General features: G+C 40.5%; 1 long non-coding RNA gene across 1 annotated transcript; it reads left to right on the plus strand.

Annotated features, from left to right (window-relative positions):
* Positions 1–3,360: 3,360 nt before the first annotated feature.
* Positions 3,361–24,240, plus strand: LOC140187328 (uncharacterized). The gene is made up of 3 exons (XR_011883067.1): positions 3,361–3,425; positions 8,931–8,994; positions 23,681–24,240. It is a non-coding gene; the product is annotated as an uncharacterized lncRNA (long non-coding RNA).
* Positions 24,241–72,089: the final 47,849 nt, after the last annotated feature.

Raw genomic sequence — 72,089 nt, forward strand, 5'->3', positions numbered from 1 at the left:
ACAAAATACTCAGGTGTGGTCTCACCAGGGCCCTGTACAGCTGCAGAAGGACCTCTTTGCTCCTATACTCAGTTCCCCTTGTTATGAAGGCCGACATGCCATTAGCTTTCTTCACTGCTTGCTGTACCTCCACAATTTATACTCAGACCTGAAGATGGGAGGCTGAAGTCATTTGCTAAATGTAAACATGCTAAACCCAAAAATGGCTTGAACAGATAATATGAAGGCTCAGTGGAAACAATGAATGTTGCCGGTTCTTTCACGTCACTTCAGCTGTTTGTTTCTGGATTAATTAACATTCATTGCAAAGTTTGCAATATTTACTTTGTATCCTTCTTCTCCTACCAATGGCAGTGAGAGTACTTTGAAAAAGCTCGCTATGAATATACTTTTAAACCTTCCTGGCAGGAAATTCTTATCTTTTTAAAGTTTGCTCTTATTTTACAACCAATGGCTCTTGAACTGCCCTGGCTCAGTAATTATTTTATACTGTTTGTGGAGATTTTAGTAGGAGGTACGTTGAAAATCTGGCTGAATGGTGCCACAACATCAATCTCTTTCAGTGTCAGCAAGTCCGAAGAGCAGAATATTGACTACCCAAGGAGGAAACCAAAGGTCCATGAGCCAGTCCTCATCAGGGGATCAGAGGTGGGAGAAGTCGTCAACTTTAAATCCCTCAGCACTGTCATTTGAGAGGATCTATCCAGCACGTAACGACCATTACAACGAAGGCGTGGCAGTGCCTTTTCTTGCCTCGATGTTTGCACAGATTCAGCACATCATTTAAAACTTTGACCAACTTCTATAAGCTGAGGACAGTATACTAACTGGTTGCATCGCGGCCTGGTACAGGAACACTGGTGCCCTTTGATGGAAAATCCGTCAAAACTAATGGAGCAGCCCAGTCTGCCACAGATAAAGTCCTCCCCACTATTGAGTATGTTTACAAGGAGCACTGTTGCAAGAAAGTAGTAGCAATCATTAAGGACCCCCATGATCCAGGCCATGCTCTTTTCTTACTGTTTCCATTAGGAAGAAGGTTCAGGAGCACATTACCTCTCAATCATCGGACTCTTGAACTAGGTGAGTGTTTTATTTTATTGGTTCTATTGTGTTTCCTTGTATTTATTGTGAACCCCTGCAAGAAAATGTATCCCAGGCTAGTATATGGTGACATATATTTATTTTTAAGGGCACGTGGCCAAATGGTTAAGGCATTGGACTAGCAACCTGAAGGTCGTGAGTTCGAGCCCCAGCCGAGGGAACGTGTTGTGTCCTTGAGCAAGGCACTTAATCACACATTGCTCTGCGACGACACTGGTGCCAAGCTGTGTGGGTCCTAATGCCCTTCTCTTGGACAACATTGGTGTCGTGGAGAGGGGAGACTTGCAGCATGGGCAACTGCTGGTCTTCCATACAACCTTGCCCAGGCCTGCGCCCTGGAGAGTGAAGACTTTCCAGGCGCAGATCCATGGTCTCGCAAGACTAACAGATGCCTTTAATTTAATTATTTATTTTGATAATAAATTTATTTGAACTTTGGGTATCCTAGTCTACTTAACCAGTGAAAAATATGTATAGCAGTCACTTATAATATTCTATGATAGATTGAGAGCAGATTTTCAAGTTCGTTCTCTGCAGGTTCTCAAATCTTCTGCTCCCTGAACTTAAGTATAAAGTATATCAAATTCGATCTCACTGCAGGATATTGCTAATCTGCAATGATTGTTCTCTGCAACTGATTGTTCTCACGGAGTAGTCATCATCTGGAATTCACTCCAGAAATAAAATGAAGAGATTGTTGAATAAAGAGATTAATAAAATGAAGACATAGATTTCTTCAGTTAGCACTTGTACGTTTTGGCATGGTTGTATGTATGAATATGGTAGAAACATTTATCTGATTGTCTTTCATTCAGCAGGGAGAGAGGGAAAGCAAGATGGACTAGAGTGAATAGGGAATTGGGATTATGATCAAAGAAATTACAGTGTGATTAATTGATCCCTGATTGGCGCCTCAGAAAGTGGCTCCTCTGATTCCATCCTTCCTTCCCTTTCTTTTTCCTCCTCCTCCTCCTCCTTCAACTCAACTTTCTTCTCCTTTCTCTTGCTCTTCTGGCTCTGCTGTTGCCAGGTTATGGAGGATATAAATGGCAAAGATGGATTCAGGTGACGATTGATCTTCCATCATAGAAGGGTTCTTCTCTTGTGCCTATGCTAAACATTCAGGAGGCAGGGATCAGATGATAGCTCCCGAATCTGGGTGATCAGGCGGAGACTTTTCAGTGACTCGTTAGCTCACAAAGTTAAAGGTCTTTGTAAGTTTCTGCAAGATGAAGGGTTCATGATCTATGAGCAGTTTTTCGTCATTGGCCAGCAAGATCATTTGTCAGGCTAGCTGGGAGAACTTATCAAACACAGGTATGGGAGGTTCTCCCTGTTGCTAAACACAGAGTTCTCATTTTGATTTAAATTCATGCTTTTAGTTTCAAATTAATACAGCGCAAAACAGGCCCGTCAGCCCAACTAGTGCAGGCCAACCACAGCATCCTCCCTACTAGTCCCAAATTGCCCACATTGGCCTATAATCCTTCAAGCCCCTCCCTTCCATGTAAATAGCCAAATGCCTCTCAAATGTTGCAATGGTACTGCCTCGACTGCTTCCTCTAACAGCTTATTCCAGGTCCTCACTCCCCTCTGTGGAAAGAAATTGCCTTTCATTTCTTCTCTTCTCTTGTAGATGTGCCCTTCAATTTTGGTCTCCCTAATCCTGGGGAAAATGCTATCATCGTCTACGTAATCCATTCCCCTCATGATTTTATAAATTCCAAAGAATAAAGTTCCAGTGTGGTCAACCTCCCCCTATAATTCCAGGCAGCTTCCTCATAAATCTCTTCTCCACCCTCTCCAGCTTGACAATGATGTTCTTATAACAGGATGACCAAACTGTACACAATATTCTAAGTGTGGCATCACAAAAGTGAGTGTTGATGTCTAGTTTGGCAGTGTTAGGACAGCATTACACAGACACTAATTTACCGTCCTCTCGTTCCAACCTTAAAAAAGATTCACTATAAACATATCAGACAATTAATTGTAAATTATCTGGACTATATTAAAATAAACATTCTAACTCCATCTGCTGGCTGGATTTATTGTTTTAAATTGGTAATGCTACTTTCTATCATAACTGATTTGTTCTTTCAATGTATTGTACATTGTGTCATACATCTGAGAAAATTGTGTGTCAACCTACTAAAATTAGTAATATTTTGCAATTCATTTTTTTCCCCAGACTGTAATGGTGGATTTGATTCTAATATATATAGGCTTAATTGACTGTAACTTGTCAACCTGACTACATCTCTATGTCAGAGAGTAGAGGATTCTGCTTCCAGTTCTGTGCTTTGTGTAATCTGGATGAGGTATGTAATTGTGCTCTATTTTCCTGTTTAAAAATTCATAGCACCAAGTAAAAGGGAGTTCTGGGCACTTGTCTAATATTCCTTCCTTGATCAATATTTCAAAAGAGATTGTTGTCAATCACTCAATTGCTCCAAATGGAATCCAGAAAATATACTTTGACTGCTGAATATTCTGTCTGAACAATGGCTGCATCGTGAAATAATTCAACATTACCAGGAGTCACCTTGGGGATTATTTTGATTAGTTATCATAGATTATTGTGCAAAAGTCTTCATCCCCCTTGGAAGTTTTCATGTTTTATTGCTTTACAACATTGAATCACAGTGGATTTAATTTGGCTATTTTGACACTGATCAACAGAAAAATAGTCTTTCGTGTCAAAGTGAAAACAGATCTCTACAAAGTGATCTAACTTAATCACAAATATAAAACACAAAATATTGATTGCGTAAGTATTCATCCTCTTCAAGTCAGTATTTAATAAATGCACCTTTGGCAGCAATTACAGCCTTGAGTCTGTGTGGATAGGTCTCTATCAGCTTTGCACATCTGGACTCTTCAATTTTTCCCCATTCTTCTTTACAAAACTGCTCAAGCTCTGTCAGATTGCATGGGGATCATGAGTGAACAGCCCTGTTCAAGTCCATCCACTAATTCTCAATTGGATTGAGGTCTGGACTCTGACTTGGCCACTCCAGGACATTAACTTTGTTGTTTTTGAGCCTTTCCTGTGTAGCTTTGGCTTTATGCTTGGGGTCATTATCTTGCTGGAAAACAAATCTTCTTCCAAGTTGCAGTTCTCTTGCGGACTGCATCTGGTTTTCCTCCAGGATTTCCCTGTATTTTCTGCGTTCATTTTAACCTCTACCTTCAGGGCCTTCCAGGGCTGGTTGCAGTGAAACATCGCCACAGCATAATGCAGCCACTGTAGCTTCACAGCAGGGAAGATGTGCAGTGTTTGGCTTGCGCCAAACATAGTGGTTAGTCTGATGGCCAAAAAGCTTGATTTTGGTTTCATCAGACCATATAATCTTCTTCCAGCTGACTTCAGAGTCTTCCATGTGCCTTCTGGCAAAATCTTGCTGAGATTTCATGAGTTTTTTTTTTCAAAAGTGGCTTTCTTTTTGCTGTTCTCCTATAAAGCTGTGACTAGTGAAGCACCCGGTCAACAGTTGTTGTATGTGCAGTCTCTCCCATCTCAGCCACTGAAGCTTGTAATTCCTCCAGATCTGTCATAGGTCTCTTGGTGACCTCCCTCACTAGTCTCCTTCTTGCACGGTCACTCAGTTTTTGAGGATGGCCTGTTCTAGGCAGATTTACAGCTGTGCTATATTCTTTCCATTTCTTGATGATTGACTTGACTGTACTCCAAGGGATATTCAGTGACTTGGAAATTTTCTTGTATCCATCTCCTGACCTGTGCTTTTCAACAATTTATTTGCAGAATTGCTTGAAGTGTTCTTTTGTCTTCATGGTATAGTTTTTGTCAGGATACTGACTCACCAGTAATTGGACCTTCCAGATACAGGCATATTTTTAGTACAATCAATTGAAATACCATGACTGCCCACAAGTGATCTCCATTTAACTAATTATGTGACTTCTACAATTAATTGGCTGCACTGGTGATGATTTGGTATGTCATATTAAAGGAGGGTGAATACTTATGCAATCAATTGTTTTGTGTTTTATATTTGTAATTAATGTAGACCACTTTATAGAGTGTTTTCACTTTGACACAGAAGTGTCTTTTTCTGTTGATCAGTGTCACAAAAGCTATTTTAAATCCAGTGTGATTCAATGTTTTAAAACAATAAAACATGAAAATTTCCAAGGTGTGTGAGTACTTTTTATAGGCACTTATAACTAGGGTGCTCAAGACTTTTTCAGTGTACTCTAGTAATTTTATGTATTGCACTGTACTGCAGCCACACAAAAAAAAACAAAGTTTATACTGATAAACCCAATACATGTCTCCATTGTGGACTGAGAGTGGGAAAGGAGCAGGGAGAAGGGAATCATGGTTGGGAAAAGGAGAAGGCAGAGGGTAGGGAATGGAAAGCACCCACCGGAACATTCTGTGATGATCAATAAACAATTGTTTGGAAAAAAATGACCATCCCTGATGTCTCAGGATTGGGTGTGTCTGCACCCGCATCACCACCACCACCAACCCCTCCCCCCAACCCCCCCGCCCCCCCCGGCATCTGACACTTCTTGGGCCACCTGCCCCACAGCCCTTTCACGGTGCTACACCCTCGCCATTCCCAACATCCTTTGCTCCTGCCAGATTTATAAACTTGCTCCCCCCCCTCCACATTGACAAATATCATATCATTCAAAAGTCTTAGGCACCCTGGCTATATATATCTCTGTGTAAGACTTTTGTACAGTACTGTATCTTGAGCAAAAATGAATGGCATTTGCAAAAACAATCCATATTTATGCAGCATTTTCTACATACCCCGTAGTAAGTTATAGCTTGTTAAATATTCTGAAGTATCCTCCCCGTTTTAATGTTAGAAATGGGACCATCATTCACACCTAGTAAATTCCAAAAATACCATTGTGATTTTGATTAAATAATGTTGCTTTTTTGTGATAGAGAATTAAATATTGGCCAAGCAATAAATCTGTGTACTTTGAAAGTGTGCCGTGACATCCTCTGAATCTACCTTTATGCAGGCATCTCATACCCTCCAATGTAACTGCTTCTCAGTTGCCTCCACATTTGACCGTGATTGGAGATAGTTAATATCTGCAATGCTCACAGCATCTCTATTCAAAGAGAGTTTCCTTATAGTCAAAAGAAGATGTTTAACAAATCATCTTCTTGAACATTCATAGGTGAATAGTGGAATAGCTGGAAGACTCAGTAAAAGCCCCAGAAATCTTGGAACATATTAAGGACATAAGAAATAGGAACAGGAGTAGGCCGTCTGGCCCGTCGAACCTGCTGTGTCATTCAATAAGATCATGGCTGATCTGACCATGGACTCATCTTCATCTACCTGCCTTTTCCTCATAGCACTTAACTCCCCTGAAATGCAAAAATCTATCCAACCTTGTCATAAAAATATTTACTGAGGTAGCCTCCTCTGCTTCATTGGGAATAGAAATCTGGCACCAATAACACAGGTAGGAAAAGGAAAGAGGTCCTGAAGAGAGATTTTAGGGAGCTAGGCAAAAGCTGAAAAACAAAACCACCAGGGTCATCGTCTTGGGATTGCTGCCCATGCCACACACCCATGAGGGTAAGAGTCAGAACATTTGGCAGATAAATGTGTGACTGAGGAACTGGTGAAGGTGGCGGGGTTCAGATTTCTGGATCATTGGGATCTCTTCTGGGGATGGTGCAACATGTACAGAAGGAACATGTCCCACTCTGAACCCAAGAGGGACCAATATCCTTGCAGGCAGGTTCGCTAGAGCTGTTCAGGAGGGTTTGAACTAATTTGGCAGCTGGATGGAAACTGAAGTGAGGGTGCTGAGGATGGGGCAGTTAGTTTACAAACAGAAGCAGTGTGTAGTGAGACTGTTAGCAAGGACAAGCTCATGATAGGGCAAAATTGCAGTCAACGGGATAAGTAGCAATGCAATAGGGAGGACAAAATTGTAACGGTTGATGAATATAGGACTGAAATTGTTATACTTGAATGCACGTAGTACATGGAAGAAGGTAGATGAAAATGTAGCACAGTCAGAGATAGGCAGGTATGATGTGGGCATCACTGAGCATTGACTGAAAGAAGATTATAGCTTGGAGTGTAACATCCAACAATAGACATTGTATCAAAAAGACAGGCAGGTAGGCAGAGAGGATGGAGTGGATCTGTTGGTAAAAAATTAAATCAAGTCCTTCCAAAGAGATGACATAGGATCAAAAGGCGTAGAATCCTTGTGGGTAGAGCTAAGAAACTGTAAGAGTAAAAAGACTTATATACAGTAGCAAAGATGTGGGCCACAAGTTACAAGAGTAGATAGAAAAGGCATGTCAAAAGGGCAATGTTGTGATAGTCATGGGGGATTTCAATATGTAGGTAATGTTAGGGAGTATTCTGGAGTTAGGGTATATAGCAAATATTAATTTCAACAGCAACCAATCTTCAAATTTGAACATGGATTGTAGATTGAACAATAGCCTTCCTGGAGCTGCAGCCTAGGTTTGATCACCTGAGATGTCTGCATAGGGGTGAATGCAGGTAGAGAGTCAGTGGGAATTAACATTCATTTTGGATGTCTGGCGTATGGGTGTGAAGAAGGAGGTGGTTGAAAATTATATGTAATTCAAAGGAAGCTTTGTAGATACATTGCAACTATAGATTTGTCCTACTTTTGCCTTTATCTTCAGAATATAAAAATATCACGCAACATTGGGTCAGGGAGGCTTCTTCTTCCAAGGGTATTTTGAATAGCTGCTCATTTTGCTGAATTATCACTTCTATATCCACTAGCTTCAGCATCTCTCCGGTGACATTGCCCACAGCTACAACATTTTCGGGCTCATCCAGGATACGTTTGTATCCCATTGTGTGGCCAGTGATCTTAGCAGTCTAAGTGAGTAGATTTTAAATTAGTACTCACACTTAGATCTGCTCAGGTCAGTGATCATGTCATCATGCAGACCATGAACACGGCACAGAGGTGAACTAGTAGATATAAAAGTAATGTGTTATGTGTGCGTGCATTTATGTTTTTTTGTAAAAACCTAGACATTCTTGTGTTAATTTGGTGAATCAGGGCCAACAGTTTTGAAGGGTGGTTACTGACCATTCTTGCTTACTAATGGTCTATATATCATACTCGAAATTTTAGCAATTAGTTCCCAACTTTAACAAACTTAGAGACAGTTTTAGTTTTTTGTTATTGTTCAGAACTGAGACTCACACAAGAGTTGTTGTGGTTGGGTGAAACGGTCTTGGCAGCATGCAAGTTTTATAATCGTTACAAACAGACACACATATTTTTTTAGGTATTTAGGAATAATGCCCATAACAACATTTTGTACCACCTCAGAGGTTGGTAATAAGCCAATGCATTCCCCGCTGCCCATTGAGGGCTAGAAACACAGTTGAGCTGTGGCTGTAGCTTTCTAACATCGGAAGAGCTCTCCCCTATATTCTGAATGGGATGGAGATTCTTTCCACCACTTTACACAGTGTGAATTCATGCAGAATAATGTATGGGGCTAAGTGTGTGCAAACTGAATAGTTAAGTCAGTTCTCTGGGGAAGAAAAGGTCCTTGTTATTGTCCACAAATGATCTTTTTCAAGCTTTCTTGAAATGTACCTCCATAGTAAAGTAGTGATGTTCCTGCATAAAAGTGAAAGTTATTTTAATTTCTAAACAGCTGGAGCAAAGACTTATTTTAAATTCAGAGAATATGGAATGCTATAGAATCAGAACTGCAAACTGCCATGGTATGTTTGCAATTTTAGATTAAACAATCTGTCATTTTCCTTAATGAATAAGTATTTACATATATTAATTTCTTTTCTTCAAAGTGCGTGAAAACATTCTTTCAGCTTCTCATTAATACATGGAGAAGACTGTTGAATATTCATAGCGGTAAGCAACAGAGCCAACAATAGACTGCCTGAATGTTTGTATCTGAGAGTTTCAGCTCCAAGCAATTCAAAACCACTGAAACTGGAAGTGCCACTCAGGATATTTTTCTTTACTTTTTTCCCCCTCTCTTTTATGATAAGTCTCTTCTATTTTTAACTATTGCTCTTTTTTGTTGGATGTGTTGGAAGGAAGTGTTCAAAATTGCCTCTTCCTTTAACTCCCTCTTTACTTTTTGCTGCTAAATTTCTTTTCGTTATTCTTTGTTTGTAATGTTTCTATTAGTTTGCATTTCCCCTTGTCTCTAACATAGAATCATGGTACAATAGTATGACATGACATGTTTGGATTAGATTTACCTTATTTATCACAAGTACATTGAAATATCGAAACGTGCTTTGCGTCAATAGCCACCATCACCTGAGGATGTGCTGGTGGTAGCCCGCATATGTCACCGAGCTCCTTCAGACAGGGGCGAAATTCAACACCCTTCATTGGTGCAATAATAGCATTATATTAACCGTTATGTGACTGTGCTGCATCATAGTTGGAACAGCGGATGACCATTTGGTCCATCAGATCCATGACAGCCAAAAGGAGAGCAATTGAGGTTACTCCCTATCCTGGGCCTTTTGGGCTGTGGTTATTCAAGAGCTAATCCAGATAACTTTTAAATATAATGTTGGCTTTTCCCAGCATCATCAATTCAGAGAGCAAATTCCATATTACGTTACTCTGAGTGAAAAAAAAAGACAACTGCCTATAATTACAAAGCATCAATTAATTAAATCTACATCCCTTAGTTATTAACCTTTACAGCACAGGTTCTTTGCTGTAAAGAACAATGTAAAGTGTCCTAAGAAAGGGTCGCGGCCCGAACCGTCAATTGTACCTCTTCCTATAGATGCTGCCTGGCCTGCTGTGTTTCACCAGCATTTTGTATGTTTTGCTTGTTCTTTGCTGTCTTATCTTTCCAGGCCTCTCAGAAGTATACACAACGCAAATAAATCATATTCTGTTTCAATTGTTCAGAAATAATACAACCCCAGTCTCATAAGTCTCCTCGCATCATGATAACTCCTTAGCCCTGACAACATTCTCAAAACGCTCCATAACTTCTCTTGCACTATCGCAGCTTTTCAGTTAAGTGGTACACCAAGATTCAAGATTGCCTCATGTACATTTCCAGTATACACATGTAAAATAGAACAAAGTAATTGTTCTCTCTCTGGTTCAGAAAGAGCACAAAAATATACAGTAAGATAAAGAACACAATAATAATATAAAAACACAATAAATATAAGTATATAAGATAGATTGTACACATAGACTGATGTTATGATGTTAGGAACAGGAAAGTGGCAGGAAATGAGGAAGTAGTGGTGGTGAGGTTGATTTGTGAGTGGAGGTGCTGATCAGCCTTACTGCTTGGGGAAAGTAACTGCTTTGAGTCTGGTGGGGAGGCGAGGTGCATCCTGGCAATCTGAGGTCTGTTGGTTAAGGAGTCCAATACCCAGCTGCACAGTGCCAAACAAAAATCCAGAAAGAACATTCTGACATTCGCGTCCTTGTTTTCTTGGTGTGTCAGAGCCAGGTGCATGGCAGATGCTATGGCATCAGTTGTAGAGTGGTTCTGTGGGTAAGCATGTTGGTGAGTGTCCAAAGTGGCAAGAATGGAGCTTTTGATTTTGTTCCACTGTACTCTACGTATAGATAAAGTTATTTGTTATGGAAATCAAGCATGAATGCCCAACCTACCCTCACCCACCCATAAGACCATAAACATAGGTGCAGAATTAGGCCATTTGGCCCTTTGAGTCTGCTCTGTCATTTGGTCATGGCTGATTTATTATCCCTCTCAATCCTATTCTCCTGCCTTCTCCCCATAACCTTTTACGCCCTTACTAATCAAGAACCTACCAACCTCTGCTTTAAACATGCCCAACAACTTGGCCTCTGCAGATGTCTGTGGCAATGAATTTCACAGATTCCCCACCCTCTGGCTATATAAATTCCTCCTCATCACTGTTCTAAAGGAACTTGCTTGTAGTCTGAGTCTGCGCCCTCTGGCCGTAGACGCTCCCACTGTTGGAAAAGTCTGCTCCACATCCACTCGTTCTAGGCCTTTCCATAATATCCGCTCATTAGTGCAAACTCCAGTGAGTACAAACCCAGAGCCAGCAAATGTTCCTCATAGGTTAACCCTTGCATTCCCAGGATCATTCTTGTGAATCTCTTTTAACGCCAGGGCATAATTTCATAGATATGGGACCCAAAACTGCTCACAATACTCCAAGTGCAATCTGACCATTGCTTTATAAACCTCAGTACTACATCTTCATTTTTGTGTTCTGGTCCTCTTGAAATGAATGCTACCACTGCATTTGCCTTCCTTACTACCAATTCAACCTATAAGTTAACCTCTAGGGAATATTGCATGAGGACTCCCAAGTCTATTTACACCTCCAATTTCTGAATTCGCTACCTATTTAGAAAATAGTCTACACCTTTTTCCTGCTACTAAAGTGCATGCGCACCCACTTCACTGCACTGTATTCCATCTGCCATGCCTTTGACAATTCTCCTAATCTGTCAAAGTTCTTCTGCTTCCTCAAAACAGCTTGTCCCTCCACTTATCATCTACAAACTTGGCCCAAAACCATCAATTCTACCATCCAGATAATTGACATATAATGTGAAAAGCAGCGCCTCAAACACCAATGCCAGTGGAACACCACTAGTCACCAGCAACAAATCAGAACAGGCCCCTTTTATTCCCATCCTCTGCCTCCTGCCAGTCAGCCAATGTTTTCGCCATGCTAATATCTTTCCTGTAATACCATGGGGTCTTACCTTTTTCAGCAGGCTTCTGTGGTTCACCTTGTCAAAGGCCTTTTGCAATTTGAAGTAAACAATATCCACTGGCTCTCCTTTGTCTATCCTGCCTCTTATTCCTCAAATAATTCCAACAGATCCGTCAGGCATGATTTCCTCTTTAGGAAACAATGATAACTTTGGCCTATTTTATCCTATGCCTCCATGTGCCCCAAAACCTCATCCTTGGTAATGAACTCCAACATCTTCCCAACCACTGAAGTCAGGCTAACTGGCCTTTAATTCCCTGTCTTTTGCCTCCGTCCATTCTTAAAAGGTGGAGTGATATTTGTAATTTTCCATTCCTCTGGAACCATTCCAGAATCTAGTGATTCTTTAAAGATCACTACCAATGCCTCAAAATCTCTTCAGCTATCTCTTTTAGAACCTTGGGTTGTAGTCTATCCGGTCCAGGTGACTTTTCTGCTTTCAGACATTTTAGCTTCCCAAACACCTTATCCTTTAGCTTTTCTGCCTTCAGACATTTTAGCTTCCCAAACACCTTATCCTACTCTCCTTATGCCCCCCGACACTCTCAAATTTCTGACAACTGCTGGTGTCTTCCACAGTGAATGCTGACACAAAATACTTATTGAGTTTGTCTGACATTTCTTTGCACAACTCCCCTTCCCCCCATTACTACATCACTAGCATCATTTTACCAGCGGGTGAATGTCCACTCTTGCCTCTCTTTTATGTTATATACATTCTGAAAAATCTTTCTGCATATTCTTTAATATTATTGGCTAACTTACCTTAATCCATCTTTTCTCTCCTTCTTGTTTTTTTTTACTTACCTTCTGTTGTTTTTCAAAAGCATCCCAATCCTCTAGTTTCCAACTAACTTTTACTATCGTTGTGTGGTCTCTTTTGCTTTTATGCTGTACTTGACTTCTCTTGTCAAGCATAGTTGCCTCATGATAGCCTTTAGAATGCTTCTTCTTTTTTGTGATGAACCATACCTCCGCCAGTCATCCCTGCTAGTTTCCCCTTCCAATCAACTTTTGCCAGGTCCTCTCTCATGCCTCTGTAGTTCCCTTTACACAAATGTAACACCAATACTCTGATTTTCTCCCTCTCAAACTAGAGGTTGAATTCCATCATATTATGGCCAAGTCTCTTAAGGGCTCCTTTATCTTAAACTTCCTAATTAAATCTGGTTATTACACCCAATCCAGAATTGCTTTTTCCCTCATGGGCTCACCTGCAAGCTGATCTAAAAAGCCGTTTTGTAGGCACTCCACAAATTCCTTCTTTTGGGACCCAGCACAAACCTAATTTTCCTAATCTACCTACATATTGAAATCTACCATGACCATCGTAACTTTGCCCTTTTTGCATTCCTTTTCTGTTTCTGAACAACACATACATGCCTTTTCAATCTCCTGTTGTAATTTGTACCTCATATCCTGACTACTTTTTGGAGGCCTGCTTTTAAGTTCTGTCTGGGTCTCTTTACTCTTGCAAACCTTCCTAATGATTTGATTTGATTTTTTACCAACAAAGCCACCCAAGTCCCTCTGGCCACCTGTCTGTCCATTTTATATGATGTGTATCCTTGGATGTTAAGCTTTCAGCTGTGACCTTCTTTCAGCTACAACTCAGTGAAGCCCAGAACATCATACCTGCCAATTTATAACTGTGCTCCACGATCTTCTGCTTTATCTTGTCATATTTGATTGCATGCTGTATACATCTTCAGTCCTGTATTCAGTATCCTTTTCAATTTTGTTTCCATGTTACTGGAAGTTAAGTTCTTATCCCTTTCTAAACTTCTTTTTTTCTCAGGAGACTTCCGTAATCTCTCCTGCACTCTTCTTCCCTTTTACTTTTTCCTTACCTCCCCCACTTTCCTATTCTGTGCCTTGGGTAATTAAAAGAAAGTTTAATGTATATCTTCCTTATTACTGTATCACTCCCACTGCTAAATCCAACATACTCTTTACATGACCACATTAACAAATTATTATTGCGTCTCTTCTTTAGAATATTTTTATAGAAAGAAACTGTTTTATAGAAAAAAACGTATTTTGTGTTGTCATTTCTTGTGTTTCGGGTCTCAGATTTTATGATTTTATTCTCTATCTGGCTTTTTTTTGTATATCTCCCACCCGCTGCACAGCTTACAAAATATATTTTATTACCACTCTGCGTTCAGGTTTACCTGTCAGAGACAGGTTATAGTCCAAAGGAGGCTGTTCTGAAGTACAGTGCTTCTGGTTTTCTTTTTAGTTTAAGCTCCGCAGAGTGCTGCTGTTAGCTTTATCTTCAGCAAACGTGGTAACGTGCAAAGGTCAAGGGAAATACAATATTTGCTGTGGCTACACAATACCTCCAAGGTTACAGTTCCACAAGAACATCAACTGCAATTTGGACCCAGGGCATGCCCTTTTCTCACTGTTACCATCAGGCAGGAGATACAGAAGCCTGAAGGCACACACTCAATGATTCAGGAACTGCTTCTTCCCCTCTGCCATCCGATTCTTAAATGGACATTGAACCCAAGAACGCTCCCTCACTTTTTAAAATATGTATTATCTCTGTTTTTGCATGATTTTTAATCTATTCAGTATACGTATACCGTAATTTATTTATTTATTTATTATTTATTATTTTTCTTCTTCCATATTATGTATTGCATTGAATTGCTACAGCAAATTTCATGACACATGCCAGTGATAATAAACCTGATTCTGATTCTGAACAATGCAGGAGGAAGCTCAGGGCAGTTGGGTACTGTGACTCACCGTGCCATCGGATCCACAAAGAAACAGCACCTATAAGCATTACTGGACAGTGAAGGTCGTTGCAGGGATTTACAGCCCTCAAACTAGCATATCTCAGTATGAATACATATGTCTTTAGCTGCTAAAAAAAATTCATGTAGGTTTTCACAAATAAAAACAGTGGAGACGTTTTATGTTTAAGAAAAGCCATAACAACCTATTCAATGTACTCCATACACTGAACACAAAGCACAGTAAAATCTTTATGTAATTATGTCATCACACCAGATCAGCCTCTTAAAGTGAAACCCAAACTCAATATCAATGGTTATGAATTATGTACGTTTCCACCAATTATGTTACCCTACATTCAAAACTTATTAAAAATAATTAAAACAAGGAAACATTCAAGAATACCAGAAAATGTAAAATACAATTGAAGATATTACTTAATTGTAATACATAATTAACTTTATTAGTCTATAGCAATATAAATTGCCCGAAAAATTTTCCCTCTCCAGAGATTCTCAGTCATAGAAATGAATGAAGTTATTGAATGTGAGTTTGATTTGACATGATATGGGTTCAGAAAACAAATTCTGGTAAACTGTGGGAAGTCTGATGCTCTACTAGTGGACAGCATGAAGAGTTCAGCACTGGAGTGCAAGCTATTACTTACTGAGACAGTATTAATTGTTAACCAAATATGCATAAACTGGCTGCTGTAACTGGATAGGTAAGTGTCTGAACTTCAGGTGTAATCCTTTGAGATACTCTGAGGTCATGATAAGGTGCTACCTAAATGTATTTTAGTTTAGTTCTGAACATTACATACCTCATTAAGTCTTGCATAATTCAGTTTTACCATTTTAAATGTCATGTTCAATTGAAAAAGAAATGCCCTGAGCAGGACAAAATAAATATGAGTGAAGGCAACTCAGAATTTCTTCGGTGTATTGAAATCACTTTATATCAGATTGATTCAATTTGAACTTTCAGCTCAGTTTAATGTTCATTAATTTTGTTCTGATTAGCAGGGAATAGCAGGGAATTTGCTGCTTAAATCGAGTACAAAATCAATAAGTTCATACCAGATGTAACTGATTGCCTGAATAAAAAAAGAAAATTAATAACCTGAAGCAAATAAATGGCGAAGAACAATTCAAATAAACTAGGTCAGCTGCAAACAAGCAATAGACTGCAGTGCTGATATTTATAACATGAGGTGTTATTTTTCATTTAAAATTGCAGTTTACAGCAGCTAATGTAGTGGGGAAAATAAATAATTCCTCCTCATTCCAGCTTGGCAACAATAATGACTCACATAATTATTTGGAAAATTTGCACCATAAAAATAGGAAAGCATTATCATCAGTAACTGAATAATTATTACTTTGGTGCAATGTGAAGGTGGAAAAGAAGGGGTATTTTTTAAAGAACAGTACAATGTGAAAAATATTCAATTTATACGACTGAGGTACTTAACAGAACTGAGTTTATTTTGCAGACATCAAAAAAAGTAATTTAAAAATAAATTTAGTTAGACCTCACTGAATACTGATTGAAGATTATCTGACCTGCCCTTGTAACATGAGAAATAATTGGAGTGTCAGCTGTCAAATATGTATAGTTGAGCATTTTTGACATAATAGTGATGTGCTACTGCACTTAACAACAGAATTGTGGGCATACAGAGCATGTTTGTAAGCAGCACATTTTGGGATTGGAACAAACCATGAACTAAATCTGGAATCAATCTATATAGCTTTGTCCATCGTGATTAAACAGCAGCTAAGCATTTCACGTGCACTGCCTTGCCAAACTTTAGGATGGAATGGAAAAACTGAAAAATAAACGGATTAGAGTTTCATTATGACTTCAGCATTTGAGGTCATATGAAAGCAGTGTTGGAGAAAAGTAACAATTTCTCTAAAAACTTACAGACTCAATTTTATATTCAGAGGTTCCAACCAAACAGTGAAAGTAAGCTTTGGATTAAAAAGATTGATGCAAAGGTTTCTCACATATTCAGGAAAATATTTGGTGCAGATCCAGAATTTTAAATGCACCATAAACCCCTCTTTTTCTCTAGGAAATGAGTTTGCATTGTGGTAGTCCCCCATTTTGGAAGGTGAACAAATGTTTTGAGCAACTGACGCCGTGCTGAGAGCATCTACTCAATACAAACAATGCAGTTCATGTAGTTTGCTGCTGCCATGCTGATCCCCAGTGCTTGTTCCTTCCACTCAAGCATGTGGGCCTTTGGCTGTCATGAATAGAGCACAGAACCTCTGTCTCCACTATTTCTGTCCCCAGAAAACAGCAACAATCTCACAAGCCTTTCTCTGATTTGCATTTTAAAGCCATTTGAGTGTTTTACTTCTTGTTTATTTCCATCCACAAAATAAATAAAACCTTTCACAGAGTAAAGGAATTCCAGAGTGGCCATGCAAATTAAATCCTGAATTTCTTTAATGTGTTCTTGGCTAATGAATAAGATCAAAGCATTAAAAAGTTTGAACATACAATGAACTCACTCAGTAAGAGTCGGTAAAGTACTATAACTTCATGGAAATTTGCTGATTTTATTTTCTTGCTTCTATCTTTTTGTCTCAAAGCTTTATCTTCTGTCATGAAAACTTATTTGATTCCAGTGTGAATCCTAAACCAGTGAACGGATGCAATTAGGCAGAGGGGAGAGTTTCAGATAATTTACATTGAATTAAGTTAATTTAAATGTATTTAATTACATTAAATGTTTTCTGCTGTTTTTGAATGCATAATTTTATGAGTTAATTTATTTTCAAGCAACCAATTCCCAATAATTCATAAAATTTTTGAAGACATTTGCAACCATTCATAATCTATTAAGTTTGACAGCTGATTAAACCTTCTTATTGCTGCAGAAGATGTTTTAAGACTGACAGGAAGAAACTTATTCCCAGACGGTATTTCCTGTTTTACTGACCAGAAAACCTCCGCAAATTCCTCCTCCATTTTACCTGACAAGAAACAGGAGTCATAAATAGAACTTGAAACTTGGGTTTTAAGGTTGATTTTTCAGAACCCTCCCAACTGCTGTTTGGATTACCACCTTTACAATATGATTTGAATACCTATTTTGGAACAGTGAGAATCATTCACCATCTGCAAAGTGACCAAACCGTTTTTGTTTATTTATTTAGTGATACAGCATAGAGTAGACCCTTCTGGCTCTTCGAACCGTGCTACCCCAGCAAACCCTGACAAGCCCAATTAACCATACCCTAAACATGGGCCAATATACAATGACCAATTAAGCTATCCAGTACTCGAGGACACTGGCGGAGCAGAGAAAACCCACGCATTCCACAGGGAAAATAGGCAGGGACTCCTTACAGGAGGGCACTGGAATTGAACTCTGAACTCTGAACTGTAGTAGCGTTGTGCTAACCACTATGCTGCCATGGCGGTTACTGCGTTCTCTCACAGTACGTTCTTCTGCTGTTAATAGTTTCCTAAGGCAGCAGCGCAGTCATTTAGGAAACATGAAACATACTCCCTGATTTCTGCATTTAATGATTCAAAATTTAACAAAGGAATATCTTTGGTTAAAATTCTCATCCAGTTTTCCTTTCTACCTAGTAGTGATTGTTCAGCCAAGACTTTGGTATGAGAAGAATGGCACTGGATATGTTCCCCATTAAAACATTAGACCACACACACACACACACACACACACACACACACACACACTCTCTTGTGTACATGATAATTTAGCCTTAAGTATACACATTACAAACTACTAAAGAGACAGAGCTAAAGAGATGCTGATAGTGGAGAAGAAATAAGCAGCCATTGTTTGAAAATGGATGTAATTATCAGTAGCAACATTCCTGCCTAAACCTGTTACAGCAATTTTAACTTTGTAAACTTAAATGCCTAAAACATCACTAAAGATGAAATTTGATCTCAGGAGTTCTGTACTGAAGGCAATAGAAGATATTTCTGTTCCACTAATATTAGTTTACTTCATTGTAAACAGTGATACAAGTGTGAGGAAGCAAAATCTACTGTTAGTTTCATCCATAATCCTATTGTTGCCAGGGTATAGCAACCCTTAAAGTGAATGATCAGCCTTCCGGCTGACACGTAGAATAACACTAGTCAATGTGCTACATTGCCTCTTTTCATTCGTATCTGAGCACTGTCCAATTGTTTGATCTTATGACTGAAAGTTGGTGTGTATTTAATATTACAGCAACATTTCAGTAATATTGCAATTATATTGTTTGATTAAGCATTCTTTGTTGTTTACATAATTCATTATGTGTTATATGTAAAAGTATGATAATGGTACATATCATTACGAAACCACATCATGAGTGCATGCCTCACTAAAATAAAACTAAGAGTAGACATGTTATTTTAAAACCGCAAACACGAGGAAATCGGCAGATGTTGGAATTTCAAACAACACACATAAAAGTTGCTGGTGAATGCAGCAGGCCAGGCAGCATCTCTAGGAAGAGGTACAGTCAACGTTTCAGTCTGAGACCCTTCATCTGAAACGTCGACTGTACCTCTTCCTAGAGATGCCGCCTGGCCTGCTGCGTTCACCAGCAACTTTTATGTGTGTTAGTAGACATGTTATTCCCAGCTCCTTGTTTGTCTTTGAAATAGTTTTATGTTTTAGGGTTACAAAACATAACATGGCGACAAGTAAACTTTAAAATGAGCCTTCCTGTTGGAGTGCAGTGCGACATTAGAGTTTTTTTTTAAAAGTGCAGCTTGTTTTCTTTGCATGAGGAGAGAAATGGTCAAGTTAAAAAAATGTGCAGCATGATTTTTCTTCACAGAAGGCAGAAAATGGATGAAATTCACAAAATCATTAACAGTGAGTACCGGGTGATAATCACACAACAGATAACCAGCTGATGTGTACTGAGCAAATTGAGCAGTATTTTAAAGCAAGTGAAATAGCAAATGAGAAATGAGTGCCAGTTTGCTGGAATGCAATAGGTGGTAGAGAATACAGTTTGCTCAGAAGTTTAACTGCTCCAACCAAACCAGCTGAAATGAATGTTGTTGATATCATGAAAATAATACAGGAACATTTAGAACTGAAACCATTGTTGGTTACAGATCACTTTAGGTTTCGTAAGCTGTATCAAAATGAAAGGGAATCCATTTCAGCTTACTTTGTTAAATTGAAGAAATTGAGCATTGCTAGTTCAGTGATGGACTTAATGATGTGATGAGAGATAGATTAGTTTGTGGAATCTTACAAGAAAGCATTCAAAAATAGCTCCTAACTGAAGCTCAATTCACACTTAAAAGAGCAGTTGAAATCACTGTATCAATGGATATAGCAGACAGAGATAAAATTGAGTTGTAGTCAGGAATGAAAGTGAGCATGCTTGTCTGGAGTTACAATGGCACACAATAGCAACTCCTTTGAGTTCATCTATGAAAACAGCTTAATTTCTCTCTTCGATGTCTCTCTTTTGCCTTTGCAGGGTGGATAGGGTTCTGCTGAAAACTCTGACCTGGAGTTACACTCAGACTTCAGTTCTTTGTCATGGTGGGAACCACTTCCAGGGGATCATGATCAGCTGCTTTTCGAAATCCCAGGAATGTGACCTGGAAGACGAGAGCGCCTTCAGGGTTCTAATGTTTCATGGCCCTGTTGACGAGTTGATTCTAAGCTGGTGGCACTGACTGAAGTGTCGCGGGAGAGAACGGAACATCAAGAACAGTGGATTGGCTGTTAGAGGCTCTGCTCTCAGTGAATCACGCTCTCTCTTTCTCTTTTGTTGGTGGGGGAGAGCTTGTTGCCAATTCTCTGGTCGGAGAACTCAGAAAAGAAAGCGGCGTGACGGACTTTTAACACCATAAATCAGAGAGTTGTTTTGTTATGTCTCCCCTCTCGCTGTGAAAGGGTGACACCTCTCTGTTGCTTTATTGGAGAGCCTGTGGTATGCTGAATTGTCGTGTGAACGATTAATTTTTGTTGTACTGCAGATCATGGTCTTGATTTGGGGCTTTGGTAATTCATTCTTGGTGGGTGGAGGATGCTGATTTTTTTTTGCGGAAGTGGGTGGGCTGGGGGAGGGTCATTGCTGTCCTGCTGCCTGTGCATTGGAGAGCGGAGATGGGGGGACCTGGGGTTCTAACATTTTAACTATCACTCATTCGCTGGGGCACTCTTCTGTTTCCTTGGCCTTCTGCGAAGAACAAAAATTTCAGGATTCATGTGGATTTTGCTGGAACATTCATGGGTACAAATTACTTGGTAGTAGTGGAAGCAGGTACACAATGGCCAGAAGAGTTCCCAAGAGCCTCCACCGCAACCTCACACACTGTTGGTGTGTTAAGAAGCTTCTTCTCAAAGACTGGCGTTCCAAAACACTTAGTCAGTGACAATGGACCACTGCTAAATTGCAGAACGGTTTCAGATTTTTTCTGAAAATTAATGGAATAAGATATACCACCCAGTTACATATGGCTTGTCAGAATGTTTTGGCCAGTGTCTATAGAACACACTGTGAGCAATGTCAACAGAATGCACTACGCTAACACTGTATCAGAAGCTCACCAAGTTCCTCTTTACATATCACAATGCAGCACATTCCACACCTGACAACTCAACAGCTATGCTGCTTCTGGAACATCCCTCGTGCTCACGCTTGGATCTCCTCGTATCCAGTCTCCGAAGAAGTATGCAGACAAACAGCTGAGAGAAACTGAAGGGTCCTCAACCAAGGAGGTTCAATGTTTCACTTTTGGACGAGCAGTGCTGGTGAGGGACTACAGATGTGATCAAAAATGGATACTTGGAAAGATAAAGGACAGAAATGGACCACTCTCCTACACTGTGGAGATCATGTCCGATGTCACCTGGAGACAACACATCAATGAGTCGAGGAGAGCAGAGTCCATGTTTAGGGAAGAACGGTGTCCAGAGCTGTCAGAACCACTTCCTGCGTTCTCACAGTCAGCTCCTACAACCACCACTGGTTTGGACTCAGAACCTGAGGTTGTTTATTTGCCAAGCAGAGTGACCCAACCCCTGTCAGTAAAGACATTATCCCACAAGATTAAGACACCTTCCACAGTGATAAAGTCTTTCGGCCTGAACGGGATATGTTTAAATTTACTATGTTGTAGATATCTATATAGTAATTATATTATATAGAATACTGTAAATATATAATTGTATATATATGTATATAAGTTGAGATGTATTGTATATTGAGTTGGAATTTATAGCTAAGCATGAAGGATCATTGTGTATTTAATAGTTCAGTATTATTTGTGTTATATGGTAAATATACTGTTTGGTGAAGCATTCTTTGTTGTTTACATAATTCATTACAGGTTACATGTAAAAGTACACAAATGGCATACAACATTACACCACCACATCGTAAGTGCATGTCCCACTAAAGTAAAACTAAGAGTAGGCACATTATTCCTGGCTATGTCTTTTTTGTTCGACTAGTTTTACGTTTTGGAGTTACAAAATATAACAAATGTGTTGGTGCTTTTCTGGACTGGCAGCTTATCCCGACATGGGCATCATCTCAGCCATGTTGAACAAATAACAGCAATCCTGTTTCTTGAGAACTCTAAAAAGTGTTCCTCCTTTTCACAGCCCCAGTGCACCCCAGGCAAAGCCCTCCACTGAGTGTCTTGACAAGAAAGGAGCATCCATCAAAAAGACCTCACCGCCCAGACCATGCCCTCTTTTTGCTACTATCATTCTGCAGAATGTACAGAAAGTTTGGATCCCATAGCATCAGGGTCAGGAATAGATCTTACCCTACAACTGTTAGGCTTCTAAACTGGTGTTAATAATTTCATTCACCACGACTCTGAACTGATTCTATGACCTACAGTCCTGTAGATCTACAAACTACAGGACTCTCTACAACTCATGTTTTTTTAGCATTATTTTTATTTACACATTTTGCCTTCTTTTGACATTGCTGTTTGTCAGTCTTTTACTGTTTATGGACTGTGTATCTTTTTCATAAAGTTCTATTGCAACCAATGGGAAAAAAGAATCAAGATTCATTTACAAACCTTTAATTGACACAATTAAACAGTGGGTGTTAAAGTGATGCCAGAACATCAATGCCAATAAATTTTTGTAATGGTTTGGAAGACTCGTATTTGCGCCAAACCATCATCTGACTCTAACCTCTGTTTCTTCTTTTATGATCCTTCTTACTTTCAGCTCCGTGGGCATAAGCAAGCAAAACCATCATTCACTACAAAGCAGAAGAGACTATACTGCGTGATGTCTGGTCAGTTAGTTAGCAGTATGTGAAGGCGACAAATCTTTTTTTTATAGGTTTTTCAGTACCCTCAACCTCGCTATAAAACCAATAAAGGAAAGAACAGCAATAAGATTAAAAGTCATGAGGGAAGACAAGCTTTCCATTCTTTGTGAGAATAACCTATCTTTGATATCCTTTGTATTCTTTCATCTTACGACCATAGAATTATGTCGCCATGTATTAGCCATGCCTGTCCTGGGAAAAAGTCTCTGGCCGTCAAAGTTCAAAATTCTAGTCAATTTATTATCATATCTATATCTATCTATCTATATATATATATATATATATATATATGTGTGTGTGTGTGTGTATGTGTGTATATATATATATATGTGTGTGTATGTTTGTCACTGTATACTATCTCAGATTCATTTTCTTCTGGGCATTTGCAGTAGAAACAAAGAAATATAATAGAATCAATGAAAAATGATGCACAATGACTAACAAACTTCCAATATGCAATAGAAGACAAATTGTGCAAATTTAAAAAAATAATTAGTAAGTTAATAAATAATATTGCGAACATGAGTTATCAAGTCCTTGAAAGTGAGTTCATAAATTGAGGAATCATGTCAGTGTTGAGATAAGTGAAGTTATCCATACTGGTTCAGGAGCCTGATAGTTAAATGGTAATAACTGTTCCTGAACACAAAAAAAGATGAACAATGCTACCCTGAGAGACAGCTTCAAGATAGCCAACAAAACTGTTTCTTTCACTGCTGTTACGTCTTCTTTTTATTTTAAATGTGCTTCTTGTCCTGTTAGAGCCTGTGACCTACAGTTTGAAGATGGATTAAGTGGTCGGGTGCTTTGCTGTCTCCAAGATGACTCCAGGAGGTGGGCGGCCTCGAGGCCGAGGAGCTTAGAAACCATGATCGACTCCATTTCTTGCTGATCTCGCCAATTAAAGCATCAAGGAATATTGAAATATCGAGGCAGATGCAGATGGCAAGTGAGTGTTCAACGCTGTCTACCAGCCTCTCTCTCACTGCTACCAGAGGAAGGTGGCTGTGTGTGACAGTCTCTCACTTGCTGGTCCAAAGGGAAGGCCCCCGTGTTCATGTGACCTCTCACTCCCTCAATGCTGTCAGAGGATGGTACTGAAGTTCTGGGTCTGCAATTTATCGATTGGACTGTAGCTCACTTGGACTCTTCCAGTTTTATGTTTTTATATTCTGTGTTTTCACAGATTCTTTCTCGTTGCTGTTTGTGTGAAATGGTATTTTGCGCTTGGGCGAGTTGATGTTTTTGTTTGAATGGCTTCCATGGTTTCCTTTTCTCGTTGTCGAATCTTAGAGCTGAATGCTGTATACATACTTTGATAATAAATGTACCTTGAACCTTGAATCATGGTGTGGGACATAAGTTCCTGTACCTCCTTCCTGATGACAGCAGCGAGAAGAAAGCATGGCCTGGATGGCAGAGGTCTTTGGTGATGGATCAAATTCAAAATCAAATCAAATTGAAGTTTAATTATCATTCAACCAGACATGAATGAAGCCGAATGAAACAGCTTTCCTTCGGGGTCAAATTGCAAAATATATACCACACATGAATCAGAATAGCGAGCAAAAAAATATAGTCATGCAAAAAAACATATCTGTAGCCCAAGTCCCTGAGTGACATGTCTCACAAATTGATGGTGTAGCTCTTGGCTGTGCGCAGCCACTGCAATCCAGTCTGTCATTTCACTGATTGAACACTAGAAGGCAGCACCTACTGGAGAGGCTAGCCCCCAGTTTAGCACAGATGCCTCGCGACATCATCTTCACTTTCTCCTTTCCTGGACTGCAGCAGCAAGCCCACAGCTTCAGGCTTAGTCCTCACTACAACTGAGGCTATGCAGCTTCCCCGCCACCTGTCGTGCCACCAAACAAGGGTAACAGGCCTGCAGCATCTTACATTATCACTGTCTAACAGGATCTTGCAGTTGCAAGCTGCTTTCCTGTGCCTGGACTCCTTGTAGATGTGTTGAATAGTGGAAAGGACTTCTGCTGTGATGGACTGGACTGTATCCACTACTTTTTGTGGGATCTCCATTCTTGGGCATTGGTGTTTGTATATCAGGCCACAATACATCTCAGTCAGGATACTCCCCACCGTACATCTATAGAAGTTTGTCAAAATTTTAGATGATATGCTGAATCTGAGAAAGTAAAGGCGCTGCCATGCCTTATTTGATACATGCCTTTTGTCTTATCAACTGTCAATTTGCCTCTCATTCTCCTTCCCTTCAAAGAGGAAAGCCCTATCTTGTTCAACCTATTCTGCCTTCAAGTTTCACCTACCAGGTAGATCACTTCACGCTTTTCCAGGCTGTACTCCATCTGCCACTTCTCAGCCCAGCTCTGTATCCCGCCAATGTGCTATTGTAACCTACAACAGCCTTCTACACTATCCACAATACCATCAACCTTTGTGTCATCTGCAGACTTATTAACACACCCTTCCACTTCCTCATCCCATTAAATTATAAATATCCCAAAGATCAGAGATCCCAGCACAGGTCACTGTGGAACATCGCTGGTCACTGACCTCCAGGCAGATTATGGCCTCTCTACTAGCACCATTTGCCTTCTGAGGAGAAGCCAATTCTGAATTCATACAGACAGTGTTCCCTGGATTCCATGTCTCCTGACTTTCTAAATAAGTCTGCCATGGGGAACATTATCAAATGCCTTACTAAAATCCATTATACATATTATCCACTGATTTGTCTTCGCCAATATGTTTTGTCAATTATTTGAAGAATTCGATCAGGCTCGTGAGACACAAAGCTATGTTGTTTATCCTTAATCAGACTATGTTACTCCAAATGCTTGTAAGTTTTGTATTTAAGAATCCTCTGCATAGTTTTCCCACTACTGGTGTAAGACTCACCGTTCTATAATTCCCAGAGTTATCCCTACTCCCTTTTCCCTTTTTTGTACGAAGGAATATATTTGCCACCCTCTAATTATCTGTTACTACTCCTGTGGCATGTGAGGATGCAAAGATTATTGCCAAAAGTGCAGCAATTTCTTCCCTCACTTCCTGTAGTAACCTGGGATATATCCCGTCTGGCTCCAGGAGCTCATCTATCCTAATGTTTATCAAAAATTCCACCAAATCCCTTTTTTAACATCTTGTTGTACAATGACCTCACATTCATCAAGGTCCTTTTCACTGGTGAATACTGAAGCAAAGTATCCATTAAGGACCTTCCCTGGTTCCTTCAATTGCAGGCATATGTTTCCTCTTTAATTCCTGATTGGTCCTACCCTCACTCTAGTCATCCTCCTGTTCTTCAAATTTGTGTAGAATGCTGTGGGGTTTTCCTTAATCCTACTCAACAAGGCCTTCTCATATCCTCCTCTAGCTCTCAAAAATCCATTCTTAAGCTGCTTCCTATTTACCTTATAATTCTCAAGAGCACTGTCTGATCCTTATTTCTTCAACCTTAAGTATAATTCCTTCTTCCTCTTGACTAGATGTTTGACATCTTTTGTCAATCATGATTCCTTCACCCTACCATCATTTCCCTGTCTCAGTAGGACAAACCTATCCAGAACTCTAGGTAAGTACTCCTAAACAACTCCCACATTTTTATTGCGCATTTTCCTGAATACATCTGTTCCCAATTTACACTTGCAAGTTTCTGCCTAATGGCATCATAATTTACCCAATTAAATACTTCCCTATATTGTCTGCTCCTATCGCTGACCAAGGCTATGACGAATGCCAGGGTGTTGTGGTCACTGTGTCGGAAATGAATCACTGAGAGTCCTGTCACCTGACCAGGTTCATTACCCGGTACTAGACCCAGTGTGGCTTCTCCTCCAGTCCACATATTGTGTCAGGAATCATTCCTGGACACATCTAACAAATTCTGCCACATCTAAACCTTTTGTACTCTGGAGTTGCCAATCAATATTAGGAAGGCTGAAGTCACCCATGACAACAACCTTATTATATTTGCACCTTTCTAAAATCTGCCTCCCGATCTGATCTTCGGTGTTGCTATAATTATTGAGGATTCCATATAATACACCAAGTGGAGTGATCATTCCCTTCCTGTTTCTGACTTCCACCCACACTGACTCAGTAGTCAATACCTCCACAAAATCCTGCCTTTTGGCAGCAGTGATACTATCTGTAACAAAAATGATTTTAAAACTCGTTCTGTGTGCTTTTCCGATTCAGCTCAGGGTATGCACATATGCATTCGCAAACAAAGAAGACACCACACACACCTGTTCAAGGACACAAGAAGACACTTAATTAGAACTAGCACAAATGCAATGAGAAAGGAAAACAAAGGTAAAAGTAGTAGCAGCACAAAATCAGGACAATACTTATCATCTGCTAAACTAGCCCATCTCCCCCGTGTCAGAGGGGAGCCACAGATCTGACAATCTGACACACAGCTTGTTTTCTCTTTCCCTCTCTAGCTCTGACTCAACGTATTCTGACTCGCTCGACATACTTGTCCCTATCTCCTTTGGTTCTTAGCACTAGCACCGACCATGACCTAGCCTAAGGCAAAGCTCTCTCCTGCACAGAGTGGCTCCTTTATACCCTTCAAAACCTCTTCCTTTTCATCCCGTGATGATACCTGCTGCAGTCCCTTTATCTCTTATGACCTTCAGCCCAGACAAACATGTTTTTCACCACTTTCCACTATTATATTTGCCCAGACTTGTATTTCCTCGATTTTCTCAAAACATTGCCGCGGACTGGTTCTCTTGTACTTCCTCAGAACAACCCCACTCCAAGCTAACAACATTTTATCTTACCATATACCAAGGAGGAATTACATTTAACTCTTTCCTTACAATTCTTCTTCCTTACAAGCTACTACCATTAGTGGTGGTGGTGGGGTGTTCCCTTCCTGTTTCTGACTTCTACCCACACTGACTCAGTCGATAACCCCTCCACAAAATCACACCTTTCTGCAGATATGATGTTATCCCTGAGTATTAATGCCACTTCCCCACCACTTTTACCTTCTTCCCTTCCCCTTTTGAAACATTCCGGCTCTTGTGACAGCCAAACCTCTGTAATGGCCACAATGCTGATGTTCCATATAGAAGTTGCTTGGTATTTCTTTCTGTGTTGAAGGCACCATATTGACCAATGGACAGATGTATGCAAATATACTGTATGACATTGGCAAATGTTGCCCAATATGCACCATTGGACCAAAAAGTCATATTGAATGACTCACTGGCCAATTCAAGAACCTAGCTGTTGATCTTACCTTTTAAATTGAAACTTATCTTTTACTAATCCCTTAGTGGGAAGCTATGAGAGTTCACTAGGTTGGAAGAATTGCAAATGAATTGCTACTTCATCTAAAAGGATTGCTTGAGTACCTGTATGATAGATAGGTAAGACCTACAATGTTGGGAACTGTTGTTGTGTGAATGGAATCACCGGAGAGAATTACTGTTAGATACAAAGCAGCTTCTTTATTCGACAAAACAAGGTACAGCAGGCATCATACGGAGATGCTTTCGATGGAAAGGTCTGCTGACCCATCATGGGGCTCGATATTTATTTGCTAAACACAAGTGATAATCCCATATTTACGAAGTATAGACAATGCTTTCTTTTGAAACTACATACAAACTTCACACCTTCGGATTCGCATCGATCCCACAGACACCAGCAGTGACGAGTCTGGGATACATAGCTTTTAGGAATGCATTGTTCCAAATTAAATCCTCAATGCATTATCAAGGAACAGAAGACCGGTAGCCAAAGCCATTTGCTAAATGTAAATGACCTAAACCCAAAAATCACTCTAACAGGAACCTGATTTCTTCCAAACTCTTCCATTGAAACCAATGGAACAGAATTGCAAAGACAGGAAAAAACACCTATTCGTTCTTATGTAGCACATTGAAAAGTCTGTAGGTAGATAAGTCACCTGGACCTCATGGACTACGCCCAAGGGTTCTGAAAGAGATAGCTGAAGCATTAGTATTGATCATGCAAGAATCACTAGATCCTGGAATGGTTCTGGAGGACTGGAAATTTACAAATGTCACCTACACTTTAAGATGGGAGGGAGGTAAAAGAAAGGAAATTATAGGCCAAAGCAACATATTCAGCAGGTCAGGCAGCATCTGTGGAAATAAATGAACAGTTGATATTTGGGCAGAAACTCTTCTTTAGGACTGGAAAGAAAGGGGAAAGATGTGGGAATTAAAAGGTGGGAGGGGGAAGAAAGATAGAATGAAGAATGGGAGAGGCCATGGACCATATTCCTTCTGGATAGCCTCTAACTTGTTGGCATGAATATTCACTTCTCTTTCCAGTAAATTAAATTTTTCCATCCCATTCCCTCTTCTATTTCCCAACCTGCCCTCTTACCTCTTTTAACCTCCCACTGGTGCCCCACTTCCTTCCTTCCTTCCCCTTCTCCTATGGTCCACTCTCCTCTCCAATAAGATTCCTTCATCTCCAGCCCTTTACCTTCCCCACCCTCTGGGCTTCACCTACCACCTTCTAGCTATCCATCTAGCTGTCCTCTGCTCTCGTCCCCGCCGACGCAGCCTTGCTCGACGTCTCAATCGGAGGTTAGTAATGGAGTTGATCACGGGCTCGTACCCCATCTCCAGCCTTCCAGACCTCCAGGCTGCACACTTCGCTTGAAACCTCATAGAACACTTTCGGAGACTGCAACACGCCAGAAACCTCAATCAGCCCAAAAACACACTATCAAAATGTCAGTTATAGGTTCCGATCACACGCAGCTTAGTAGAAAATCATTTCTGAAAGAAAGAGAAGTAAATGAAATAAAAGAAGCAGTTTCATGAACTGTCTACAGGATGTCGCTGTTGGTCGCATTGTTTGCTGGAGCCATCTTGGGATAGGCTGTGGAGGCCAAGTTATTGGATATATACAATGCAGAGGTTGATAGGTTCTTGATTAGTAAGGGCATCAAAGTTTATGGGTAGAGGGCAAGACAACGGGGTTGAGAGGGATAATAAATCAGCCATGATGGAATGGCGAAGCAGATTTGATAAGTCAAATCGCCTAATTCTGCTCTTATGTCTTATGATCTTTTGGTCTAATATTTAATCTTTTGTTTGTGTATGAATTTCAAAACAAATGTCTGTCAAATTGTTGGCAGGGACCTTTATTATCAAATCCATATTGGTTGAATGCTTCCCAGTACTCCTTCACTCAGTTTGTAGTGATGATCCTGAGTCTCCATTTGCCTCTCACTTTAATTTTCCATGACACCTCCACTCATTTGATTTGCTACACTGCTTCAGCAAAGCCCAGTGTAAACTCGAGGAACAGCATTTCACTTTCTCTCTAGGCACTTTGTAATTTTTGTGACTCAGTCGTAAATTCAACCATTTCAGATTCACCAACCTTTCATGTCTCTGTCAGAACTAGCCAATTCTGATCTTTAATCAGTAATATCAACTTGTTTTTCTCTCCTTGATGCCTCCTGAACTACTGGATATTTCCTGTATTTGTTTTATATAATAATTTTAATTACTTTTGTGAACTGAATCTTACAGTTTGAATATTGCTTTTGCTGTTTTCTTTCTCTTCTCTAGCCTTACTCATCCTTCCCTATTTACAACTCCTCAAGATAGATTCAGAATGATTAACAACCCTTTATCACCTTCAATCCGACGACATCAATAGCACCTATACCCTTTGAATCTCCATGTCTCTGATCTCTTGCTCTCTGCCTCATCAGAGATAATTCCTTTGCTCTCTCTACTTCTTCCCCCTCCACTGCAACTTAAAACACTCTTGTTTTTCCGCTTTTCCAGTTCTGATGAAAAGTCATTGACCTGACACCCTAACTCTGTTTCTCTCTCCACAGAGGCTGCCTAACCTGGTGAGTATTTCAAGCACTTCCTGTTTTTCACTTCAGATGTCCAGGAATTGCGTTTGCTTTTTGCTTTCAGCCGCATTATAATATCTAAATAATTAGCCTACCTCATGCAAGAGCAGTTGTGTGTCTCTGTCCTGTTTTCTTTAAAACAGGAGGTGGGCCAGATGACATCCTGTTCCTGACATTTGAAAGGCTCCTCTCTATTTAGAGTTAAATTCGACTCCTAATTTCACTCGTTATTGCTGCTTTACAAAATTTATGAAGTTAAGACTGATAATTCTCACTTCTGAGGTTCCTTATATTTACATAAAAATATAATTGTTAGTAATATCCACACTACTTCCACATTGGTGTGTACAGATTTTTGTCATTAATGCAGACATCACATTGTAACATGAAATTTCTAATTCCTTGAAATTACAATAAATATATTAAATCTCATAAATTTTACTGCATTTTATACATTTTAAAATGGGAAGAGGATGCCACAATTTGAGCTGCAATATCCAATTAGTAAGCGAATGATTCAAATCTAACACTTTCAGTGTCCCCCCCCGAAGGTCAAACCTGTGACTGGCAAGTCCAGGGGTCGATACGCGGAAGTCAGCCAAGTCTGGAAGAGAAGCCGAAGGTTGAATGCCAGAGGTCAGCAAGACAGGAGGTGAAACGTCGAGCCTGCAAGTCCAGGCCTGGGACTGGAGGTTAGAAGCCTGATGTTAAGAGTCTAGAGGCCTGGATGTGACCTGCCCTGGGATTGAAGGCCTGTATGTGTGTGTGTGAGGGAATGGGAAGTGGGGAAGGGACTTGTTTTGTTATTATTGTCTTATTTGTTGCTGCTTGCATTATTTTGCCAAACATTATGGGCATGCTACGTTGGCGCAGGAATATATGGCAACCCTTCCAGGCTGCTCCCGGCACATCATCGGCTGTGTTGGTTGTTAGTGCAAATGACACGTTTCACTTTATGTTTCAAAGGACTTATGATATATAAATCTGAATCTGAAATCTTGGGTGGGAGACAAACTTCTTCTCCTCACCCTTGGAGGCTTAATTAAAAGAAAAGGGAAACTGGTGGAGTCTGCAATTTGTGAAGAAAATACCACCTTGTAATTCTGCAAGGAGTCTGCAGCCTGCAAAGACAATGATGAACTACTGCAGCCTCCATTCATCCTGCTCCTATGCTGTCCTCCGGCAACTTACTGATGGCTTTATCCTGTCGGAACTGAGAAAAACCCCAAACTACTTCCTTCTTCCGATAGCACGTTGTTGTTTAAGCTACACTGTATATTTAGTTGCATTCCTGGTTGGAGCAAACTTCCAAAGCAAACTGAACTCATTGTTCTTACATCAGCTCGAAAAATGAATGGCATTTTGGCAGAGAATTCCTTATCTCTCTTATATGAAATCCACTGTCTATTCCAGGGAAAATCCTGAGATTAATACAATTTAACTTTTTTGTCCCCGTGCTTTGACTTCCTACTCCCACCTCTCCAAATCCTGCGGCACCAGATGCAGCAGATGTTGAAGGGAGTCCTGCTTTCAGAGTCTGGGGGCTTGTAAAAAGAAGAGATACTGAAAATTAAGGCAGGAAGAGTAAGAAATCACAGCTGCCATCAGACTGAGGGGCTGCGGCTCCATCCTCTTCCAATACTGAAGCAATTTGATGCTATCTGCCTCTGTGGATCTCCACCAGACATAGAGAAAATACAAAAGAAAAATTGTTTTGCAATGTTTTTCTCCTTAAACAGCTGTTACTGTTGCATGCAATTGGTTTAAAAAATTTCCTATTCCTAAACTGATTTATTTTCCTTCTCATTGATACATTTTGCTGACTGCATTCATGAAGAATGAGAGAAACAATGTCAACAGCCTGTTTCATACAGAGTAAAAGGCACATGATATGATTGCAAACGTTGGCACTGATGTACCAAAGGAGATAACAGCAAAGATGACAAAAATTTGGTTAAAGTGGTTGGGATTTAGTTCAGAATAGGGGAGGACTAAGGCAGGGAGATTTAAGGAGAGAATTGCAGACCCTGATGCCTTGTCTGATTAGAAGGGAGAAGGGCCGCAAATTTTTAACTGAAGTTTGTTGTGGCCTGTCACCTATTTTGCCTTTCACGCCTGCTGAAAACTGCCCAGAAAAAATTGCCTTAAGATCAGAAGGAGAGCAAGTGAGAGAAGCCCCTTCTGTGATGGCCAATATAGTGGAAGTAGGCGGTAAAACACTTTTATTTCAAATATTGAATGTAAAGATAAATGTGTATAGCAAGGATTTATTGTTTTCTTGAATTACATTCTTTATTAATGACTTATGTGGGGAAAGGTCAAAACATCGTTTTCTGTGCCCTTGGTATGAACATATTTTCCATTATGAAGAAATGTTTGATTACTCTCTGTTAACCCTCATTGGAAAACACAGCAGGTGGTCATTCCTGCGCTCCAACAGGTTTGCTTCAGCTATTTTATGATGTGGAGCAACCCTTGAAATGCAGCAGAGTGAATTCTGACCTCAGGAAGGCGAAACCATGATGTTTAAGAAGTGCCGTCATTTACAATTGCAGTGGTTTCCTGCAAAGAGTGTGGGATAGCAGCCGCGTCAACTGTGGTCTGCGTATGAGCAGTCTAGGAAGACAAGCGCTATGTTAAGTGATCCGCTGAGTCCTTTAATTGTCACAGATCTCATTCAACTGCATTTGGAAACTCCTGTCTTATTGTTTCAACAATTTGCCTGGGAGCCAACTCCTGGTATCTGGTACCCTATGAGTAAAACAAGTTGGCCAAGATATTTAATTAAGTAATTTATTTAGATGCAGCTCAGAGCAGAGTCTTCTGGCCCTTTGGGCCGTGCTGCCCAGCAATCCCCCGATTTAACCCTAGCATAATGATAGGACAATTTAAAATGACCAATGAACCTACCAACTGCTGTATCTTTGGACTGTGGGAGGAAACCGGAGCACCTGGGGGAAACCCATGTAGTCACAGGGAGAACACAGAAACCCCTTACAGACAGTGGAGGGAATTGAATTTTTCATCTTTTACATGCACATTTGAAGCATGGCTGCATGGGCGTCCCATAGTAATGTGGTGAAGTCAAGGGGGTGTGATACAGTAGCACACACCATTTGCAAAGTATTGTACACTTTAAAATCACAGGCATTACACACACACACACACACACACACACACACACGCACACACACACCAATCCTCCATAGATCTAATAGCACACGAGATCCAACTTTGTCTCACCTACTCCTTACCGTAATGGGAACTCTTAAAGGATGTGGTACTTTGTCAACAGGGCCTATCTTGAGGTAAATTTGTCCTTAAATGTTAAAGAGAGTGTAACTGAGCAGAGCGCAAGTGTCACCAGTTGCTGACAGGGAGCCAGGACAGTAGACTCTTGGGAACCCACAAGATAAAGTTATAAACAGGAAGTTACCTGCACAAAGAGAGCTAAGAGAGTTAAGGGAGCTAGGGCTTTACTGTTTGACGAGAAGGAGGATAAGAGGAGACATGATAGATATTAAGAAGAATAGATAGAGTGGACAGCCAGCGCTTCTTCCCCAGGGCACCACTGCTCAATCCAAGAGGACATGGCTTTAAGGTAAGGGGTGAGAAGTTCAAGGGGGTTATTAGAGGAAGGTTTTTTACTCAGAGAGTGGTTGGTGCGTGGAATGCACTGCCTGAGCCAGTGGTGGAGGCAGATACAATAGTGAAATTTAATAGACTACTAGACAGGTATATGGAGGAAATTAATGTGGGGGGGTTATACGGGAGGCAGGGATTAAGGGTCAGCACAACGTTGTGGGCCGAAGGGCCTGTACTGTGCTGTACTATTCTATGTTCTAAGTTCTATGTTCTTAGAGTGGTGGAGTTACCTCTGAGAGGAGATTCCCTGCTGGAATCTTCACTGTAAGACATCCCGGCATAGTCCCAGATAGATGTGAGATCTTTCAGAAGTGCAGGAAGAGACTTATACTCTACTGTAGCTGTTATGTCAAAGTTGTTGTTGTGTATTTAATATGTCAGTAATATTTGAGTAGTATTGTAAATATGTTGTTTGATTTGCATTCTTTGTTATTTACAGAGCTCATTACAGGTTATATGGAAAAATATATGATTGGCATGCAGCATTACACCATCACGTCCTATGTGAACACCTCGTTAAAATAAAACTAAATGTACACAAGTTATCCCCAGCTCCTGTGTTTTCTTTTCAATTAGTTTTATGTGTTGGAGTTACAAAATATAACGGTGTTGATAAGTAAGTTTTAAAATAAACCCGAGATGACTGGCTACCTTTTGAAGTGTAGCATGTTTTTCTTCTTTGCAAGGAGACAGAGAGAGATATTTGAGTTAAAAAAATGTGCAGCACAACTTGTTTCCAGAAGGAGTCAGATATGTTCGAGTTAGTAAAAAGGCAGAAAACGGCTGAAATTCATGGGTTCATGAATAGTGACTATTGAGTGATAATAATAATATATTTTAAAAAAGCAAAAATGGCTGGTTACACTGGAAAGACAGATTGTACAAATGGGTAATATTCTGGTTATTAAATTGAGCAGTATTTTGAAGCAATTGAAATAGCCAATGAGAAAGGAGTGCCAACTTTGCTAAGTATAATAGATGGAAAAATATAATTTACAAAAATGCTTGACTGCTCCAACCAAACCAGCTGAAATAAGTTTTGCTGATATTGTGAATGTAATGAAGGAAAATTTAGAACCAAAGCCATTGTTGATTGCAAAATACTTTAGGTTTTATCAGTGGAATCAAAAGGAAAGGAAATCCATTTGAGTTTATGTGGCTGAATTGAAGAAATTGTCTGAACCTTCTCAGTTCTGTGATGGGCTTAATGGTAATGGCTTAGCTTGTGGAAACTTGCAAAGAACCACTCAAAAATGACTCCTAACTGAAGCATGACTTACATTTAAAAAAGCAGTTGAAATCACTGTATCAATGGAAACAGCAGCTGGAGATGCAATAGAGTTGCAGTCAGGAATGAAAGTGTGCATGAACAAAATTGCAGCAGTTAAAATGAAGCTGGTCTTGCTGAACAAATTGTGATATCATTGTGGGTAGGGCTCATATACACCAGAACAATGCAGGTTTAAAGGCAAAACTTGCAGAATGTGCAACAAAGTAGGAAACATACAAAAAGCATGCTGAGCAGACAAAAATAAATGGGCTGCACAGAGAAGAGAAAAAGATAAAAGGTCGCTTCAGTTTAATAAAAAGTCTGATAATGATGAGATTGACACAGGACAGGGTAGGCTTAAGATTTACAATAGACAAGCAATATAGCTTACTCCAGAAATGAATGGCAAATTAATTCAAATGGGATTGAACACTGGCTCAGCTAGTTCAGTCATTCCACAAAATTTGAACAGTATTTCAAAGATATTGAACTGAAGCCTGCAGATATTTAACAAAGAATTCATACTGATGAGAAAAATAACTCCTGTGGAAATGACACTCATAACAGTGAAATACAACAACCAACATGCCATATTGGGCTTGTATGTTCTAAAATCAGGAGAGCCAGCATTGTGCAGTCAAGACTGACTGAGATAACTACAACTTAATTGAAGATCCATCCAGCAATTGCATGCCAATCCCTTGCAATAAAGTCAACTGAAGTTGAACAAAGAAAGGTACTAGATGATGCCACGGCAGTGCTCAGGGATTTCATTGGAAAACTGAAACATATCAAGGGTAAAAGAGTGTTAAATAAAAATGCCACATCCAAGTTTTACAAAGCCCTCCTTGTTCTTCAAACCATCCGTGATAAAGTAACTAGTAAGCTAGATCGCATGGAGGCTAAAGGAATTCTGTCTAAGATTGAGTGGAACCCATGGGCAATGTCAGTGGCCCCAGGAGCCAGGAAGAATGGTCTGTCAGGTTCTGTGGTGATTTTAAGGTCACCATCAATCCAGTACTGAAAGTAGGTCATTAACCTCTACCCAGAATAGAGGATATCTTTGCAAACCGTTCTAGTGTGAAACACTTCAGCAAAGTGACTTAGCTGAAGCCTATCTACAGATGGAGATGGAAGGAGAATCCAAAGGGTTTTTCACCATAAACACACAAAAAGGCTTTATAACCATAAAAGGCTTAATTTTGGAATAGTGTCTGGACCTGCACACTGGCAGAAAACTATGAACCAGGTGCTACAAAGCTGTCCAGGCACTCTGTGTTACCTGGATGATATCATTGTTTATGGTGAGGATTGCAAGGAACATCTGCAACATCTCAAAGCAGTGATAAAATGATGAAAAGATTGTGGGCTCAGAGCATGACGCAGCGAGTGTGAATTCTTTAAACCAACTTCTTGCGGTCATACCATTGATGCACAAGCATTGCACAAGTGTGCTGAGAAAATCCAAGCAGTGGTGGATGCCTCAAGGCTAATGGACGTGTCACAGTTGCGATCCTTTTTGGCTTTGTCAACTACAAGTACCATAACAGCTTCCTGCCAAACCTTACTACTGTGTTCCTCCCCTTAAACTCATTAGCACGGAGTGGGAAGAAATGGCAATGGACAAAGCATAGTGAGGTGGCTTTACAAAAGGCAAAGGAACTGGTGACAGTGGACAGCTGCAGCCATGTCACATGTTAGAAGTGACGGAATTGAAAGCCCCCATAGCCTTTGCATCATGTTGCAGCCAAAAATTACACAGATTGGCAGAGAGGCCTTGAGTCTGGTTTGGGGTGTGAAATCTTTCAACCAGTACCCGTATGAGAGAGAGTTCACCCTCATTCCTGTTGAGAGTGTTCCACTAACAGCGACAGCGTGAATGATTTGCCCCTTTCACGCTTAGAAAAGAAAATAGCTGAAAAATTTACAAAAGAGGACAATCCTCTTGACTTATTATCCCTAATGCAAATCAGAAGTCTCTCTATTATAGCAGAGATGATGTAAAGGGAAACCCCATGCTGTCTCAAGTCTACGTGGCCATCGAAAATGTCTGGAATGTGAGTTAGAAATCCCAGATACCCTATTTTTACCAGTGCCAGGATGAACTTGACCTTGTTGGAGCTTGCCCTATGTTGACAGGGAGTTGTTGTACCATCCAAGCTGAGAACTAATGAGTCAGAATCATGTTTAATATCACTGGCATATGCCATGAAATTTGTTAACTTAGTGGCAGCAGTCCAATCCAATACATAATAAATATAGAAAAATTAGTAAATATATAAATTGCAGTAAATATATATGTATTTTAACTAGTTAAATTAAAAATAGTCATGCAAAAACAGAAATAATAAGAACAGTGAGATAGTGTTCATGGGTTCAATGTTCATTCAGGAATCAGATGGCAGAAGGGAAAAGCTGCTCCTGATTCGCTAAGTGTGTACATTCAGGCTTCTGTACATCCTTCCTGGTGGTAACGAGAAGAGGGCATGCCCAGGGTGATTGGGGTCCTTAATAATGGATGCTGCCTTTCTGAAGCACTGCTCCTCGAAGATTAGAAGCTAGCTCATTTCCTCCACACATATCGCAATACAGCACACTCCACAAGTAGCAATTTGCCAGCTATGTTGTTTTTGGGTTGTCCCTTGCGCTCATGCTTGGATCTCCTCAAACCCCAATTTCAGAAGGATTATGCAGGACAAAAGGCTGAGGCAAACTGGGGGCCCCCAAAACAAGGAGGTTTGATGTTTCACGCCTGGACAAGCAGTCCTGGTGAGGGACTACAGAGATGGTCAAAAGTGGGTACTTGGAAAGATTAATGACAGAACTGGACCACTCTCCTACACAGTGGAGATTGTTTCTGATATCATCCAGAGATGATAAGTTGAGGACAGCATTGTCCATTGTTGGAGAAGGAAGGTGTCCAGAGCTGTCAGAACGAGAGTCAACTCGTACCCTTACCACAGAAGAGGCCCTAGAACCTGAGATTGTTTCACAGCCACAAGTCTATATAAATATCATCTCGCTCTCTCTGTCTCTCTCTCTCTCTCTCTCTCTCTCTCTATATATATATATCAACATATGCATCTCCACACACACACACACACACACACACACACACACACACACACACACACACACACACATACACGCACACACACACATATATATGCAGTATGTTGAGATGCATTCTATATTGAGTTTATAGCTTAGCAGGGAGGAGAGTTGTATTTCTAATATTCCATTAATGTTCCATTAGAGAGGACCAAGAAGGTATGGACAAGGGAAGCACAGGAGCACCTACAGGACTGCTTTGAATCGGTGGACTGGACTGTATTCAGGAATTCATCTTTGAATCTGGATGAGTGTGCTGCAGTTGTTCCCGACTTCACTAAAACCTGTGTGGATGAGTGAGTGCTGACAAAGACTTACTGTACATTCCCAGACCAAAAGCCGTGAATGAACCAGGAGATACGTTGTCTGCTGAGGGCTAGATCTGTGGCATTCAAGTCTGGCAACCCAGGCCTGTACCAGAAAACCAAGTATGATTTGTGAAGGGCTATTTCAAGGGCGAAGGGACAATTTTGAACGTGGTTGGAGGCGATATCAGATACATGGCAACTCTGGCAGAGACTACAAGACATTACTTCCTACAAAGCGAAACCCAATAGCATGAATGGCAGCAATGCTTCTCTACCAGATGAACTCAACACCTTCTATGCCCACTTTGAAAGGGAGAACACAACTACAGCTGTGAAGATCCCTGCTGCACCTGATGACCCTGTGATCCCTGTCTCAGAGGCTGAATTTAGACTGTCTTTAAAGAGAGTGAACCCTCGCAAGGCAGATGGTCCCGATGGAGTACCTGGTCTGGCTCTGAAAACCTGTGCCAACCAACTAGCGGGAGTATTCAAGGACATTTTCAACCTCTCACTGCCATGGGCAGAAGTTCCCACTTGCTTCAAAAAGACAACAATTATACCAGTGTCAAAGAAGAACAATGTGGGCTGCCTTAACGACTATCACCCAGTAGCACTCACATCGACAGTGATGAAATGCTTTGAGGGGTTGGTTATGACTAGACTGAACTCCTGCCTCAGCAAGGACCTGGACCCATTGCAATTTGCCTATTGTCACAATAGGTCAATGGCAGATGCAATCTCCATGGCTCTTCACACGGCTTTAGACCACCTAGACAACACAAACACCTACGTCAGGATGCTGTTAATCGACTATAGCTCAGCATTTAATACCATCATTCCCACAAACCTGATAGAGAAGTTGCAGAACCTGGGTCTCTGTACCTCCCTCTGTAAGTGGATCCTTGACTTCCCAACCAGAAGACCACAATCTGTGCGGATTGGTGATAACATATCCTCCTCACTGACGATCAACACTGGCGCACCTCAGGGGTGTGTGCTTAGCCCACTGTTCTACTCACTGTATACACATGACTGTGGCTAGGCATAGCTCGAATACCATCCACAAATTTGCTGATGATACAGCCATTATTGATAGAATCTCAGGTGGTGACGAGAGGGTGTACAGGAGTGAGATATGCCAACTAGTGGAGTGGTGCCGCAGCAACAACCTGGCACTCAACGTCAGTAAAACAAAAGAACTGATTGTGGCCTTCAGGAAGGGTAAGACGAAGGAACACATACCAATCCTCATAGAAGGATCAGAAGTGGAGAGAGTGAGCAGTTTCAAGTTCCTGGGTGTCAAGATCTCTGAGGATCTAACCTTTTCCCAACATACTGATGTAGTCATAAAGAAGGCAAGACAACGGCTATACTTTATTAGGAATTTGAAGAGATTTCGCATGTCAACAAACACACTCAAAAACTTCTATAGTTGTACTGTGGAGAGCATTCTGACAGGCTGCATCACGATCTGGTATGGAGGGGCTACTGTACAGGACTGAAAGAAGCTGCAGAAGGTTGTAAATCTGGTCAGTGCCATCTTGGCCGCTAACCTACAAAGAACCCAGGACATCTTTAGGGACCGGTGTCTCAGAAAGGCAGCGTCCTTTATTAAGGACCTCCAGCACCCAGGGCATGCCCTTTTCTCACTGTTACCATCAGGTAGGAGATACAGAAGCCTGAAGGCACACACTCAGTGATTCAGGAACAGCTTCTTCCCCTCTGCTGTCCGATTCCTGAATGGACTTTGAAGCTTTGGACACTACCTCACTTTTTTAATATACAGTATTTCTGTTTTTGCACATTTTTAAATAGTCTATTCAATATGTGCAATTTACTTGTTTATTTATTATTATATTTTATTTTATTTATTACTACTATTTTTTTCTGCCTGCTAGATTATGTATTGCATAGAACTGCTGCTGCTAAGTTAACAAATTTCACGTCACATGTCGGTGATAATAAACCTGATTCTGATGTTTGAGTAATATTGTGCACAACAAATTTGATTCAGTGATCTTTGTTGTTTACATAAATCATTATGGGTTATACAGAAAATTATGTGAATGGCATACGTCATTATGCCACCATGTCATAAGTGAGTGTGTCACTAAAGTAAAAGTAAATATTATCCCCAGCTCCCATGTTTTTCTTTCAATTAGCCTTATGTTTTGGAGTTACAGAACATAACAGTTATCTTTTCACCATTTGGCATCATTCAGTCATGGGCAATGACCTCCTTGCACAAACATGACGTACACATAGAAGAATGTGATTTAATGTCTGGAACTACACCATATGCACATGAAGTGCCCAATTCATTTAGCAACTGGACTTGACATTACATTCCATCAAGTAGCACATAAAATCATTGCACCAAGTAATAGAGTTTCTAGCCCAATGCACCTGAAGAGTATAGGTTGCAAATAATCAAATAAGTATAAAGTATTAGTAATGACAAGGAAGGCTGCATGTCAGGACTGTAATACGTGGGAGATATTGAGCAGAAAGATTTCCGCATCTGTAGGAAAATGTTTTTAATAGTCGATACATTGAGTCCAAGAGTCAGGGAATTAGGTTGCAACTTTATAAAACTCTGCTTACGCTGTATCCAAAGTATTGCATTCAGTTCTGGTCATCCCATTATAGGAAGGATGTGGAGACTTTGAAGAAGCTACAGAAGCAGTTTGCCAGGATGCTTCTGGAATTCGCGGGCATGTGGTATGGGGAGAAATTGGACAGGCTTGGACTGGTTTGTCTGGAACAGTGGAGGCTGAGGAGATACCTGATAGAAGTTTAAGATTATGAGAGGCATAGACAGAGTAGACATCCAATAGCTTTTTTCACAGGGTTGAAGTATTTTATAATAGAGAGCAAGTATTGAAGATAAGAGGAGGTAACTTCAAAGGAGATGTGCTGGGCAAGTTTTTTTTTACATGAAGAGAGGTGGGTGCCTGGACTAACAGAGGTAGCAGTGAAGACAAATACGATAGAGGTGTTTCAGAGTTTCTTAGACAAGCACACGAATATGCAGAGAATGAAGGATATGGGCGGAGTTAAGATGGCGCAAATGGCTGCCTCTTTGAGCTCATCTGCAGAAACACTTTAAATTCCTCTTGAGGACCTACAAGTACCTGGGGATGCACCTGTATGACAGACTTGAGTGGAGCACCAACTCAAAGGCTATGTACAAGAAGGACCAGAGTCACCTCTACGTCCAGAAGAGACTGAGGTCCTGTGAAGTATGCAGGCATCTCCTTTCACATGCTCTACCAGTCTGTTGTCACCAGTACAATCTTCTATGTGGTGGTGCGCTGGGGCAATGGAATCAACACAGGTGATGCCAACAGGCTCAATAAGGGCACCACACACTGCTGAAGCGAGAGGTTAAAGATCTCAGTGAACACACCAGCTAGTTAATTAGCACAGGCCTTTAGTACTGACCAGGTATCCTACCTGAACCAGATGTTTTGTGAGAGTTCACCTTCCTGAAGCTTGTTCACACATCGTCTTCAGAGACTGAAATCACAGGATCATCGTTGTGCAAGGGAGAGGAAATTAGGAAGCAATGTTATGGGGCTTGGGGAGATAGCAGAACATCTTTTGAATGGTCAGTGATGATAGAAAGAGCAATGAAATGGTTATTTTATCAAAGAAATAACTGGCAATGTGCATTTTTAGAGAAGATAATTTCACCTGAATGACCCTCAGAATAAAATTTAGTGAAAGTATCAATGAAAGATAATTGCACAAAACCCTGCTGCTAAAACAATATTCAATGAAGAGTGCACTATCAGAGCAACACGAGGTAGAAAAATGAATCCCAGAATGAGTAATACTGGGACAGCAAATTAGGTTAATTAAAAAAAACAAAATCTTCAAATATGTGCATGACACTTGGGGTATCAACAATATTGAAGAATTCTGCGACAAATGAAAATGTGAGATGAAACCAAGGAACAAATTTCAACTGAAGGAAATATAAGGTATTATCTTCTGGTAAGCAAAACAAGGAGATGCCATATCATTTGGAAAATAGGAATCTAATTTGAGTCAAAGAGCAATGAGAGCTCAGAGTACAAATAGTAATGTGCCAATATAGCAAGGTGGATTCACAATGCCACAGAAAAGGGTACTCTTGGATTTATTTCTAGAAAAATAGAACAGAAAAGATGTGGGGTTTTGTTGACTTTTACATTGAACTTCTATTATTCCAGCATTGGGGCAATATATGTAATTCTAACTGCCATATAAAAAAGACTACAGAGAAAATGCACAAAAATGCAATAAAATACAAAATACTAGAGTTGTGAAGATATATTCCTTAGAAAGGTCTGAGGAATCCATCAATGCAAGAATTTCATCAAATCAAATTGGGAATTTGAAGAAATGGCTATGTCCAGACAGGTCTGAGTATATGGAACTCTGTGTTACAAGGATAGATCAAGGTGAATAGAATATTCATATTTAAGGAGACATAGATGATCATTAATTTATGAATAAATAATAAAAATATTGAGAAAGAAGGACAAGAGGAAAGGAACTTGTAGGATTGAGTTTTTTTTTCCTGGGCTGTACATTTTGCTTCCTTTGATGCAAAAGAAACTCAGCACCTGTTTGAACTGCATTGAAGTGGTTTGATAACACAAAAACCCAATGTCTTAATGGATATTCAGAGATGGATAATGTGGAAAGGGAGTTTGCACTACCATTCCATTTTACTTCATCTTTATTGTTCTCTGTGAATTCTGCTGCAAATGAGCAAAATTGTAAATCAAGTTGGTTTTTGGTTAGGTGAAAATTTGCAGACAATTTGTTGAATTGAGAACGTTTTTATAATATGATATAATATTTACAATTAAGACATGAATGTTAGTCTAACTTCTAACACTAGGAAGCAGGCAAGCATTATCACTCAGACCAGCACTGTGGAAGATTACATGTGAATCTTTGTGTTTCAAAAAGTGTAGTTGGCTTTATGTTGGGTGTGCTCCTGATCAAACTTGTTTCAAGTTTTTTTTTAAGGGTTTGAGCATCTATGTGTTTTTGTAAAGTCAGGAGTATGAATGCAAACTATTTTACCACTTTGTTGTGATTTATTTGATCTGAGTTTGTGCTTGAGGTGATGTAGTTTGATCCAAAACTAGGGTCTTGAATCTAAACAATGAAAACTACAAAGGTTCGTATAGTTAGACATGGTTGATAGGGAATTGCATGGAAGAATATCATCAGAGTGGACAGGTACTGAAAGAAATAATGCAAGATCTCCAAACTATTCCAGCTAGGGCTGACAGAAGAAATTAATGATAGAATCAAACTAAAGGAAGAGGAGTATGAAGTTGCCAAAACGGACAATAAACCTGAGGATTGGAAGCATTTAAGAAATCAGCAATAAAGGACATAGTAATTGATATGGAAAGGGAAGAATCAATATGAAAGGGAAGAAAATATGAAAAAACATAGAACGAACTGTAAGAGGAAAAAGATCATGGTGGCAAATATGAGTCCCTCACTGCCGGAGATATTAAATTTATAACAGGGAATAATTTGTGTCTATTTCACATAAGAGCACCAAAAAAAATCCCAAACATAAGGGAGAACCAAGGGCCTAATGCAAATGAGGAAATAAAGTAGCATTACAAAAAAAATACTGCTAATGATGTTGTTGAGGCTGAAAGCCAATAAATCCCAAGGACATACAGTATATCAGAGCTTTTACTAAATGTTCCAGTTATTACATTCCCAAATTCTATAAATTCTAGGACTTCTGTAGTTTGGAGGATAACCAATGTACTTTTTTAAGGAGGGAGAGAGAAAACGGGAAGCCATTAAACTGTGAGCATAGCATCTGCAAAAGTGATGAAACTGGAATCTATGACAATTACACTGCAACAAAATGCCTGGAAAAGAATGAATCAAGTTTATTATCGTTGTCTAGTATCACGAGTAGTTTGTTATTTCGTGGCAGCAAAACTAGAGCATCACTTAAAATTACAAAATAGGTAGTGCAAAAGAAGGAATAATGAGGTAGTATCCACGAGTTCATGAATTGTTCAGAAATGTGATGATAGAGAGGGAAAAAACTGTTCCTGAATCATTAATAGTGATCTTCAGGCATCTGTACCTCCACACCTTTGCCAATAATGAGAAGAGGGCATGGTGAAGGTCCTTAATGACAGATGCCAACTTTTTGATGCATTGTTTCTTGAAGATGTGCTCAATGTTGGGGAGGATTTGTGATGATGTTGGATTTAGTTGCAAAGTTCTGAACTCAAGCAAAGGCCTTAAGCCTTATCGGATATAAATAGCCTCGAGTATGCTGATGAAAGGAAGATTATATTGTAACTACCCAATCTTCAAAGACTAGTTCACTTCCCGATTTATTCTCTGTGGTGAGTTTAGCTGCCAATACCCACTATTCAAGTAGTGGGTCCCCTCTCCCTGCCAAGGAGAAAATACTTCCAGCTAACAAGGTCGTTTAAAACAGTTCATTTAATTTCTGTGGTACACATTTAAATCCAAACAACACTCTTAAAACACATTTAATCTCACCCAGGATTTCTGTCTTAAACATTTCCAAATTACAAGCCATTTCTGAAACACAAACGATTTCCAAAACACAAGTGCAATTCCGACAATCTAAAAAGACATAACAATGATGCAGACGAACAAACCATCCATGCTGAAATTGAGCCCAGAAGAATGGATTCTAGTTCATTCCATGTTTCTTCTTTGCTTCTTGATGTTCCTTATGTTATTCCCAATAAGCTGAAACGCTGTCTACATTTATACCCTTTTTCCTTGCTACTTGGCTAACTGCACATGTATATAATATTTCCTCAGATACCCTTTATACACAAAAGGTCTGAAAACATCCTGGAGACATAACTCCCAGCTCCCACAATTAATGCTGTAAAACTAACTTCTCTGATTACATAAACCTTCCAACTATAAACACATCAGTAATTTGATATGCTGAATGATATTATCCATCTTGTCTGCAAGCTTCCTTGAACCAAACAGCACAGTCAACTTGTCTGTTTTGAAGCAAGTCATATTAAATAACCCATTGTCTTATATTACACCTCTTGAGCAGTTAGCCTCATGGTATGAGCCAGCAAGTCTGAGCTATAAACAGAGCTTGTTTGCAAACTTCAAACTTCAAGCTGATTACTGCTTTCCATTTATATTTTAAGAACTGAAGTCTGACTCCTACTTACAGCAAGAAGTTAAACAAAGGATACAAGTGTTGAAATGTATTCTGGACTGGGGGTGTATCGCAGAATATTAACTTCAGACCTGAACATGGACTGTGGATTAAATTTAAAATGCAGTTCTCGACAACAGATTCCTAGAGCTGTTAATTGAAAAACCAGACAATGTGAACTTTCATTTTGGTCGTCTGGTGTGTGGGCGCGAGGGAGGAGATGTGAAAGTTATATGTAATTTAAAGGAAGCATTGTAGATACATAGTAAATATAGAATTATCCTTTGATATTTAGCATATAAAATGCCAGGTAATGTTGCGTTGAACAGGCCACTTCCTCCGAAAGGATCTCAATATGATGCCTGCAGTGTCTCCTTTTGTTCAATAAAAGACTACTTCATATCTACCAACTGCATCTCTCCATTGACTTGGTTCACACTACAACAAGTAGTTGGAAGTTCACTTGCACTGTTTGATCTCAAAAGTAGAAGCTGCTGTGTTTAAAAAAATAAACTTGGGAACAAGAGACCCATTGGCCTAGGAAGCCCATGATGGAACTGGCCGAGTCTACAACTCCTAACGAAGTACAGAACAAATTCTCTCCTATGCTGCTTCTCTCATACTCTTTCTCTTGTGCCCTCTCTCTCTGTAAAGCACTATAATTACTTTACAGAAATAAGAAAAGTTATACATTTAAGAAACGTCTTGTTATCCACTTCTCTCTTCCCATTATGCTTAAGCTTCAGAGAACAAGCAGAATTAGAATCAGAATCAAGTTTTTTCATCATTGACTTATGTCATAAAATTTGTTGTTTTATGGAACATCATTTCTATCTCACTCCTCTATGCCTCCTCATTGCCATCTGAGATTCTCCCAGCAACAATGGTGACACTGGTGAATTTACAGATATTTTACTTTATTCAAACATTGATGTATGATATGTGCCTAGCCACATGGTTATGAGTGTAGAGGGTAGAGCTAAGCGTGCATCATTGACTGTTGATATTCATTGAGGAGACATTATCATTGAAGCAAGGAAGAGCATCGAAAAGGAGTTATTCTTTCTAACCCAACATTTAATTAGTGCAAATGATTTCAAAGTTCGCTCCAGCAGTAGCTGGAAGAGTTCCCAAAGAATTTGACTTTACTCTTTTGCCTGCTTGAGAATTATGCATAAATCATTACTGTGTGCCTAAAGAATATGCGGTGTCACAGACTGTTAAATTTGACAATTGTCTGGGTACTTAATAAATGGTGAAAAAAGAGTAACACGAGAGATTTAGAGACTTAGGAAGCCCCTATATATAGATCATTAAAATGCCATGGATTAAAATGGAAGATAATTGTAAAAGTTCTTGGAATGAAAACCATTACTTTTAGTAGACTGCATTACGAAGGGATAGAATTTATGCTCAAAGCCAGCTTAGAGTATACTGGAATAATGTGCATTATTGGGCGGCAGATCTTAGGAAGGAAACATGAGGAGGAATGGAACAATGACACCTCATATGTTACATTGCAACATAGAAGGCCATTTAGCCCATCATGGCTACACGGGCTTGAAAACATTCCTATTAGTCCCAATTCCCCACTTAATTGTTTGTAACGCATTCCCTTGCCCTATACTAGGGACAATAGACAACAGGTAACACATCCAGCAATAATCACTTCTCTGTACCTACCATTAAATACATCTTTTCCTCCTCACCTCCCTCTCCACTCTCTACATGACTCCCTTGTCCACTCATCCCTCTCCACTGATATACCTCCTGGTACTTATCCCTATAAGTGTGGCAAGTGATACATTTATCCCTAAACCTCCTCCCTCACCATCATTCAGAGGCCCCAGATAGTCTTTCCATATGATGCAACAGTTCACCTGCAAGTCTGTCAGGGTCCAGTGCACGTGGTGCAACCCCCTCTACGTTAGTGAGACTTGGCACAGATCAGGGGACAGCTTTGTTCTGCACTTATGCTCTGTCTGCAGCAAAGGGCAGGAATTCCCAATGGTCACTCATTTCGATTCCACTTCCCATTCCTATTCCAACAAGTCTGTCCAGAACCCCCTCCACTGTCGTGATGATTCCAAGCACAGGTTGAAGGAGCAATACCTTATATTTCATTCGGGTAGACTCCAACCTGATGGCAAGAACATCAATTTCTTTAACTTTCATTAATTACTCCCCCTTCTTTCTTTTTCCATTCCCTATTATGGTTACCCTTCTCTTCTCCTCACCTATCCATCACTTCTCTCCAGTTCCGCTCCTCCATCACTGGTCACTGTACTCTCCTATCAGATTCCTACTTTACCACTTCTCTATCTGCCACCTTTTAGCTTCTTACTTCCTCCTCCCTTCCCCACCCACACACCTTTCCCCTCACCTGGTTTCAACCATCACCTACCAGCTTATCCTCCTTCTCTCCCATCATCTTCTTATTGGGACATCTGAACCGTTCCTTCCCATTTCTGATGAAGAGTCTAAGCCTGAATCATTGACTGTTCATTCGCCTCCATGGATGCTGCCTGACTTGCTGAGTTCCTCCAGCATTTTGTATATGTTGACTCTTTGGGATTTGCGAGGAAGTCAGAGAAGCCAGAGAAAACATAAACAGTCACTGGGTGAACTTGCAAAGTTTACACTGTCAGTATCTGGGGTCTGAATTGAAGCAGGGGCATTGAAACTGTGCAGGTAAAGCACTAACCTTGACAGTCGCTTTGCTTGATCTCTATAAAAGTGTTCTCTGATTTGCTAATCCAGCTTTGTAGACATAACGTTATTTTCATTGGAGTTGTTTGCATTTCCAGATACTGACTCTGTTTACTAATATATCGATTCCTTGCATTTGAGATGTCGCTCAGCAACTGTACGCCAGTGAGGTTAGTGTTGGAACTGAGGATTTGATGAATGCCATTCTGATGTGCTTACACTTAGATGTTGGCACTTAAAATGTTTGGGACTGTTATGCTTACAAATGTTCATTTTCATTACAGCTCAGGGCCGGTGGAGCCGCATTGATGGAGGGAACAGTCAGTGATACAAGCTGGGACACTGTTCACTGTGTGCATCTTTCACAGCAAAGAGAAGGTCAGGTAGGCACAGTAAGCTATTATGCCTTACCCAGTGGCACAATTCTCATCAGTTTGCCAATTCTTAGTAAATGTTCCTGGAGTTTTTACTTCTTTTGGCCAATTGCTCTATAACCATACTCTTACTCATATCAATCCACATAGCCTGTTGTCTTTTTCTGACCGTGAGAAGGCTAAATGCTTTTTTATTAGCAAAAGGATGATTCTAAACCACTAGTTAACTGTTTTTTATTTCAGGCTGTAAAGTTAAAAACTTTAATGTTAGATTGGATGGATTCAGATTTATTAGAACAAATTGAAGTACAGTTTCAAGTTTCTGGGTGTCAAGCTCACTAAGGATCTAACCTGGTCCCAACATATCAATGCAGTTAAAAAGAAGGCAAGACAGCGACTATACGTCATTAGGAGTTTGAAGAGATTTGGTATGTCAACAAATACACTAAAAAAACTTCTATAGTTATACCGTGGAGAGCATTCTGACAGGCTGCATCACTGTCTGGTATGGGGGGTGAGGGGAGGGGCGGCTACTTCTCTGGACCGAAGAAAGCTGCAGGGAGCTGTAAATTTAGTCGGCTCCATCTTGGGTACTAGGCTACAAAGTACCTAGGACGTCTTCAAGGAGCAGGGTCTCAGAAAGGCAGCGTCCATTATTAAGGACCTCCAGCACCCAGGGCATGCCCTTTTCTCACTGTTACCATCGGGTAGGAGGTACAAAAGCTTGAAGGCACACACTTAGCGATTCAGGTACAGCTTCTTCCCTTCTGCCATCTGATTCCTAAATGGACATTGGATCCTTAGACACCACCTTACTTTTTTTCTAATAAATAATATTTGTTTTTTTTTGCTGAATAATTTTAATCCATTCAATATACATATACTGCATGCGATTTAGTTGTTTATTTTTTATTATGATTATTTTATTTTGGTTTTATTTCTTCTATATTACTGCTAAGTTAACAAATTTCACGTCACATGCCAATGATAATAAACCTGATTCTGATTCTGATTGTGATTGAAGCAACACAAGATAATCGAACGGCCAGAACAATAGATGGGATCTCATAGTAACCATTGAGTCCTTAAATTATTGCCATTAATTAGTCTATAATTTTGTCTTATCTAACATCTTAAATTCAGAAAATGTTCACTAAACGTATAAAAGCTAATAACCTTTGCATGTTTTCTAGTACTCTGAATCCTATGTATTGTGTATATTTTAACAGTGTTTTAAAAGTCACCAAGTGGAGCTATTGCTTAAGCTAATATTCTTAATATTAGAACTGTCATTGATATAATTAATCTCCTTCTACCTTGTCTTAAGCAAAACTTAAAGCTATTCCAATGTAATTAATATTTCAAGAATGAATCACACTTCTTCAGTTATGCACCAAGAACTATACTATGCTTAATCTCCTAGGTGCTACTAGAAAGGCTGTTGGGACAGCAGTTTCAGATAGATGAAAAGGTTATTTAAAATTGAAAGTGGTATGAATTATGTAGTGTAATTATGAAAGGAACATCTATAGTGTTTACACTTTTAAGGGACTTAGTAGCATTGATGAATAATTTATGGAAGTGAAAAAGTTCAGCTTGTTCAAAAGTCTGTAAACAACTTCATGCCATTTTATGTTTTTTTTTGTTTGTTTGCCCATGATGCTGCTGGCATTTAGGGCATCATTGAAGGTCCTCCATCTCTGTCTATCCTTGGCCATCTTCAGGGTCCTCGTTTCTGCCTCTGCAGTTCAGCACCAAGTTGTCTTTGGTCTCCCACGCCTCCGCTGTCCTTCAGGGGTCCAATAAAGTACTGTCTCAATGATGGAGTTGGCCTCTATTCTCATCATGTGCCAAATCCATCTCCAGCATTTCCTCATGATGCTTATGGTCTTGTCTTCTTGATGATGCTGAAGGAGTAGAGTTTGGCCGGAGATCTTTCTCAGACAGAAAATGCAGCTGATCTTACAAATGCTCATGGTATGGAATGATGACAGCATGACAAGGTCACTCATATTAATGCTTTATGCTTGTTGAGAAGGTACTGTTAGGGAAGAGCAAATAGGTCAATGCACTTTAGACAGACCCCTAATATATTGAGGTATCTTGCAGGAGGACTATCAAACAACACATGATATCATGCTGCATGAGGAGATATCTATCCAAATGACCAAAGTTAACTCAAAGAGGTAAGTTTTAAGGATGATTATAAAGAAATATAGATCTAGAGGCAAACAGGGCCAGGGAAGGAATTCCAGAGCTTTAACCCAGGCACATAAAGCCAGTTTACTTAGCGTAGTATTTAAAATACAAATGTTCACAAGGCTACAATCATTCCTTTCCCCCTGCCTTCTTACCCTGGTTTCTTCCCCTTTTCTTTCCAGTCCTGATGAAGTGTCTTGGCCCGAAACGTTGACTATTTATTCCTTTTCACAGATCCTGCCTGACCTGCTGTGTTTCTCCAGTATTTTTTTGAATATTCGGGTGAGCTCTTGTTTGTATTGGACAGACAACTGGAGATTGACCAGGAACACCTTCAAATAATCAATCTGGAGATGCCAAAGGCATCAAAGTTTCAACTCAGATAAACCAAGGAAGAGTGGACTTGGTAATATTAATATACTTAAACATGTGGAGCAAATTGTTTTGCTGGTGGAGTGATTGCTAGTTTACCACATTTACAACATCGAGGCTGGGAACAAAATGGTTCAACCTCATTCAGTTGTCAGAGAAAGGTGGCATGAGTTGCCATGACTAGAGCTTGTGGTGAGGACTGACAAGTGGCTTTGGTCTTTCTAATATATGGAAGAATTTTTTTCACGGCCTTCATCAAACAGATATTTAACAACAGGTCACATGAGAAAATATTAGGGCATGTGAACGGGTAGGATTATAACACCAGATTAAATTGCAAGTTATAAAACCTAAAACAGCTGGAGGAAAATTAATGAGGAAATCAAATTGTACCAGATATCCTTTGTGAACCATTTTATATTAAACATAAATTTCTCCTCTAATTCTTTCAATAGTAATGAGAAACTTTTATGGTATGTAAGGAACTGCCAGTTCACTATCAGCATGCTTCATGTTATTTTACCAGATAAACTTCATGCACGTTTGTAAGATAGAACAGTGGCATAAGAGAGGAGCTGGCCAGAATTGACTGGAAAATAACACCGGCAGGGACAATGGCAGAGCAGGAATGGCTGAAATTTCTGGAAGCAATTCAGAAAGCACAGGATATATACATCCCAAAGAAGAAGTATCCTAAAGGCAAGGTTACACAACTGTGGCCAACAAGAGAAGTCAAAGCCACCATAAATACAAAGAGAGGGCATATAATAGGGCAAAAGTTAGTGGGATTGGGATAGTGAAGACCCTAGCAGAATGGTGGAAGTTCTTGGTTTCAGGGCTCATGGAGTATGTGAAGTTACCATTACTAGAGAAAAGATTCTTGGGAAACTGAAAGGTCGGAAGTTAATTAAATCACCTGCACTAATGGTTTACACCTCAGGATTCAGAAAGAGGCGACTGAAGAGACTATGGAGGCATTAGTAATGATCTTTCAAGAATCACTAGATCCTGGAATGATTCAGGAAGACTGGAAAACTGCAAATGTCACTCCACTCTTCATGAAGGGAGAGAGGCAGAAGAAAGGAAACTATAGGCCAGTTAGTCTGACATCAGTGGTTGGAAAGATGTTGGAGTTGATTATTAAGGATGAGGTCTCAGGGTACTTGGAGTCACATAATAAAATAGGTCTATAGTCTGCATGGTTTCCTCAAGGGAAAATCTTTTGGTCTTATGGTTTTATGGTCTTTGGTTGACTACAGTGAACGGTGAATTAATTCCAAAAGAAACAAAGATTGGTGAACTAGGAACTTTGTCTGCAGAAGACTGACTGTTGAAATGATATTTGAGAAATAATGCAATGTTGGAAACCCAGAGGCCATTTTTCATTTACTGTCTTGTAAGTTTGAAAACTCTTCAGGGTATCATGCATTGAAAGGAGATTATATAATTCCATCCTAGAAAAGGTTGGCATGAAACCAATACTTCTGGAAGCCATTATCCAAAGGAAACTTTGCTATTTTGGACACATCTCAGGAACTGATGACGCACTGGAACGCACTGTGCTTGAAGGCAGAGTAGAAGGAAGTCGCTCCCGAGGCAGACAGAGGACAACCTGGATCGACAACATCAAGAAGTGGACCAGTCTCATCGCCAGAGATGCAAGAGGTTCGACTGCCGATAGATCGCAGTGGAAGAATGTGGTTGCCCAGGCTCCGGCAGAGTATGGCACATGATGATGAAGTTTGAAAAACATTCAAATGTAAAATACACAAATGTTTAAAATTAGTCAGAATTTTCAAAGTAAAATTTGAAGCTTCCTGTCAAATGTCCTTTAAACCCCATGTTGCTGATATTGTTGGTTGCTGCTCAGGAGTCGAATTCTCTTCTGAGACAGAAAAGAATGCTTCCAAGTTACGTTATAAGCATAACCAAAGGTGATTCAGTGTTATAGCACAAATGATGTATTGCACTCTAGAAAGAGATAACTGGCCTAAATGATAACTGCCAATGGCACTGACTTTAACAATCATGAAGTGCTTTGAGCAGCTGGTAATTGATTGTAAAAAACCTTCCAGCTGCATTGGACCCTTTCCAGTTCACCTACCCCTCAAGGTGGTCCATTGATGATACTGTAGCCTTGGCCCTCCACTCCGTCCTGCCCCAGTGATGCTTCATTCGCCAGGATGTTGTTCATCGACTTCAACTCAGCATTTAAAATGATAATCCCTCAAAGGCTGGCAGGTAAGCTGTCTTCATTGAGGATAGCACAGCTCTCTGTAACCGGATCTTGGAGTTCTTGACGGAAAGACCCTAGTCAATCCAAGTTGACAGCAACATCTTACGCTCTGTAGCACTGAGCACTGGTGGCTCCCAGGGCTGTGTGCTCAGCCACTGTTGTTCCTGCTTCCTACTCATGATTGTGCTGCCAGATCCAGCTCAAACAGCATCGTCAAGTTCATTGATGATACAGCTGTGGTTGACTTCATCAATAACAATGGTCAGTTGGCATACACAGTGGAGGCAAATGGGCTTGGCAGATGGGGCAACAATAACAACCTGAGTCTCAATGTGGACAGCACAAAAGAGATGCTTGGTGACTTTAAGGAGGTGCAGGTCCACTACTCTCCCTTGCACATCAATGGCTCTGCCAATGGAGAGAATGAAGAGCACAAGGTTCCTTGGTATGCACATAATGGGCAATCTAACCTGGACCCACAACACCTCCTCACTAGCCAAGAAGGCACAGTAGCATCTAAACTTACTGAGGAGATTGAGGCCCGAAAAGTTGCCCGCCCCCGTTCTAACAATTTTCTACAGGAACACAGTCTGTCCGGCTGTCACTGTATGGTACGGAAACTGTATGGCATCAGAGCAGAAGACCGTACAGAGGACTGTAAGCACTGCTGAGACGATCACCGGAGTCTCCCATGTGACATTTACGTGAGTGTTGTATTCGAAGAGCACGAAACATTGTTGAGGATCAACACTGCCCATCCCACAATTGCTTTGGCCCACTGCTGTCAGTATGGAGGTAGAGGAGCATCAGGACTAGGACTTCCAGATTGGGTAACAACATCTTCTCTCAGGCAACTAGACTAATGAATGCCCTGCCACCACTGAGGTCTTGTCACTAAGACAGTGAGCTGTTTACTGCTTATTATTTACCTGTATTGCACACTACATGCATTTTAAGTGATAATTTTTTCACTCATTTATGGTAATACTTTGCTTTATGTGCTGTGTGTGATCTATGTTTTATGGATACACCGCCGTCCGGAGGAACTTCGTTTCGTTTGGTTGTATCTAAGTACAGTCAGATGAGAATAAACTTGAAATGGAACTTGAATTTGAAAGGAATAGTTAGAGCTGGTGATATCCTGGCCAGAATCTATTCTTCAAACAACATCTAAAAGTAGATAATCCACTCATTTGTTTAATGGTCACTTATGGATGATTATGTATAGTATCAATTTTATACTACAATCCTGACATTGGAATACTTAAACATGTAAAAAAATACTTAATTTGGACTAAAACACTCAAAGTTTGCGAGAGCTGCTATATAATGTATATATGAAAGATGCCTTTCGTTAGAAGTACAACATACATTTCGCCCTTTAGCATTTAGAATACTCCCTGCAGCTTTTGTGTGCATAGTTCTCTCTCCAGTCTTAAGGAAAGGAATATTATGCTCTCCTACATATAGAATTTTAAAAATATTTATAATAACACCCTAAAGGCTTATAATTTGAAGCTGTCCTTCAACTGGTAGGATTTTGGAGTCAATGCCTATTGCAACCTTCCTAGGTTAGCAAAAGTAAACTACGTTATTACAGTCCTGGAAGAAATTTGTTTAAACCTAATCAGGGATGAATGGTAGCAAGAGGGTTGAAGTGCATGTGTGAATTTGGACTTTGAGAATCATTACTGAATCCAAGAGATTATAGTTTTCAAGTGAGATGAAATTTATCATAATCAAATTACTGGCCCATTCAGTGGCGGCATTTACGGGTGTGGCTTACTTAACAAAGCTAATAGCATTAGTTTATTCTGAGTGCTTAGTGTCCCGCATGAATAAAGGATTCTTCCTTTTTACTTCTTGACTAAATTGGATGAAGTATTTGACCCTGATGTGCTGAGTAGCTAGGTTCTTGGGTTCCTCTCTCCTTTATGGAACCATTGTCTAATTTTTAAGAACTGCACTGTCTGGCACAGAACCCTTTCCAGCGTCAATTGTATACTCAGTGGCCATCTTATTAATTATCTCCTGTATCTAATGAAGTAGCTGCCAAGCGTACGTTTGTGGTCTCCTGCTGTTGTAGCCCATCCGCTTTAAGGGTCACCGTGTTATGCATTCAGAGATTCTCTTTTACGCACCACTGTTGTAACCCATAGGTACTTGAATTACTGTTGCTTTCCTGTCAGCTTGTACCATTCTGTTGTACGTGAAAATCTGAGGGGGTCAACAGTTTCTGAGAAACTCAAAATACCCCGTTTGGTATCAACAATCATTCCACGGTCAAAGTCATTTAGTTCAAATTTCTTCCCCATTCTGATGTTTGGTCTGAACAGCTGAATCTCTTGATCATGTCAACGTGCTTTTGCAGTGGCATGCAAAAGCTTGGGCACCCCTGGTCAAAATTTCTGTTACTGTGAATAGGTAAGCGAGTAAAAGGTGAACCCTTTTTTCCAAACATACCTTTGTTCATTGTGGCCAAAAAGTTCTATTTTAACTTCATCAGTCGACAGGACTCGTTTCCAAATTACATCAGGGTTGTTTAGACAACACACATCAAAGTTGCTGGTGAACGCAGCAGGCCAGGCAGCATCTCTGGGAAGAGGTACATTCGACGTTTCAGGCCGAGACCCTTCGTCAGGACTAACTGAAGGAAGAGTTAGTAAGAAATTTGAAAGTGGGAGGGGGAGGGGGAGATCCAAAATGATAGGAGAAGACAGGAGGGGGAGGGATAGAGCCAAGAGCTGGACAGGTGATTGGCAAAGGGGATACGAGAGGATCATGAGACAGGAGGTCCGGGGAGAAAGACAAGGGGGGGGGGAACCCAGAGGATGGGCAAGGGGTATAGTCAGAGGGACAGAGGGAGAAAAAGGAGAGTGAGAGAAAGAATGTGTGTATAAAAATAAATAACAGATGGGGTACAAGGGGGAGGTGGGGCATTAGCGGAAGTTAGAGAAGTCGATGTTCATGCCATCAGGTTGGAGGCTACCCAGATGTTCATGCCATCAGGTTGGAGGCTTGTTTAGATGTTCCTTAGAACCTTTTGAATAGAACCTTTTGGCCACAATGAGCAAAGGTATGTTTGGAGAAAAAAGGTGCAGAATTTCATGAAAAGAACCCCTCTCCAACTATTAAGCATGGGGGTGGATCGATCATGCTTTGGGCTTCTGTTGCAGCCAGTGGCACGGGGTACATTTACTGGTAGAGGGAAGAATGAATTCAATTAAATACCTGCAAATTCTGGAAGCAAACATCACACCATCTGTAAAAAAGCCGAAGATGAAAAGAGGATGGCTTCTACAACAGGATAATGATCCTAAACACACCTCAAAATCCACAATGGACTACCTCAAGAGGCGCAAGCTGAAGGTTTTGCCATGGTCCTCACAGTCCCCCAACCTAAACATCATCGAAAATCTGTGGATAGACCTCAAAAGAGCAGTGCATGCAAGACGGCCCAAGAATCTCACAGAATTAGAAGCCTTTTGCAAGGAAAGAAGGGTGAAAATCCCCCAAACAAGAATTGAAAGACTCTTAACTGGCTACCGAAAGCGTTTACAAGCTGTGATACTTGCCAAAGGGGGTGTTACTAAATACTGACCATGCAGGGTGCCCAAACTTCTGTTTCAGGCCCTTTTCCATCTTTGTTATTTTGAAAATGTACAAGATAGAAATAAAGAAAGTTTTCTTGCTTAAAATATTAAAGAAATGTGCCATCTTTAACTTTATGCCTTTTGGAAATCCGTTCATCTTTTACTCACTTAGCTATTCACAGTAACAGAAATTTTGACCAGGGACGCCCAAACTTTTGCATGCTACTATATGCATTAAGTTGCTGCCACATGTTTGGCTGATTAGATATTTGTATTAATGAGTATGTGGACAGGTGTAGCTAATAAAGTGGATACTGAGTGCCTGTGAATGCATTTTGTAATGATATTATTTTTTCTGATTCTGTCCTCAGAATAGAATTGTATAATAGTGAGGTTATTAGAAAGGTTGCAACAAGTAAACTGTAATCAATCATTCTTCCACTATTTATATTTAAGATCTATTAACAAAAAGATTGTGTACAGGATTGTGTACAGGATTGAGCAAAGCACAGGCTATGAACTACATAAAATATAATATATCTATCTATATAAATATGTATATATTATATTATATTATATTATATATATCTGTAACTGTCAAACATTTTTAATTGTCACAGTGGCAAATTCATTATTGTATATTCAGCTTGTTAGTTTATACTTAAAAGTTTGCATTTTTATGGTCCTGGTAACTATATAAGGTGAAAGCAGAAGAGGATTTGTGGTCTCCTGAGTAAACAGCAGGACCAAATTGTTATGTCAAAAATAATTTAAAAAATACACACAGGAAATACAAAGCAATCAGTAAATTCCTTTCTTACATTCATAGTGTCATCAACCCAATAAGTGTTAATTACTAATTCACAAGGGCACTCATGCATCTTCTTTGAACAATATATACATTCATCATGTTTTGGAATCCATTTGTTCATCCCAGCCTGTCAAACTAATAAATAGAGCCAAGGAGAGGTGCGAGATGGTCAAGATGGCAAATAAGATTGAGAGTAGAGTGAGGACATTTGAAAATGCAATATGTTGTAGCGTGGATGAAATGACCAGAGAGACAGAGTCACTGGTAGATACAAAGCAGCTTCTTTATTCGACACAACAAGGTACAACAGGCATCATACGAACGGAGACGCTTTTGGTAGAAAGGTCTGCTGGCCCAATGTGGGCTCAATATTTATATGTTAAACACAAAGGCAATCACTACTTAAAAAGTTATAGACAATGCTTCCTTTTGAAGCTACATACAAAACATCTCACCTTCTGACTTCATCCTTTCCTTCCGATGTCTGGGTTGGTATCCACAGCCCTTAGGAATGCAAGTTAAATCCACAATACATTTATTGGGAATTTTACGTGTTAACATAGAGGACAATTAATATTATAAAGTATAGATATTACTCTCTTCGAAACTACCTGTAAACTTCATACTTCCATCCACAGCATCCGGCTAATATCCTGATACTTACAGCTTTTAGGAAATGCATTGTTGTGAACCCAATCCACAGTACTTTGTCAAATAGTGGACTGGTGGCCAGAGTCATTTAAGTGTAAATGAATCACCTACCCAAAAACTCACTCTAACAGTCCCTCCTCTTGACCCTCCTGGACAAAAAATTAAATTTGTACCAGAGCTGCTCAAATAGGGCAGCAAAAATGCCCTGTCTCGAATTTCCATCCCCCCCCAACCCCGATTTTGTGTGCCTCGATATCTATCCTAGCATTCCCTAATCGGTACCTACCAGATGTTAAGCAGGGAGGCTGTTCCAAGTCTTTAGAAATGTGGTTCCTTCCATGTGCCTGTTGGCTCTTTCCCTGCAGGCTGACTGCAGCTTAATCACATTCATTTGTCTTCAGCCCTTTATCCTCTGGTCTCTGAAACTCTCCTTCCAGGAGCACTCACAAGCTCTTTCATCGATGTACAGAAAGGGGTTGGGGTGGCCTCTACGTAAACGTCTGCAAGGACCTCTCCCTGGTGGCACCCCCTTCCGAACTGGCCCAACTGTTGAAAAGGGCCCAGCTCCTCAGTCTGGGGGTGACTGTTTCCAGATGCCGTGTGCAGTCTGAAATGCCATCGAAGTGGTGGAACTTGCTGTCTCTCCTTCAACTCAAAAATCCCTCCCCATCTATTTCCCAATAAATTTCTATGCTATGATATAAAAATTAATCATCTACCTTCAGCAACCAGTTTTCTTTACAGAGTACCATCATCATCACACTTTAGCAGGCTATTCATGGTTTTCCAACATGTTCTCAGTGTCTTCTGCCACACTCTCGGCGTTCCCTGCCTTTGCGTTTTCTCCAGGTAAATTTTCATCAGCTGTGGTCAGGTCTGGCATGGCCGGCTGGTGTTCCTCTCTTAGGTTCTCTGTAATTACATGGTTACTGGGTACACTTGATTCCCCGCTCTGTCTGTGGGAGCAACAAGAGGGTGAGTTGTATGTTTTAACCTGAGTCCAGTGTTTCCACTGGCTGCCTCGCCGAGTCTGTACACAGACACACGTATCATTGGTTAAGAGTACCGTCTGTGGTCCTATCCACCTGGGGGCAAACCCCGGCCTTTCTGGCAGCACCCTCACCATAACTTGGTCGCTGGGCTGTGGAAGGACTATCCCCTCTCCCTCTGGCTCTCTCTGATCAGCGATTCGCTGCTGTTGTTTCGCTCGGTCCTTCAACACTTTAAGTTGGTCACATATTGGGTCATTCTATTCTGTAAGCCCCAGGCTCCTCGCAACCCGTAATTACCCCATAAGGGTGTCTTCATAGGGGCTAAAACCCAAAGTGCAGTTCGGGGTTGTGCGCAATCTCATCAGGGTTCCTGGTAATACATCAACCCATGGCTTTCCTGTCTCAGCTATAGTTTTGGCTAACGCATTCTTGATTGTTCGGTTCATCCTTTCTACCATCCTTGAACTCTGGTGGTGGTAGGGTACGTGGAACCGCTGCCGAATCCCTAGCAGTCAGCACATTTCCATCATCACTTTCCCCATGAAATGTGCTCCCTGATCTGAATCCACCTGAACTGGGGTTCCCTACCTTGGGAGGATTTCCTGAACAAGGATCCATGCAGCGGTGCAGGCTGTGCAGTCCCTTGTTGGGAAAGCCTCTACCCACAGGGTGAAGTGATCCATAATTACTAGACAGTAGCTTTTCCCCCTGCTTTTTGGCAGGGGCCCTGTGAAGTCTATCTGGACGTTTTCCCAGGGTCCCCTCGGCCGAGGCTGATTTGCCAGCTGTAGTTTTTTGCCCTTACCAGGATTACGTTGGGCACAAATGATACAACGGCGGCAGAATTTCTCAACATCCCTGCCCATCCCTGGCCACCACCAGTCCTGCTGGAGGGTTGTGATCATGCTCTGATGCATCGCACCGTGATATAACTTTAGTAGTATCTGTCTAATACAGGGTGGGGCCACCGCAACTCTTTCCTCCCTGTGTGTCCAACACCCACCTGGTCCCTCCTTTGCTCCTTTTCTCCTCCATTTTTCCTTCTCTTCTGCCTCTACCTCTTCATATAATTTTACTAAGCTGGCTTCTGTCATTTCCTCCTGCACACTTGCAATTTCAATTGCCTCTTGTTCCCCTGCTGTCTTATTCGCAGTAATGTCTGCCCTCGGAGGAACTGGGAAAACTTTATGTTCTGGAGTGGCCGCAGTCTCTCTGAGTATCCCCTGGTGTTTTTGTTCCTTTGCTATACCCTGAACAGTGGTCAGTGTGTCAGTTTGTATAAGGTCTTGCTTAGGGGGTTTATACAGACCCTCCTCTCCTTTAACTGGGTCTATCTTTACTTGACCACAAGCTTGCTTGTGTTTAGCCCACACTGCTGGGAACTGCTGACAAGGTAACCCATAGACCCCATTCGGGCTGCAGTCTCTGATGATTGGGGCAGCTGCGACTATGCTAGGCAGGTTGTGTATTCTGTCAGTTGTATGCGTTCGCTGCCCCCGACTTGTCCATATTATTTCTCCCTTTCCCGAATCTATAACAGCTCTTGCTTCCCGTAGGATGTCTATTCCAAGGATCGTGCCCTCATTATTTGGACATACCCAGAAATATACTGGAAGCTGCACTCCCCCGATTTCTAGTATTTGCTTCTTGCTTCTTTCTGCTTTTACTGTTTTCTCTCCTACACCCCTGATAGAACTGGCCTGTCTGGTTGTTGGCAAGGGTAGGTCAGTTATCGATACTGATGCCCCTGTGTCCACTAACATATTGCATTGCCATCCCCCTAACAATGCCGTTGTGTACATCTGCAGGTCACCAGCACTGGCAGTGGAGCCCGCTGCCACATCTTTTTCTGCCCTAAGAGGCGCCGTTACTAACTCTTTGATCTGATCGACAGTCAGACTGGTTGCTAATGGGGTGAGTGACTGGGTGTCTGCCATGACCTTCGCCTGGGTTTTCCCCCTCCCTTTTGGACACTGTCTCCAGCCATGTCCCAATAGGCCACAGCTGCAGCATATCAACTCCTTCACCGTCTTAAATCTGGCCCGGCAGTCCCTTGCTAGGTGCCCTGGCTGCCGGCAAGAAAAACAAACTCTCTGGGACATCACAGTAGTTGCATTCACTATACTCACTTTACGATTTCTCTTGCCTTTTCTTTGGTCTACCTCACTGGCTCACGAAACTATCGCAGAGTAGTCGGACCCCACCGCTAAGCCTAAATCTAAAAATTCCTGGTGGGCTGAGCTCAGGCCTTCCTTCAGCATTTTTAGAAAGACTAGGTCGTCCCTCCCTGGATTATCCAACTGGGAATACTCCTCGTACACTTGATATTTACGTTCTTCATAATCCATGGCTGTCTCATCAACACTTTTTGAATCACTGCCATTATCGTTCCCCAGCTACTCTCGCCTCCCACCAGTCACTGCCTCACTTCCCCTTTAAAAGAGTGATATCTTTCTTCATTACTGGCACTCCCGGTAGTTGCCCATGTACCATCCCGCACCCGCTGGGCCATACTGTCCCACATACTCCTTGGGCACTTTGCTTTCACTAACACATGTATACCTTTAGGGTGCATCTGGTGAATTTCAACCATTTCGTCGAGTTTACGCGAGAATTCTGAATTGCCACAGGCGACTTTAAGTGAGGGGAACTCAGACAAGATGTTCTGTTTCTCCCCGGGGGTGAAGGGCTTATGAATGGTCGTAATCAAGGTCAAGGGCTGGCTCAGGTCATCAGGGTTCTCAACCTGGCATCGTCTGACCTCAATAGATACCATTCTAGTAGATCTATCTGGATAAAACCTCTCCCTGAGATATCCCCACACTACGCAAACTATCAAAGATGGGTAGCAGTTAAACAGTACAAACTTAAAACCGCAGAGTATGTATTCCACAATCTGCCACTTTTGAGTACCCGAACTCATGATGCCTGCTGTATTCCTTTGCACCACACTTGCAAACGCATACACTAAAATGCAGCTCCCTGAACGAGTATACGCACCCCTACTCTGGCATCTCGAAGCATACCATTGGTTACCACCTTTCGCAGCTGGTGGTCCAAGTCTCACCAAGTTAACCAAGTTAACATGCAAAGATTCCTCTTATATAAACATACATGCACACACACACACTACTTTTATATCTACCAGTTCAGCTTTCCACGTTCGTGATACCTCATGTTCCTGTGTACCACCGACCGAACAGATCCAAGTTTGAGTGTTATTTTAGAAAATTACTCACCAACTTAGACTGCTGGGAACGTTGGCCACATGACAGGTCACGAAGCATCCCACTCCTGACACCAAATGTTGTAGGGTGGATGAAATCACCAGAGAGACAGAGTCACTGGTAGATATAAAGCAGCTTCTTTATTCGACACAACAAAGTACAGCAGGCATCATACAGACGGAGATGCTTGTGGTAGAAAGGTCTGCTAGGTCAATGTGGGCTCAATATTTATATGCTGAACACAAAGGCAATCGCTACTTAAAAAGTTATAGACAATACATAGACAATGCTTCCTTTTGAAGCTACATACAAAACATCTCACCTTCTGACTTCATCCTTTCCTTCCGATGCCAACATGTCTGGGTTAGTATCCACAGCCTTTAGGAATGCAAGTTAAATCCACAATACATTTATTGGGAATTTTACGTGCTAACATAGAGGACAATTTATATCATAAAGTATAGATAATACTTTATAATATTGATATCCAGAAAGAAAGAGAATCCTATCTGCAGGTTGAGAATAAACGGGGAAGACATAAAACAAGTACAGAATTTTTGCTACTTAGGAAGCTGGGTGACATCAGATGGCAAGTGCGACTTGGACATTAAAAAAGGAATAGGGATGGCGAAAGACACCTTTACAAGAATGAGGAGTGTACTGACCAATACTAAACTAGGCATGACAACCCGCCTCAGAGTACTGAAATGTTAAGTTTATACAGTTATCTTATATGGCTCAGAATGTTGGACAATATCTAGTAACATGAGGAAACGAATTGTAGCAGCAGAGATGTGGATTTTGAGGAGGATGCAAAGAATATCATGGACGAAATAAATATCTAATGAGGATGTCATGAACAGAGCAAACACAAAAAAAGAAATAATGTATGAGATCATGAAAAGGCAACGTAACTTCATTGGACATGTGATTGGGAAAGAGGAGTTAGAATGCATGGCAATTGTGGGAAAAATTGAAGGGAAGAAAGCAAGAGGAAGACAAAGACAGATGATGATGGAGACAGCAGCCAGAGAACTGGACATGAATACCGATGAATTGATCCACTTGACCCGAAACAGGAGTGCGTGGGCCATGGCAGTCAAAGCTCAAACTGGGCATGGCACCTGATGACGATGATGATAGATAATACTGTCTTCGAAACTACCTGTAAACTTCACATTTCCATCCAGAGCATCTGGCTAGTATCCTGATACTCACAGCTTTTAGGAAATGCATTGTTGTGAAATCAGTCCACAGTACTTTGTCAAATGGAGGACTGGTGGCCAGAGTCATTTAAGTATAAATGAATCATCTACCCAAAAACTCACTCTAACACAATAGATTGTGTTGGGTAAATTCCAATTCCTGGGATGGCTAACAGATGGATATTGGAGAATTAGGGTCATGGAAGCATTACTCCTATTCCTAGTTCTCAAGCATTTTTGGATGGGTGCTTACTAGTCTCCTTCTAGAGAACGTTCTCCCTTTAGCTACTGGATCTTCTGAACCAAAGGTATTTGTTTGGAAGAAATAAAACTGGAAGGGAGATAAAATCTGAGAAACAATCTTATTAAAATATGCAAATGAACATAAATGCTTGTGAGAGAGTTGGTTGCTCACCTTTTTGTCAATTCTACCCTTGTCAAAACTGCAAATGGATAAATTCAAGGAGTTTGGATTTGCGACTGTGATTTTTAAAAATCTCTCCACTAGGCCCAGAGATGCTGACTTTGATGGTTGAAATGTTTCATTTAATCTTTTTCTTCAAGCTTCTAATCGTTTTCCTTTAACAATTAGAGCAAGTCCATTCCACAAGGAGAAACCATCTCAATTTTATCTCACAAGTAACTTCAGATCAAAGAGTTAGTAACGGCGTCCCTTACGGCGGAAAAAGATGTGGCAGCGGGCTCCACTGCCAGCGCTGGTGACCCGCGGATGTACACAATGGCATTGTTAGGGGGACGACAATGCAATATGTTAGTGGACACAGGGGCATCAGTATCGATAACAGACTTACCCTTACCAACAACTGGACAGGCCAGTTATATCAGGAGTGTAGGAGGGAAAACAGTAAAAGCAGAAAGAAGTGAGAAGCAAATACTAGAAATTGGGGGAGTGCAGCTTCCAGTGTATTTCTGGGGTATGTCCAAATAATGAGGGCACGATCCTTGGAATAGACATCCTATGGGAAGCAGGAGCTGTTATAGATTTGGGAAAGGGAGAAGTAATATGGATGAGTCAGGGGCAGCGAACGCATACAACCAACAGAATACACACTTCGCCTCGGTTTTCCCCCTCCCTTTTGGACACTGTCTCCAGCCATGTCCTGATAGGCCACAGCTGTAGCATATCAACTCCTTCACTTTCTTAAACCTGGTCCAGCAGTCCTTTGCTAGGTGCCCTGGCTGCCAGCAAGCAAAACGAACTCTCCGGGACATCACAACAGCTGCATTCACTATACCCACTTTATGATTTCTCTTGCCTTTTCTTTGGTCTATCTCACTGGTCCACAAAACTATCGCAGAGTAGTCAGACCCCACTGTTATGCCTAAATTTAAAACTTCCTGGTGGGCTGAGTTACTTGTTGCTTCCAGCTAAACTTGGAAAATGGAACAATAATTGACACATATTTATAACAACACATGACAAATATGTAAAGGCAGATGAGAAGAGAAGTGTGTAACAATTTGGTTCATATTCCTCAAATAAAACCCAATAAGCTCCCTTACCAGTTACCATCCCATGTCTACACCATGATAATCTCCTACATGAATTTCTATGTTGGTTCTGATCTTAAAACTTGTGTTATTTCTATTGTTGTATCTTTGCTTGATACAGAAATAAGAAATAAATGCTCAATGTTATAGATTCATTTAATACATGTCTAATTTGGTGAGGGTAGCAGACACCAACAGAATCAACAAACTCATTAGTAAGGCCAGTGATGTTGTGGGGATGGAACTGGACTCTCTCTGACGGTGGTGTCTGAAAAGAGGATGCTGTCTAAGTTGCATGCCATCTTGGACAATGTCTCCCATCCACTACATAATGTACTGGTTGGGCACAGGAGTACATTCAGCCAGAGACTCATTCCACTGAGATGCAACACAGAGCGTCATAGGAAGTCATTCCTGCCTGTGGCCATCAAACTTTACTGCTTCCTTGGAGGGTCAGACACCCTGAGCCAATAGGCTGGTCCTGGACTTATTTTCTGGCATAATGTACATATTACTATTTAACTATTTATGGATTTATTACTATTTAATTATTTATGGTGCAACTATAATGAAAACCAATTTCCCCCAGGATCAATAAAGTATGACTATGACTATGACTATGATTATTTACACCTGCCCTCAGGCTATTCATGGAGTTCTGATTGATTAATGTTTAGAGTGGAACTTTGGGAATTCATGAAGCATGGATACCACCATAATACCAAGGCATGCATTTAAAGTGAGAGGGAGCCATTTTGAAGGAGATGTGAGGGGTGAGTTTTTGCACAGAGAGTGTGAGTACCTGGAATGTGCTGCCTGGGGTAGTGGTAGAAGCAGATACATTATGGTCTTTTAAGAGATGCTTAAATAGGAACAGGAATGTAGGAAAATATTCTATAAATTTAACGGTAAAATAGAAATCATCTTTTCCAATGATGTTCACTCAAAGTGAAAGGAGTTACTAATGTTTACAATGCAAGGGTGCTGTTCCAGAACTCCTTAACTTGGTACTGGTGCCTTTAATTCAGAGATCATCTTTAGGCGCTAAAAGTAGGTCACACATGTGTCACAAAATCATTCGAGACAAGGTTGTTTCAAAGGTGGAGTGATACCACAGTACAAACATAAACATGAGGATTGATGGATTGAACTTGTGTATGATTGGCACTTTGATCGAGTGTAGCTGTGTAAATTTCATGGCTTCATTTCATATTTATCAGTGTCTTCCATTTGAAATCTTTGAACTCATCTGTGACTCTGCACAGATGAGATGCTTTCATGCAAGTAGAATGCTCTTGGTTTTCTTCAAAGTAAATATTTCTAACACCTTCAAAGTGCTAGATGGCCAAAGATTTGTGTATCCATTGAGGGTATTGAAAAGTGCATACATAGAAGCTTATTACTATTTGTATATAAATGGTGAATCATTTACATTCTCCTTACAACCTGGTACTCCAGCTACAGTGCTGTCGGCAAAAAAGCCTTGCAGAGGGTGGTTAGGGGAGCAGAGAAGGTTATTGGGGTCTCCCTACCTTCTGTCCAAGACCTCTTTCAGAGTTGATACCTCCAGAAGACACGGTACATCATTAAAGACCCCTCCCACCCTCTCCATGAACTGTTTGTTCTTCTGACAGCAGGCAAACATTACAGGAGCATCAAAACTAAAACCACAAGGCTACTAAACAGCTTCCTTCCACAGGCAGTCAGACTGCTAAATAGCTGCTCTACCTGACTCTGCTTTGGACACTTTTAACTTGCACTGGACACTTATAACTTGATTTTAACTGACATGTGCCTGTTGTGTTTTACTATTTATTGTTATGTTTATTATTTAGTGTTGCGTTTGTTATGTTATGATTGCACTGTTCCTGGGAAACACTGTCTCATTCTGCCCTGCAGAGCTGATGTACGGTTAGAATGACAATAAAGTTTTTTGAATCTTGAATCTTTTTTTTGAATCTTGAATCTTATTCTCATGAGTTAATTTAATGAAGCTTGTAGGTGTTCAAATACTTATTGATTCTTTGTATTACCATGTTTAATTAGGTCATTTGTAATTTTTCTTGTAAATACTACTTATATGATGCCATATGCCAATGATGCTACTGTAAGTAAATGCTTTTTTACAACTCTTTGTAAATGTACTTGGGAATATGAGAATAACCTTGACTAAGACTTTGACTACACTATGGAGAATGCAGTGAATGAGAGCTGATTTATAAGAGTGATTGAAATTTAAGAATATCCAGATTAAAAGGAATTAAGTTCTCCTTTCAATAGTATAGTTCATTGGTCACAATACTGATGCATTATTTACTCTTGGGCTTGGCCATTAGGGGATGCTATGGTAAAGCAACTCGATCCTCTTTTAAATATAGTTTACTTTTGCATCAAATCAGTACTGAGTTCAAGTTTGTTGTCATTCAACCATACACATGTATACTGTCAAACAAGACAATGGTCCTCTAGACTAAGGTGCACAACACATTACATATAACTCACACACTTAACATATAAAATAATATTACCACAAGTCAATTAACAAATAATAAGGTACACATAAGATACAAGTTAAAAAGTAGACTGCATGATGCTGCATTGCTTCATATGTGATGTGGCAAGGAGCTCAATAGTCTTACAGCCGAGGGGCCAGACATGTCAAAGATATGAGATTCAAAAGATCTCTGTGATGATCTGTTCATTAAAAATTTTATGTCACGGGACCTTGATCAATGTCCAGACATAAAGTATGAACAGAAGGAGGATGAAAATTAAGCTTGCCAACATTTAACTGGGGCAGATCTTCCAGTCTTACCCTCTTCAATAGCAACTATCCCTATATCTCCTGGCATAGTCCTCAGAAGAGAGACCAACTCCTACCCTTTCCATGCTGTCCAGCTCAGTATAGTGCCTTCCCCAACATAAGCGGCCAGCCACATTGACAGAAGCCCAGCCACAGTCTTACTGGCTGCAAGGCTGTCACTGAAATTACACGTTGGTGGCAGTCCTTTGGCATAGTGTTCAAAATCATTAGAATGTTATTAAAAATAAAAATATCAAAGAAACAATTATATTATTTGGAAGAAACACAAAAGTATACATAAAATTTTAAAAGCAATTAAATATAATGAACAGTGCGTTTGCTATTCTCCTGGCATTCCTCCTTCCCAATCATTTCACTGTACAGCCTCAGTGAGCAGGTCTCTGAGCCTGAGAACTGGGATACTGTATCTGGGGTAATTCATGTTCCCCACGGGCTGTCTACATTCACAATACAAGGGCAACTAGCAGCATGGACAGTGTAGCAGAAAATATTGGCTCATGCTTCATCTTGGAAGATGCCTGCCTCTGTCACACAGAAGCTTTGGAAGCAAGATAAAGGTTTGTCCTATCACAGCTGCTCAGTGAAAAACTAACAGACCCAATTGCCACAATAGAATAGATGCAATTTGGTAAAATAAAAGTAAACCCTAAATAAACTGCTGACTGGCTCACATTTACTGCTGCATAATGTGATGCAAATCCCTGCAATATATATTAGGAATTGCATATGTTATGTGACTGGAGCAGAGCTGATAAGATTAGTTCAGACCAGAAGGAAGCCCTGAAGAAAAATCACTTACTTTTTCTATCAAGCCTTTCTTTCCACAGCCTCCCTTCTGCCAGTGCTTTGATCACATATCCCTCATATCCAGAGGGAATGTTCTCTATGAATACTCTCTGATTCCTAGTAGCATAAATGCCAAAGTTATCATTTATCTTCCAGCATCTCAGCCTCACATCTAACTTACATAAACTTTTCTCAGTAAAGATCATATTCTGCTCCTCTGTGATATGAATCCTGTTATGTCTACCCTGATTATGTGTCTGTACTTTCTTTTTCAAGCCTTTTTATATTTGAAGATGAATCACTTTTATCAACATCACACAATCTCAGCTAAGATTTGGCCTTTCTGACTGTTGTTTGCTGTAAACTCAATATCGTGCTGGTCTGTTTTCATTGTTGCACTTTCTAAGTGTGTTGCAAGTATGCAGTGTAAATTTTTAAATAATTTTCATAGCAACATGAAAGTTTATGCTGCAAGAGGAAACCATTTGGTCCATCACACCCATGCGAGTCCAAAATCAACCTGCTTCAATTATTGAAGAATAGAAAGCTGCAGATGTGAGCAACTTGAAATAAAATCAGAACATACTAGATACGCTCAGCAAGTCATACAGCATATGTTGAGAGAGAAACAGATCAGAGGTTTCATGTGTTAATTCTGCCCAATGAGTATTTCCAGTATTTCTTGTTTTGTTTTAATGTTTGTGCAATTTAGCAGTTATTTTTTGCTTCTGACCAGTTCGGCTTTGTTTTCCTTAGACCGGAGGAGGCTGAGGGAGGAACTGAAAGAGGTGCACAGAACTATGATGGGTGAAGATAGGTTAGATGGCAGGAAACTTCTTCCCATAGGGAATGATAGTATAGAAGGATGCCGTAGGTTACAACAGGACTTTGGTAGAATGCAGAGCTGGATTGAGAAGTAGCAGATGGAGTTTAAAAGTATGAAGTGATACACTTGGAAGATCGAACTCGAAAACAGAATGCAAGATTAATGGCAGAGTTCATGGCAGCGTGGAGAACCAGAGGAATCTTGGGGTCTATGTCCATAGATGGCTGAAAGTTGCAGTGCAGGTTTATGGGGTGGTTAAGAAGGTGTGTGGTGTGTTTGCCATCATAGTCTGGGAATCGACTTCAAGAGCCATGAGATAATGTTGCAATTCCATCAAACTCTGGTTAGACCACACTTGGAGAATTGTCTTCAGTTTTGATCATCTCATTAGAGGAACAACATGGAAGCAGAGGAGATTGATCAGAATGCTGCCTGGATCATATCTTATTAGAATGAGCTAAGGCTTGTCTCTTTGGAATGAAAGAGGATTGGAGGTGTTTAAAGGCATCTAAGATGATAAGAGTTATAGATAGATAGAGGTAGGTTTTCCACAGAGAGTGGTAAGTGCATGGTTTGCACTGCCAAGGGTGGTGGTGGAAGCAGATACATTAGGGACACATAAGAGACTCCTAGGCAAGCACATGCATGTAAGAAAAATGGAGGGCTAGATAGGGAAGAGTCAGACTGAAAGATTGGCACAACATCGTGGACTGAAGTGCTGCTCTGTTCTATGTTTTATCCTATGTTCAGAGCTAGGAGCATAAATCATACATTGAAGGTAAGGGGTAAGAAGTTGAGTGGGGATCTGAAAAAGAACATTTTCACTCAGGGTAGTTATAATCTGAAACACTCAGCCTGAATTTGTGGTACATTTGCAACATTAAAGAAGTCTTTACATGAGTACCAAGAAGGATACAGGCCAAGTGGCAGTTGATAGGCTAATGTAGATACGTAGGTAGCTGATGGTCAGCATAGATATGATGGGCCACAGGGCTGTTTCTGTGTTCAATGATACAACTCAGTATTTCTAATTCTTCAGATACTTTCTGTCCTACGAAACTCCTCAGGCATCTTCCTTGAATACAGATTGCCTGCAATAGCTGTGTTTTGTTTATCGCAGGCCCAACAAGAACGTCTTTACTCTTTTTCTTCTGTCCCCCCTCTGTTGGCAACTCTCCCTGTCAGATTCCACGTGATTAATAACCTGCTTCTCACCGATCCAATTTGGCATCATCTGTCTTCTTTTTGTCTCCATCTTCATCTTTCCCCCTTTTCTGCAACTTAAAACATAGTTACTTTCTCACTTTTCTGCTGTGATGGAAGTTCATTGGCTTGAAGCATTAACTCTCCACAGATGATGTCTGTCCCAATATGAATTATTCCCACTTTTCAGATGCAGGCAACTTTAAAGTTAGGTGAGGACTTCAGCCTCTCTTTTGGCCATGACTTTCAGACCCTCCC

Source organism: Mobula birostris, chromosome 24 (genome assembly GCF_030028105.1).
Source record: "Mobula birostris isolate sMobBir1 chromosome 24, sMobBir1.hap1, whole genome shotgun sequence".
Taxonomy (NCBI): domain Eukaryota; kingdom Metazoa; phylum Chordata; class Chondrichthyes; order Myliobatiformes; family Myliobatidae; genus Mobula; species Mobula birostris.